General features: G+C 39.3%; 1 protein-coding gene across 1 annotated transcript; it reads right to left on the bottom strand.

The window, feature by feature from the left end:
* Nucleotides 1-33,283: 33,283 nt before the first annotated feature.
* On the bottom strand, nucleotides 33,284-53,295 carry olfm3a (olfactomedin 3a; the record flags this gene model as incomplete). Its single annotated transcript, XM_083901706.1, has 6 exons — nucleotides 33,284-33,961; nucleotides 34,145-34,251; nucleotides 35,122-35,341; nucleotides 36,369-36,524; nucleotides 36,900-37,043; nucleotides 53,176-53,295. The coding sequence occupies 6 exons, from the start codon at nucleotides 53,293-53,295 to the stop codon at nucleotides 33,284-33,286; spliced, it is 1,425 nt and encodes a 474-aa protein (XP_083757832.1).
* Between the last annotated feature and the right edge of the window lie 4,152 nt (nucleotides 53,296-57,447).

Below are 57,447 nucleotides of genomic sequence, written 5' to 3'. Positions count from 1 at the left end.
GATGCTAATTGAAAGTTTCAGACAAGTCAGCAGATATTACAGTGACAGGTTGGTCTTACACTCTTAGAAATAAGGGTTCCAAATGGGTCCTTCTACAAGGGCTGAGGTTCTACATGGAACCATTTGCTTCTGAAAAACCCTTTCCTGAAGAAAGGGTTTATGGTAACACTAATGGTTCCAGTAACTATTTTGATCCAGAGAACCCTTTAAAACCCCTTTCCTGAATAAAGAGTTTGAAAACCCTCCAAAAGGGTTCCAGGTGGAACCTTTATAAAATGAGGACAAGCCGAAGCACATTATATGGTTCTCCTTAGCACTTTTATTTCTAAGTGTAGAACAGACTGTACTACAACCTTGCTTTGTCTGTATATTATCAGTGGGCAACACACAAGATGTAAACACTGATATATTCATGTGAAGACAATTGTGTGAATGGAACAAACATTTATTTTTATCTAAAATGTATGCACTACAGATTTAACCCTGATTTGCATGATTCGTCCTTCTCATAGTTGGAGCATGGTTACTCCCTCATCATGGTATATTAAATAAAGTGTGTTAAAGTCCGATTAAATGCACAGCAGTAAAAGGAAGTAGTTATGTTCATCTTCTGATTATTTTCGATGGCTGTGCACAAATGAATCCTTGTATTCAGACAGAGGGAAAGAAGAAACTGTGGGCAGTGCACACACTGTCAGATTGTAGGGTCATCCAGTTCTTCTTTCACCATGTCTTTGATTGTCAAAATCATTTTTATTCCACCAGCTCACACAGTGTGCTTATGTGGGTTTAGAAACATTGTGCTTTTCATGAGCCAAGTCACTGCAGAAACGTGATATCTCTTCTCTATAAACTGCCTTGAGGAGCTCAGGTTTTTGTGATCCCTTTGTTGAAATATGGGATGTACTGTCCAATGGCTGTTTGTCAGTCTTCCTCTGAAACAGACATTGTCCCTGCTGCTTTTTGAAAAAAGCAAAACACATGCTTCTAATTGGGCTGGAGTGTTCAAAAGCCTCAAGAACTGGATTATAGCATGTTGCTTTTCCATAATAGTTGGTGTTTATATTTTATGATCGTATGCATTTGCCACAGATAATCTTATCTTATCTCTCAGCACAAGACACATTTCAGCATTACCTAACCTGTGGTCAGTGTTTTCATTTATTTTTCTTATTCAGAATGTGGCAAGAAATACACACTTCTGACAAAGGCCCAAAAGACTTTGGTAAGAATGTTTGTTTTGCCAGTTCTATGGCCTATACTTAGTAATGCAATACAGAAAAGTATGCTCCTCACTTAACCTTTGTGCAAAAAAAGTTAAGTTAAAGACCTTTTTTTGTAAATTTCCCTGGAAAAGTTGTATGTTATTTGAAAGACAGACTTACCCGTCTGTTAGAAATGAGTTTCTCTCTCTGTGAAGGAGTATGCTCGCTCTGCCCTGCAGTGACAGTTATGCAATGAAGCTTCTGCAACTCTGCAGTTAAGTAACCAGACCTTCTTTCTTCTGTCTCTCATTTGATTGCTGCATTAGAATAATTTCCCCGATGCCCTCATTATAAAGTTCAGAATTACTTTTGATTAGAATAAAATAAAATAAAAATAAAAGCCAGCAGTTGATGTATCCAACACACTTTGTGAACATACACAAGTCTGCTCTTGAGCTTGCTGTAGATTTCATCACAGTTTCCCCCAAAAACGTCAACATGCAGTTAAGGCACGATTATACATTTGGAAAATCCATATCACTTGCTCGGAGTTCACTTGCTGCACTTTAGCTACAAAAGTGCTGGGGGTGCTTTTCGAGTTCTGCTGAGCTGTGAGACTGCCAACGCAAGTGGGCCTGAAAAGCGATGCTCAGTCAGACAGCGCTGATTAGCATGCTAATTGTTAGCCCTCCCCTCTGCGTTAAAAAAAAGATGTTGGCTGAAGGTAACCATACACACCAGTCAGATATTTATTTCTGTTAAAAGGGAGATGTTTTTCTCCACTGACACCTAGAGCTCATGGTGTGATCTTCTTTCTTTCCTTGCCTTAAACGTGCTATACAAATAAAGATTATTCTGATTAGTATTACTCGTATATAAAGTCATCCCTTCTCCATTTTACATCAGAGCACAGAAACACGGTTGATTTTTCTTTTTCTCAGCAGATGAAAGGACAATGACGCCTCTGTGGGATGAGGGTTTTTCATTAGACTATAGGTTCTTGCACTTGACACTCTGTCCGAGTGTTTGACACTCATCTTCTGGTCAGAATATGGCTATGAATATTAAACCCTGCACCCTCAGTTAGACCCCCTTGCTCTTAAGCTTTAGCCACACTGAATGCATGTTCAACAACGGCTGCATCGCTGATGTGCTGAGTCTCGTGCAGCTCTTTTATTTCACACACATAGAAGTTAAAACTGTAGTAAAAGATCATTTTCACTTTCTGTTTTGTAATGAATCTGTAAGAAAATGCACAGATCACTCACAACGGATGCATCTGAGATGCAGGTCTCATTGTCACAGTGTAGCTGCTCCAATCGGTAAATTTGTTTGCCGAAATGATCCGCGATGCAGACATAATGTTCATGCATCCAGTGTAGTTTAGGCCTTAGGGCTCTTGCTTGTTTTTTGGCTGCAGCAAACAACTAGTTTCATGGTCAGGATGAAAATCAGAGGTTAAGCAGAGTGAATAGTGGACTTTTCATTCCCATGGTGGACAGAAACAACATTGGCCATGTTGTTCTGTCTGTTGGAGGTGCAGACATCTCTTCGGGTGGATGCAAACATCCCTCCACATCTCTCTGCTAACAAGTTCACCATCGACTGGGGGTGATAATAATGGTGTTTGATTCACAGCTTGTTTCTTGAAGCTTGAAAAGTTAAAACACTGAAAACCAGTATCATCTATGATGTAGCTCACATTTTATCTGGCATTTTTATTTCATACATAGATAGAAAAAACAAAGAAGCACATCACAGCTTTGGATTGTGGGTTCAAGGTTGGAAAAAAGCTAGAAATCCAACACTGGAAGAAAATCATAGCAACTACTAACAAGTAACACAAAGTGGGATTTTCTCCCTGGTTTGGTTCCCTCCATTGTGTGTAACAAACGTCGTCTAGGTAACCTGCATTTGTTGACAAGCCAACTATCATCAGTGAACTCTGAAGCATGACTTCTATATGTTCAAACAACCACGTCTTCAGACCAGGTACAGAAACCGATGTTGAAGCATTTTACACAAACATTATTATTATTATTGGGGTTCGAGCACGACTGTGCAAGAACCCTCTTTTTAATTATAACTTAGAAACAAATATATCCTTGAAACAAAAAAACAAAAAAACGTTAAATGTGCGACAGTGCTTTCATTTGTGTAGCTTGGATTTTCAACCCAGCTTTTATAACCTATTTCTTATTGTAAGCACATTGTTTGAATCACTTTCTGAATCATTTATGATGGATGAGAGGATGGAATGACTTCAAAAACAGCCTGACACAGCAAACGCTCTAGCTATAAATGACAAGCAAAGTAAATAAACACTTAACTAGTCCAACAGTAACAGGACCAGGTTGTCCTTGGTCAAGTATCTCTACATTAGCTGACCGAAAGCGAACATCAGTAAGAACATGCTGGGCATCTTAGCTTGTTTGGGAAGGATAGGTCTGGGGCAGGGGTCACCAAAGTTGTGCCCGTGAGCACCTGGTGAGCCCGCAGGCAGCCAATATGGTGCCCGCCGGCTCACTTCACCTCATTTGCATGTATCAATATGATGATAAAATATTGATATTGTTTATAAAAACTGATAATCATTAGGAGTAAGCACTGGAATTAATGTGTATACAATTGATTGCATAATATTAATAATAAAAAAAAGAAGAAGAAAAAAAAGAAATGGTGCATAAAATGTTAATATAGTAGCCCTCCCTATTATTCTTTACCCTTCAGGTAGCTCTCAGTCTCAAAAAGTTTGGTGACCCCTGGTCTGGGGTATCCTTCATGGCCGAGTCCGGAAAATCTTTTCAGATCCAACATGGTGGACGTGTTGTGGCTGGGAGCAGCGAGTTCGTTTTGAAACATAAGTATTATAACAAATCAATCAAACAAAACAAATTAAATGTTTCTTCTGTTTAAATAGTCGTACTACTATTTATGTAATTAACAAGCACGAGTCGTAAGATTAACCGCCGCATTTGCTGTTCCCTGTCTGCTGTCCACAACCGCAAGCACCGTGAAACAGTAGTTTCAATAATTACCTTTCTTGCATTTTTACACTTTTCTTTTGTAATCTTAAATTGCTCCTAATAAGCATATGGCACTTTAAAACGTAAGATAAACCCACCAGGTTTTGGAACTCATCATTATTTAATTAGATAGATACTTTATTCATCTCACAGAGAAATTCACAATTAATTATTTAATTAATTATATAATTATCATATTATTAGGATAAAAGTATGACCAATTAAAAAAGACCGAATAAAATGATTCGCTGAGCTACCTGTCTGTCTTCTGTCACAGCTTGCTTGATTTTGTAATACATCCATGAGTCTAGCGCCTGCCATAATCAGAAGGAGAAGAAGATGTAACCAGTCTCAGATTAAATGTAGGCTATTTGGCAGTTCTTCGCTTCCGGGTCCTCCAGAGTGTGCGGTGCATAGTCATATCCTCCGTCGACCGTGACTTCTGCACAATTATTGCTACTTTATATCACTACTAAAAATGTGATATAAAATGAATCATAACTTTGATTCAACAACACATAAGAAGACGGAAAATGTTTTAAACGCACATGCCCAGGGTGTCCACATAAGGAGTTGTGTATTATTCCCATAGCAATTTACCATGGGTGCACCTGCAGCACAGATCCATGCCGCGTGGGCACTAAGGGTTAAAAATAGATTAACCCTTTAGTGGTTATCTGCACTGGCTTATCATGCAGAACATTCATTATGCCCTTTATAGGTCAGTGAGATGCAATATAGTTCAGTACAATGCTCGTCATGTTATACATGACATCACATGTTTCTCATAATGTAAAGTGAACATCGTGCGATTCATACTGCAACATCATATGTGTCTCATTGATGTCCATTCATGTAGGTGTTCAGAAGTGATCAAGCTAGAATATTTTGAATAGAAGCACAACAACGTGCAGTCAGTAATTCCAAATATATTTCTGATCTCAAAACTATCAGTCCGGTGATTTGCGATACTAATTTGCTGCACACTGCCAGTCAGAATTTGAACTGAAGTTCTTTCTAAAGCTGACTGAAATATGTCTCTAACACGCTTGCCTTAGATAATGGCAAACCTGTAGGGGTCATAAAAAATGAAACCCTCACTCATTTAACATTCTTGGAAGCCCAACACAGCTCCTGTTTCACTTCTGATTTTCAGGTCTCGCTCTCAAGTTCTAAATGTGATTATGAGATACTTCAATTATTCAAACTTTGTGAGCTTTGAAGTCTCATCAAACCAAACTCCCCTCGTCATTATTCCAGCAATAAAGATAATCTTGACAGTAAAGGTGAACTGAGAGCTATTGTTCTCAAAGTCAGATTAAAGCTTTATGTGTATGGGATGGAAGTGACCTAGCCTGAGGCAAAAAGATCTGCATGCATCGCCAAAGTGATCGCCTGTGTGCAAAGTGTTTTCATCAGAAAACTGAATCAGTATTTCACAGGAATTTAGAAAATGCAGCACTAAGTGGAGCAGTATTAACATAATACCAACAAATGAATTATCTTAATGTCTATGAGCATCAAGCGCTATAATGTGAGCAGCTATAATGAGAAAGGTGGGAAGTGAGAAATAGCTATAGTGCCTTTAACAATCAGCCCGTCTGCTTAGAGTTGCCACCGATAGGGAACGAAGGAACCTGGATCTGTAATGATACAACACTCTGTTTTTGGTGCACCATTATAACTGCATTCTTTTCCATGTTTTAATCTAAGTAGAATAAACCCACTGTTCTACCACAGCTGTTGTTTGAGTGTGTGTCAGTGAGCACTGCAAGCATAGCAGCATGCCATAAGTTCAATCAGTTCCTTACTTTTTCATGCACACCAACCCCCCGAGGACAGTCAGGTGTGGGGGGACGGGAGGCAAAGACAAAGCGTAGCCCAAAGGCGAAGCCAAGTCTGCCACACGCAAAAAAAAAAAAAAAAATGAGTGGGAAAATCGCTTTCTTGTGCTCCTTGGTAGTATACAGGTATGGTGTGGATGAGCTGAGCGTGGTATGGGTAATTTATCAGCCTGGAAGACAAGCTGGCTCTTTGAAAGCCATGACTTTGTTATCCAGCAGTTCCCGAGGCCTCTGATTGGTGCAAGGCTAACTCTCTATGAGACTTGCCACGCTGATGTGTCTCAGATTAAATGTATCCATTCTATGACCAGTGCTGCCGAGCCTCAATATTAATGATACACATTTTTCAACGTATTATTTGAATAATCCCTTCAGCACTACATTGAGTTGATTTATTAATAGCACTTAACAATTGGACAGACTCTCCTGGTGGGATTCATTTCCTTCCAGCCAGTTGTATCACAGGGTATCAGATTTATTTCCCAGCACTGGCAGCATGGAAGTTTTGGGTTTGAGTGTGTAATTTATGTTAGCGGGGCGGATGATGAGATGAAATTTGTGTTGCAGCCTCAACACATCATATGCACAAGAGTATGTTTCATTCTCTTTCCAAGCCTTGGCTGTTGGAGCATGATAAGAGGGTGTAAACCAGGAGAGTAATGATTTTCCTCCATCTCATTTTCTTGTCTTTTATGGTTGACCCTTAAAAATGTCACTGCACCTCAACAATCTCTCAGTCATTTCGGTGCTCAAAATATAGATTATGGATTATAGATTATTCGTATGGAGAGACGTCTTACATCCTCATTGTGCTGCATAATGATGGAGCGGAGTGGATTCTCATTGAGAGAAGTGGGTGGTGTTTTGAGATAATGCGTGTGCTGAACTGACTGATTGCTTAATTTAACCCTATCCCCTGCTATTGACCACGCCCTCCCCCTGCCCCCGTCTGCCTCAGTGTCATCTTTCATGTAAATGTTCAGTATGTACACTACAAATATCACATTATATATTTTCTTCCTTCTAAATGCCAAATGCATGCTTCCAAAGAGAGACTAATGGATAGCGAGAGTAGAGTGGACTGAGGAAACAAAAGGCTGAGAAATAACACAGATAAAGTCATAATGTGATGCTCACATATAACTCCTTGATAAATGGCCTGGAGTTGTGCGTGTGTGGGCTCACTTGTCATTTTTGTCACTGCCCTTTACTCGCGTTAATTAAGACCTCTGCTCGCTCTGCCTGCAGGCACACTTCCTTCACTGCATTTTTGAGCATTTATACGAAAAATGGAAGTTTGTTTTATGTCAGGAGCATACGAGAAAGATGGATGGTGGTAAAAAGCTCACATAATTCATTTCTAGTTCTAGAGATAAATACACAATTTTGAAATGATGTAAGTTGTTGTTACTCATTTTGATTATGGCAGAAACTGCTTTTGTATTTATCTTAACCTAACCATAACCCGAAACTGTAGCTCAGGGGTTCTCAAAGGTTTGATACCTGAGGGCTAATTTAGGAACCCAACGTTGGACTGTAATAATTTTAATGACCAGATTGCAGTTGTACAGTTAACACTTATTGGTCTGTATCCAATAATGTCCAATAAACATTTAACAAGCTTAGTACCTCCTGGTATCAACTGTAATTCCTTGTGGGCCGCCAGAAATGTTTCTGCGGGCCGCCATTGGCCCCCGGGCCACACTTTGAGAACCAATGCTGTAGCTGAACTTTGGGTATTTACTGATTGTTGTCCAGTCCACCGTGTGTGGCAGTGACAAAAAATAACAAGTTAAACCCCACTCACTTACTCCACTATATCTTCCAGATGGGTGAAAGGCTGACATAAGGTGACTTCACTCTCACATTCACACATCGGGCCATTGAGAGTCCAGACTCAGACTGGTGACCTGCTTGCTGTTAGTCAAGTTATCCCAAAGTGTAAATATAATATAGAAACAAATGAAAGATTGAATGAGATGTCATCAATTTGGATCTTGAGTCAATGCTCAACTTGAAAAAAACAGATGGTGTCTCAGCAGCAGCATGCACTGGTCCATGTACACATTCAAATCAATCACCAGTTATACCAGGGTTTATTCTCAAACAACATATGTGAACAGCAATAAGAAACCCCAAAGCTCATCAGTGATTTAACTCCCTGAGAGAAGTTTGTGACGCTTGGCTCGCCTGTCATCATAGAATTCACACCATCCATTTCATACAATGATTTTAAAAGATGCAAGTCATTTTTCCACATCACCAGCATGCATATAATCCCCAAGCACAATGGGTGACACAGGCAAATAAACTGGGTTAATTGGTGCCGAATGCTGACACGCTGAAGGATACCTCTGCACAGAGGCACCAGATGCATCAGCAAACATTAGAGGTGCAGACAAGCTGCGTCTTTTATTAGATGTGTCATTGATATTGTGTCTAACTACAGTACATGGGTTCAAATAGAAGCATGTGTGAAGATTAAAGAAAAAATTAATCCTTTTAACATTTCAAGATGTCTGATTCTTTGTGGTTGTGCCATTTTAAGTAGCAAACCAATGTTCTGTAATCAAAGCATTAAGTTCAGAGATGCTGCAGTTAATCAGTTATCAGTGCAAGGAATGTTGATGCTGAAAAGTGACAAAATGAAAGGACAGATCAAGGATGTGATTCACCTCTGATATGGCATCATGTTGACATCTTTTCTTTTGTTCAACACACAGATATGCATGTTGAACACATCATGAATTATTATCATGAATACGTGCAACTTCTTTGGTGCTGCCATAAGGTTGATATGTGTATTTCTAGGTGAAATTAAATCAAAACGTTTTTATCAAAACATGAAATGTCGTTATTTTTGACACATTTAAAATGTATTTTTCAAATTGTATGTGTTTTACGGGAAAACTCCCGCCCCAAAGGCACAACCTGCTGTACGTACCATGCACAATTGCTTGAATTACTTGAATTTTGCAGGTAAGTAATTGATTCACATGACTTTAACTTGCCTTTGAAATGTATTTTTTTATTTTTTTTAACCAGTTTGTTTGTTATATTATTGTGAATATTATTTGAGCATAGATATGTTTTTAAACATATCTCCACATGTGTGCTTGTTATTGGCGTGCCTCTGTGGTGTGGGATTTGTTTACCCTGAAATTTGTCTTACAGGTAGTCAGCTTCGTTTTGACCAATTTGCACAGGTTTTTGTTTTGCAAATAGTAATAATGCTGTATGAATGCGCACATGCATAGTAAATTTAGAGTTTGTATGTTTACTGTTTGCAGAAGTAATATTTTCTTAATGTGTAATGTTGAACACTGTGCCTTTGACAGAAGATAATCATTAAGGATGCAGAATAGCACACAAAAAGTGTGATTTTAAAATGAGTAAATTATACATTTTGATATTTTCCTCTTTTATTGTACATGTATTGTGTTTTTAGCGTTCGATGGCAATGTAAGTATTGATGCTGATGACCGTTTGCTACAAGTAGGACATGTCATTTAACTCCACTAATTTGCTATAGTAGCCTCAGTCACTTGAAATACTTACTTTTTTGTTGCTTGCATAAATGGATGACGTCGCCTTACGCAGAGAGGAAAGTAACATGAAAAAAAAAGTCCATTTGTTTATCAGTAAACAGTTTCCTGAGACGTATGGGGTCTCAATCTTTAATGTCAGATCTTCAATACAGCATTGTGTCCACTGTTTGTATGTAAAAGTCCAAGTAGAGTAAAATAGATGATAAATGTATTGTGGAATTTCAATGAAGAAAGATGGAACAAAAAGCCTGCTAAACATCAGCATATTAGCATTTAATGCAAAGCACCCCGAAGCCACTAACATGGCTGCCAACCATTATTCTCATTTTGATGATGCTTGGCATTTTCAAGGTATATGAATTTGAGCGGCTTGCACACACAGAGTAAAGGTAAGGCTTTGATGACAGGCCGATTTCTTTTAAAAGCAATTTTGCTTAAAGTTCAGCAATAAAACAAATCCTCCAATGTGAGAGCGTTTCGAGACAATCCATTTTCTCCAGACAGTCATTTAAAGTGCAGACCTTTGTGGGCACAGAAAAACAAATACTTTTCTCATTACCACTAGTACTTTTTTTTTTCTTTTTATGTCTGATGAGTATAACAGTAACCAAGTAAAACATGTTTTTCTATGTGGTTATTTTGCATATTTAATTAAACTGTGCAGTTAGAACGGACAGCTTTTCATCAGTAGCATGCGAGATACAAGATTGTTTTCGACAGCTTTCTGTGTGATTTGAACAAATGGGTACAATGTTTTTTCTCTCCTCGCTCTTTTCTCAGTGTAGACAAAAAGATTGCCATCACTCTCTATCTCAGAAACCCATGTCGGTAATTTGGAAAAAAATATAGCAAATCAAGAGCTGAAATAGAGGAAGATAGGGTGGATTGAGCTTAAATGTGGCTACACCTAGAAAGTAAATTACAACATTTAATCACAAGGTTCTGGAGTGCAGTGAAGAGCTGTAATATATAAGCCAGTGAGAGGGGTGATTTTTTTTTTTCTTGTAAGAAAAGCCTGTCATAATGTTTCCAGTCCCATTTCTCCATGGTAGATGGGCCCAGCGCTGTCCATATTCGCATCGGACGAACTGTCTCCAGCCTGTCAGTAAGGCTATGATTTACTGACACTGATTAGAGGATGGTGGCAGTGAATGTCTCCAAGCAGATTTTTCATATTGATGGGAAGTGGTCAGCGAATTCCTTTGAAAACCAAAGTAATAAACCTTTTATACAGCAGTTATTTTGATTTGTTGTAGCAGGAAGGCTGTTTCATTGAGTGACTCAGTAAACCGGGTCAGTGATAAAACAGGCACAATACCAGGACCATGGACCTGGTTCAATTTAATGGAATGAAGCCCTTTGTGGTTTGACACAAAGGTTAAAGTTTTATGACTTTTGGCAGTTTCTCAGTCTGTCTGGACTTCTCCCCTAGCCTTCATCATCCTCTGCCTCTTCCTTCTTTCATCTGTACACATGAATAAACACAACATGTTGTTCTCTGTTCATACACAAGTAATCAAAAGCCAGTTTTGGTTGAGTTGACTCTCCAATCAGCTCTGCCTCTTTCTTTTCTCTGACCTGGTTGTTTCGTGGCAGACAAATAGGGGTAAATAAGTGTTGGCTGCTTTTATTGCACTTGGAGGTACATAGAGGGCAGGACTTCTTTGTAACCAACTTTAATGCTATTCAGCCTCAGGTATGCCATTATAATGGAAACTGATTGTATGCGTCAAGTAAGCGCACACACATTTCCCCCCATTTTATACACAATTGTGAAAATAGAAAGTATATCATACTCGGAAGGTCCAGTGCAAAATAAGTGGTGACATCTAATGGTAAGACTGCAGATTGAAACAAATGAATGACTCTGCTCACCCTTACTTTCCCAAGCATGAGGACTACAGGGGTCTTTGCATACCAGGTCTCAAGTCAAAGATGCCCTACATCTCTATTTCAGTAGTAAGCTTCTGTTTCAACATGCAAAATAGAAATGACCCTCACGTGGAGCGAAGATAAAGAGGTAGAGGATGGATGGAAGGATAGATTTAAACATACTTGGATTTTAGATTCAAGTTCTGCCTATTAAGCCTCCCTAAACTGGAACTTAGGGCCAATTCCAATTCCTATCTTAACCCTCAATCTTAACTCTCAATCTTAACCCTCAAGCTCAACCCTTAATCTTAACTGGCCCTCAAAACCAAGTGTTGAGGGTTATTTTGTCGCTTAGAAATGGGACACCCCTTAAATGCAGATACGTCTTCAGACTGTAGGGGGCAGAATAACGCGAAAGCTGTGTCCAGTCTGTCAACTCCAAAAAAGAAGAAGAAGAAGAAGAACACATTAACGTCACAATTATTTATTTATTATTTTATTTCAGTCAAGGTATTAGGTTGTCAGTTAGTTACAAGATGATACTCATACAAATACCACAACCACGGACATATTCAGCTGACAGTTACCACACACCACGGCTTATTGAAAAGTAAACAATAGCAAACGATCGCTTGTCCGCACCGGCCGTCTGTTGACAAAAGATCGTAAAATAAAAATAAATGTTACGCAACAATGACGTCAGTAATCCCTAATATGGGCCTAAACTAAGACAATACAATGGTTTCATAATTTTTATATCTCTATTAACAAAGAAAATACTTAATTTGTATTGCAGTCGCCATTTCGACGCCATCTTTCTTATGTGAAAACACGCAATGCATTCTGGGTAGCCCTTGCTCCCAAGGGTGGTCTCGGAAAATCTCAATATTGAGGGCGATACAGCCCTTAAAACTTGCCCTTCAACTTAATTTTTCTGAGAATTGGGCGCACATTTTTGAGATTGAGGGTTAAGCAAGGAATTGGAATTCACCCATAGGCCCTTGAAATTCATTGTTACTTGGTGACATTTCAACCAGTACCGTACACCAGCTGTTGCAGCTTGACTGTTGTTCAACACAGAGCAGTCAGCAATTCATCAGTATCACTCAACACATGCTTCCAATTTTAAAGTCAAATGCTCCTATACTGCCAAACAGTCTCTGGCAAATTGCTGCGTTTCCTATGTTCAACCACAGTCACAGAAAAACGTAAATGAATGTTCCTTCTCTCACTTTCCACACAAGGACATTTTTTGCACACAGCTTTTACGGCTATTAATTGGTCGTGTCTGATGCCATTACGGCACCTGCTGATAATACTGAGAATTCCCCAAAATCAAGGACATGTTTTCATCTGCACTGCAGCCTCCTGGCAACACTATGACTGGAAGTGAGCTGCTACGCTGCTGGGAGCCTGTGCCATGCACTTGACTGCTATTTGGTTGGTGAGCTGTTCGTTGATGAAGCCAGATTCAAAATTGAATGTGAATGAAAAATACTGGTTAAAAAAAAAAGAAGAAAAAAAAGAGAAATGCATATGAAATGACACCTGTTACACAAAACAAAAAGCCAAAGTACTTTAGTTTAACCTTGCATTTGGTGAGTGATATTAATATATGATATAATATATCAATATATGTTTTGTTTTGATGGAAAAAACTGATTATAATAATTATAGATTCCACCGTCAGCATTTTGTTCTGATGGCGGAAAGAGCATCAGTGCAACAGTACCATGTCTTTAAGGTACTATATATTAGTTTCACTTAACACAAATTTAAATGGAATTCATTACTCCGTCGCTCCAAAAGAGCAGGTGTGCTGTACTGCCTCTGACAAAAGTGGTGATTTCCGTGCTGGTCACAGAATTGGCTAAAATGGACATTTTTACTCTGGAAAGTGCTTCAAATAAAGTGTTGTCAAGTACAAACAATGTGTGTATTTCTTTGCTTTGCTTTTGCACAGTTTTCTTTTTCATTGGACTGTTAAAAACTTTAAAGGTCTTGCTTTTATAAACCGTGATGGTTATTAAAAGGAGGCAATTGTTTATTTCTATCGTATTTCTATTCATAGTCTTTTCAGACTGTCAAAATAGGTTAAAAAAAGTGTTTGACTGCATTATTTCATTCATATATTCATTTGTTTTTACAAAGGGTTTAACCTGAGCTACTACAGGTCATAGATGATGGCCATTATCACTTTAAGATAAGTAGCATACAGCTGTTAAAATGTAATGCATTTTATTTCCATAGCCCACAGGTGGACAAAGTGCTTTATAAAATAAAAGCATTACAGACACACAGCATTAAAAACACATTAAGTTAGATATGTCGTTATTTTTCTGGAATGCACTGTTACGTGTATGCAAAGCTCAGCTTTTGATATTGTGAAGAAAGAATAATTCTATCGGAGCATCTGAAGTTACAGTTGGTTTGATAGAGTGTGCATTAGAATTTTTGAGCCCACAGGACACTGCCAAGTAGCCATGAACCTGTCTATACTTTGTTTAGCAATTAGTTCACACATACGATAACAGTTTGTATTCGAAGGATGAAAATATGTTTTCACACATGCTTACGACACAGTATGACACAGCCATTGGGGAGACAAACCTATTCTGAACTAACGGACTCCTTCAAGTGAAGCCTGCAGGTACAGCCCTTTGGCCTGAACCAGGTGGAGACATGTCTGTCCAACTTAGTAATTCTTTGTTGAGCTGGTTTTTTGCTGCTCTGTATTCCTCTCTATTTTCTGCCGTGTGAGCTCCCTCGACGTGTCTCCCTTGCCTGAGCTCTGTGGTAAAACCATGGCGTGTTGCAGTAGCACACATGAATGCAAATGAGCTCTCTGAAAACAGAGTTTTTTCAAGCACTGTTTCTGTCTCTGATGCTGCCATGAATTACACACCTCAGGGCAGGTTATTCTACACTGCGGAGTCTTTTTTATCAACAGAACACATCCATGTTTTCATCACCGGGAGAATCAGTGTGTGAGATTGTTTGTCAACTGTTTTAGCTGGATATACAAGTATGCACTGCATTTTGCATTTTTTCAGAGATTGAGTAGCAGGTTTTCATCTGTTTTGGAACATTTTTAACCTCTACATCGTATTTATGAAGACTGTATCTTTGACATTCTTAATAATAGAATCAGTACAAATATTTATTTTCCATATATGCTGTTCGGCACAGCATGCTTTGCTGGTGTGTTTTGCCTAAAGTACATGACAAGACAAGGATGGCTTATCTTAAGGCCATAAAAAACATGCAGTTTTTCTTTTAAAGCTATTATAAACTTTTACAAACATATACTTATGGGTAGTAGATCAAATTTCTGCCAATAAGCCCTCGGGGATAAACCCAATGAACCTTCTTAAAAGAGAGCCAAGATCCTTGAAATTCATTTTTTTAAATTGAGAAATTCCAAACAATGTCATGCAACAACCGCTTTCCATCATCTTGACTTTGTTTTTTAATCACAGACCAGTCTGAAATTCATTAGTATCACCAAACAGTGAGTCCCAAGTCACTAAAGTCACACAGAAACCGATTGCATCCTCTACTCTGTGATGCCTTCTCTCATTTTATACACAAGGACGTCAGCTTTGCCACAAAATAGTCAGATATAGCCTTGATGTGTACAGTGTTTATAGCCATTTATTGGCCATGTCTACCTGCTGATAATACTGAGTATTCCCTCACAGCAAGGACAGGTTTTGAAAGGAGGCTTGGTTTGAACATATTTAGTCAAACAGCAAGAGAATTTCACATGTTTCTTTGTCCTTGCATGTAGAAGATTGCAGGCTGGTGTTTAAATGCAGCAAATCTTCCACCGACCATGTCAGAATTGAATTCATGTCAGTACAGTGCCTTAAATTCTGGCAATCACCACATCCAGGAAAAGTTCAGACTGTGAAGTTGCTTTTCTCATTATCTAAGAAAAAGTACTGTTTGTCTTGTTGTTATGAACATTATTTGTTGTGTGTGTGTGTGTGTGTGTGTGTGTGTGTGTGTGTGTGTGTGTGTTTTAGAACTATCCATGCAATATTCAAATGTTTTAATTTCCTGCTTTCACCGTTAAATTGCTGCTGTTTTTCACGATGAAAGCATTCCATTCTCAAAGCGTTGATTACTGTGAAATAGCCACAGGTAATTCACCGTAGTCATGATTTATTCAACCAAACCCTGGTTTTTGTGCAATTTCTTTTGAAACATTTTTTTTATTTTATTTTACCTTTGTGTCTTTATTGTTATTTTGTTGGGGTCTCTACTGGCAGTGCCATCCATTATTGGGGATGTTATATTTGATATATGTCTTTCTGTTTATTGTCCAATGAAATATATTGTCTTAAGTGTGCTGTGTGTGTTGTTGAAACACCTGTGTGAATCTTTATATCAGGGCTTGTTCCCTCAGATTGTTATCACTCAGCTCTGGTTGATGGTTAGTGTTGGCAGCATGAATTGATAGAGTTCTTGATCAAGAGGATTCACTCGACTGCAGACGCAGTCATGTCCTGAATGCTAATTAGGGATATTTATCATAGATAGTGGAGTGATACAACTCAAAAATCCTTAATATTGACTTTGTTCAACGTGTTCAAATGGAAATTAAAACTGTGGACAAGTGCTTTCTGTGGGAGAAGGAGGACACAAGAAGATTGAGTGTTTCCTTACACGCTTCTGACAGCTTAAAGAGCTAGGGGAGGGGGGAAAGTGGGGTCAAGAGGATTCTCAGGTGATTGACACATTTCCCTGGAAGTTAAACCCTTATAAGATTCGGGGGAATAGACCCACATAAAAAGATAATCACAGTATACCAAGCTATAACCGAATCTACATTATACACATACATACAGCTTAATAGATGTGAGCTGTGGCCTGATGCACACCACCAGCAGCAATCAAACCTTCCCAGCAGTCACTGGGGTAATGTGATGGATCAAACTATTAGACAGACTTTAGTGTTCTCAAATGATGCATACAGAAAAGTTTCTATGTAATTTATTTACTATCTGTGTTTATGGGCAGCCCAAGAGTAATGGAATTGGGTCAAATCTCGGGACGGGTCAAGGGCTGTGGTGTCACAAATTTGAATTAACATATAATATATAGTGATATCATGGTGACATAAGACACCAAAACTGTTGAAAGTTCCAGGAAACAAGAAATAGAGCTGCTTAAACCCCAATTTTGCTCACATTCTTGTTTCTTTTCGATAGCTCCTGGATGTACCACTGAGAAATGTGCTCTCAATATTTCCCGATCTCCAAAGGTGGAATTCTACTGACATGATGAGTCCCTGACTTTTCCTTTAGCATCCACTGCAGGTAAGGATTTCCCTTGTCCTTTAAAATATAAGCCGAATGCCTTTTACTCCAGTGCCACCCTGAGGTTGATATTTGTGGTTTACACTGAAATGTCTTGACTACTGAGTGAACTTCATGGACACGTTCACCTCAGGCATCAGGATACATTGCAATACCTTAAAGCTTGCATGGAGTGGTCCTATTGCACATAGTTATGGAGGTCTACTTACATACATTAACTTGTTTTTATGGCCAAAACGATTCAAATCTCTCCTCACTGAAGCTCTCCTCAGCTGCGGAGTTTCAGAACGAAATCTCACCCCCCAGAAGACAGACTGTGTTGTGATTGGCCAGCCAATGAGAGCTTTCCCAACTGTCTTGTGATTGGCCAGGTACCTGGAAGTGACGTAATTAGCATGTCGGCTCTCAGAAGCGCAGCTCCCCCCTCTGGAACGGTGGATACACTGCTACTCATTATCAAAACATTGTTTTAAAAATGTTTAAAAACTCCCATCATAGTCCCTTTTACGCTTGGAGTCGGACCCAGAGTCAGAAGACACTGTCGCAAGTGAAACACCTCCACAACGGACGTTCTTCTTCTTCTTCATGCGGTTTACCGGATGTGCCCGGACTAGTGCCTGGAGCAGGAGGATCTGCTGTTCAGGAGAAGTGATCCTTGCGTCACGATTCAAGGCTTTTTCAGAGCCCGAGAATACAATAAAACCCAGCATTCTCAGCAGTGGCTGAACTGTTTGTTTCGAAACTTTAAGGCTTCATAAACGAGGTTATGGTTGCAGATGTTTACTGAAATTTAACCTGAAAGTTACAACCAAACTAACAGCAGAGTACAAGCTGAAGGAGCCACTTGTATTTATGTAATTATCCCAGTTTGAGATTTATTGCTAACCATTTCAGAGTTTTCTTTTCCTTGCCATGTTTTTATATTTATTCACATCTTTATGAATGTCAGGCATTTCCTTGTTCAAACCACAGAAATATTTCTCAAACTGGTTTTGAAAATGTTTTCGGAATCTCGTTGCCTTATTAATCAGTATCTCTATGCGGCATCTGTTGTCTGACATTCTTGAACTCGGGCAAATCCTAGCATTAACATGCAAACTAAACTGAACTTAACTCTCCTTCAGTCTCAGAGTAGGGCCACAGGGCAGTCTCGATGCTGACTGAGAAGTTGGCTCTGCTTTAGTCAAATCTGGTATTAATTACTCACAGGCTGCAGGCATAAACTGAATGAATTTAAATCTGGTGTTGAATATTTATCATACGCTTTGTCATATAATGAGATTGGTTGAGATATGCTGGACTACAGGTCCTGGTATATGATTCAATTAGTCTGTGACCATCATTAAAAGAGAAGTGCAAAGGAAATTCTTATACAGTATGAGACCTTTCAATGAAGAAAGAAATAGTTCAGTGTGTGACTTTTTGTATGCAAATCAAGCAGTATTTGCATTTCAGCCACCAACATTTGCATTTATAGTGTTTTAGTAAGCTTGTTTAGCTGTGTTTTGTCATTATTTTTCTCGTGAAGTCTGATATCGGTACATTTGTCGGCCCAAACGAGAGCACAAAAGATCTCAAGACCTCAAAAAAGTTTGGATAAGTTTACGCAGCTCCGTCACATGTCCAAACTGGAGAGTCTCCAGAATTAGTGAGATTTATGACAGTAATTTGGCTGTTACGACTGTGGACTCACTGGATGTAAATAACAGCTGGAATGATTCATTTACTCCAAAAAAAAGTGACACAGTGAGCAGGGAATGAGCAGAATGACAAGCAGGGCGGTGAATATGTGGAGTCACATTTCATTATCAGTGGAATTACTCTCTCCTCTGTTTTTATGAGTGTGATAAAGACCAGCCGCAGGGTTGCTGAACTATTCTGCCCTGCCATACTTTATATAATCACATGTGCATTTGCACCACGATTAAGTGTAAAAGAACACAGATCACAGCACATATGAATTTCTTAACATTTTATTAAATGACGTTTATGGATGCGTATAGTTATTATTAACTGCATTACATATCTTAGCACATCAAATATTTTTTATCTTTTTCTTTTTACCAGAGCTTATCGCTGTAAATAAGTCACAAAACGAATCCTTCACGCTGTGATTCATTTATGGAATCCAATATAACAAAGTGTTCCTCTCCTCTAACACAGTATCACAGTTATTTAGTATGAATATCAAAAAACATCAACTTGGTTAATAATTAGATAAGAAAATTAGATTTTTTGATATCTGCATGAATTCATCGTGGTATGTTAGGTATTATTATTCCTAAGCTATGGAGAATATAGCTTAGGAATAATTATACCTATCTCACTGGTTATTCTATATATTCTATATCTCAGTTTGTTACTTCAAACTCTCAACTCATGCTCCCTGTTCCAGTTTCCAGTTTCCGTTCTACCATCTCACTCTGCTTTCTAAGGCAAAGACAAATGTCTTTGTCTCACTGTGGGATAATTCATCTTTCAGTTTCTTTTTAGTTAAAATACTTTTCTGATTAACTTAACATCTTTTGTTAAAAAAACAATATATAAATATATACCTTCTTTGAGTAACTTAACACACAGTTCTTTTTCTTTCCCTTACTGCTTTATTCACACTTTTTCTTTGTTGCATTTCCAGGTTTTTCGGAGGGCTTTGAACATGTCACTGCATCTCTTTCCACCAGTTATTGAAAAGTAATAGAGAGTTTGATATCCAGGTTGCATGTATTCCATCCTGTCACCCTTTCAAATGTAGACTTTAGGTGGCTCATGGTTTACATATAATGAAAAGAATAAGTGATCAAAGATTTACAAAACACACAAGAATCTTTTGCGTAAAGGTGCAGTAAAATTCATGAGCATATGGGAAGGAGACAAACACAATGCTGGGGACTAAAGTTATCATATACTTTAAAAAACGTTATACATACGATGAGTCTGGGTCTTTACATTGTTAAACATGTCAAAGTCAAAGAACACATTTGTTTGGTTTCGATCGTGCATCCCATCAGACACTATGTTGAAGTTTTAACTGGAATAATTCTTATGACATTTGCATGTTCTCCCCGTGTGTGTGTGTGTGTGTGTGTGTGTTTTCTCTGGGTTCTCTGGTTCTCTCCCACAGTCCAAAAACTTGCAGAGGTCCATTTTGGTATGAATTTGAGAGTGAGTTTGTGTTTTTGCCCTGCGATGGACCGGCGACCTATCCAGGGTGTACCTCACCTTTCGCTCCTTGTCAGCTGGAATTGGCTACAGTGACTCCACAAGCCTCATGTGGAGGATAAAGTGGTAGACAATGAGTGAATTCATAAGCCACTGATGTTTATATTTTAAACACTTCCCCAACAAGTGTGTTACTTTTCCCCCTCTTAACTTTTATTACTTTCAGCCCCAAATCCCCATTGCTTCTATGTACCCTTGAAGGTGGTCCAATAACCTGAGTCTGTCCTTTGGGTTTCATTTATAATTTGCGCATGATTTGAGTGTCAATCACTCTGTCAGCCAAAGAACACAGCGTGTGTGAGAAAGAAGACAGGCTGACTTTAAAGCTATGGAGCAGTCACTTTCTATACCATCCTATAACACATTGCACCATGGGACCCTTTAAAGTGAAGGTGAAGTAAAAGTCCTTTCCTAGAATTAGATCCTGCAAGATGCAGTGATGGGTCAACATAATGATGACAAGTTGAGAGCTGACAAGTTGAAAAAACGCTTAATTTTTTTACCTCCTCTCCATCTTCCGTGTCTCTGTGGAGAGATAATTTGATTCTGGCTTTTAAAAAACGAACTAATAACCAAATCTCAGCTATGCTTATGCATAAATGTGTTAAATTAATTCCTGTTACTTTTGCAGTTATGTCTATCTACCTTATTTTTACCGGAGTTTATTATGCAAAACCACTTAAATACTTTAAATTCCACACACAACATGCTGGTTTGGTCTGTGGGTTAATGCCACGTCCCAGAGCTTCACATTAAATTTATTCATTTCATGTGTTCTGGAGATTCTAAAAACCTATATATATATACTCACAAAATAAGTAATCATTTTGTTTGTGTTTCGTTTCCTTTAAGTCACGTCTGGTTTATTGCAACTGTATTGTATGTTGTCATATAGCCAGAAGTAATTGCAGAGAAGCACATAATGACATGCTGTTGCACAGAATGGTCAGCAGGTGGCAGCACTGACGAGTAGAGTCACTAGGAATCCTAATAGTGCGTCACGGATGTGGAGCGCATAATCCGGTTGAATGGAGAATGAGCAACAAGTGTCCTGCGTCGCGGATTTCTTTATACACTTTCAGGTCAGTTACGCATATTTTATGTGTCTTCAGATGTTTATAACTTTATATTGGAATCCCCCGTGATATGTGGTTTGTTTGTGAAAAGTGTTTTAAGTGTGTAAATATGTGTGTGTGAGATTGTCGTAATCGGCAAAATGGCGTCCGGCGCCTGCGCCGTAGTCAATTGACTGTTTATTTCCGTTGGCTCCTGGGCATTTGTGGGTTATTATTGTGTATGAAAACGAGTTGTTTGTGTATTAAATGTCTGAATTGTTTCAGATAAAGTTAATGTGTTTGAGATCAGCCATACTTAAGGATGCATGAATCTGTGATGGTTGATTCGGCAGTCCGCCATTTTGTTTAATCTTGTCATGTTCATATGTGTAAAGAGATGGTTTAACTGCGAAAGAGATTTATTCTGTTATATAAGTAATAACTTAAAAATGTAAATGCAATTGTTACATACAAATACTCCTGATGAGGAGATAAAGATGACCTGTTTAAGAGAGAAGTGAACATATGACTGATAGATCGAATACAGATAGTAGAAAAGAAAATGTTTATTTTTGATTTGATGCTAAGCTCTTATTTCATTTTGTGGAAATGTATATAACAGACATATGCAAATATGATTTAAATATGGTTTTGATCAGTGCTTCAATGCCACAAAATAACAGAAATAATTCATGATTGCAATGAAAATAAACATAATCTGAATGCAGAATGAGCAACAATTGTCCTGCGTCGCTGATTTCTTTATACACTTTCAGGATTATCTGTATATCTGCCAGCAGGGGGCCCAGCCGGGACCTGCTACACTTACACAGCATGTCACCTGCATTTCACATACCTGCACCTGCAACCTTTTCAATTTGATCCTCTGTATCTAAAAGACTTTCTGAACCTGTTTAGAACTTTACCTGCTTATAAATATTACCATCTTACATGACATGTCTTATCTGTTGAGATGGGATTTCCAATGTCAAATCTGTAATCTGTATCAGATCCAGGTGAAACTTAGTCAGATTGGAGTGTCTGAATTCTGAAATAGAAGAGATACAGGTTTCTTGAAAATTAGATAGATTTCTTTGATGCAATCGATGGGTAGATTCTTATCAAAATTTAACAGGCACTTGGGTTTGAAATCTGATTTGTCTGTCATAAACTGTAGGCAGGAAGTTCCTAACGGAAAGAATTAGAAATAAACCCATGCTGATAAAAACTGATAAAAAAATAAAAGACTGCACTACTTTAGTACTTTATCATCCATGTTTCCCAGTGGTTCTCCAGCTGAAGTTTTCTGCTCTGTGTCAAAGTTAAACCATTGTAAGTGACAGTGATGCTGGCTGCAGGCTTACCGTCCCTTAAAGAGGCTGAATGAAATGAATGGAACAAAAGCAGAGATGTAGCTGCGACGGCAAAGTAACAGATATCCGATGAGGATCTCTGTTCGAGAACATATTGATGTGGTGTAGTTAATCTTCGGCAGCTGGCCATGAAGAAGCACTGGCTCCGAAACTAATGCACACCTGTGGGAATAAATCAATGTTGGCAATGACAGCTGCTCATTTGTTATGGGACTGAATTGTGGGGAAAATAATACTGTGACCATTAAATCCATAGATGCATCTCATTTAGCGCCATCGTCTCTGAAATTCCCTTAAGCCGGACCCTAAATGATTCAGCACTCCTCCCTCTTCCTGTGTTTTTACACCAAGTCACTCAGACGGCTTTGTGCTCTGAGAGTAATTCTTTCTTCGTCTGAACCGACTGCTTTGATTCGCAGTGAAACAGACAATATTACGCTTAACCAGGAAAGAACAGCAGACGAGGCAGGCAATCAATGGCAACCATGAAGCAGTTAGCTTTGTTGTTCTTCAAGTGAGACAAGTTTCACATAAATGAAACGCATTCCTCGATAACCGCAAATGAAGAGGCTTTGATAAACCTCTCTGTCGCCCTGTGTGTGTATACCCATATGCTGCCTGTGATTTGTGTCTGTGCTTCCTTGTGTTAATTAACTCCCGTCCTTTGACTCTGCTATGATGTACAGCCTATCGCCTGCAGTACATCTTGTGTTACTAAGCTGATTTGAAAGCTGTTGGAGAACAACAGGTGAGGTCATGACGACTAATAAAACGTGTACAGTGGCGGTGTGGTTTGTGGATTTGACGGGCGACACAGAAATGATGAATATGTTTTTAGTCTTGACAGTTAGATTTATGTTTGTCAATCTGTATTCCAGAGGTAACACACCCCCCTCCCCCAAAACAGAGATCAAACATGTGATGCAATGAAGGTGAAATATCTTGAGTTGCCCAAAGGAATACATGATGAGAGAGCAGACAGAATAAAGACAAAGTGAGCTTTGATGATGGCAACAATCCCAAAGTGATTCATGACTTTAGTTTTACAGAACAATCTAAGCAAGTAACACAAATGGGTTGTTGTTGCTTGTTGGTGTTTAGAGGGCAAGTATCACCCAAAACTTTTTATTTGTTGCCTTTTGTTGTTTTATGGTCTCTTGAGTTTCATTTCAGCAAATAAAACGAATCTTCAGTATTTATGTTTTTTTTGTTTTTATGATAGATGGGACACCAGCCTCTTATAGCCTCTTGTGGTGGTGTTATTTTGGTTTTAATATCGTCTGAATTATTGAAAGTCCCACTTTTGTTTGACCTTCTGTGTTAAGCATTGTGAGAGACTGCGCTCCACTTAAATCTGAGTTCAAAGCGTGTGCGAGTAATCCGTGCATCATCCATTCTTTCCATATTGAATTGAGAATCTTAAAGAGTGGCAATTGTTATTTAAAAAATCGATTTGCCCGAACCTGATGTGGATTTTTAATTTCGCCCACTTGAGCATGAACCTCAAACTGGTGCAAGTGATTGTATTGATCGCTGAACATGTTTCCTGTTTAATCTCATGCACTTCCCAACAGCGATGATGTGCTGTTGCACACAGCTGAAGGACTTCTTCAGATGACATCTGCCTGCTGAAGACAGAAGTCATCAGAAGAGACTTGTGTGTGAGACGACGGATAACCACTGCAACATAGTCCATGAGATTTAACTCACACAGAGTCTCTCCACCTACAGTCTTATCCCTCCCTGATGTGAAAATCCCACAACCATCAGTCAATAAAGTTAAATTAAAAGTTAAACCCGTTCTTCTATTATGAGACTATCAGTTCTACGCTTCTGTATTTGCTCGTCTCACAAGTGGTCAGTCCTTTTATCCATCCATACATCCATCCAGCCATTGTCTACCACTTTATCCACACTGTCAGAAAAGCTCACCACTGATACTCCCCCCTCACTGTCCCTCTCCTGGCCATGTGCATTTATTTTCAACGGAGCTCATGAACGAAAGCTGTTGAGCGTTTTCCGTGCAGGTCGCTGCTTTTCAATTCTAACCATTTGGAAAAAGCCAGTGCAATGTTGTCCCGTGTGTGGCCCCTTACCCGGTCAGACGGTTGTCTGTTTCCCCTTTCTCGCTTCTCCCGAAAACGATTTTCTCTGCTTTTTTTCTGCTGCCTCTGCCATGATTAACATATAAAACAACGCTATCACTCTGCCTTGATCTTGTAGCCAGTGTGTGTGTGTGTGTAGTGCTATGAACCAATTTGTGTTTCTCAAGAGACCTGAGACTTTGCGAGACCTCCTGATTCTGAGGACGCTGGGTTGGCAGCAGGTTTTCCACTAACAGACTATGAAGGGAGTGGAGACAGCCCCCTATCTCCCTGCAACAAGCCATTTAACAATCAAAATGACTCAAAAGCTGTTAAATTAGGGTAAATATCCTGCATAGTGCTGCTTTAAATTCAATACAAATCTTTTAGTCTTCACGTTTCAAAGAGGCGTTGAAGCAAAGGATATGGAAATGTAACCATCATAACGCTGACACTGGTCTCCATGATAGTTTCCTCTGTCATTTTCAGACATCTAAATGCAAACGAGATCATATTTGTTAAATTATGCATAAAAAACATGCACAAATCCTCCTGCTAAGCAGAGCAAGCGTGTTTGTTGTATGCGTTGTCCGTTCAGCTGTGTGTTATAATGTGTTGTGATTGAACATGTAATACCATTTGTGTTTACACACGTAGGCTCTTGTTTTCTGTAGGCAGGAGTGACAGGCAGCGAGGCAAACGCTGACTCTCTTCATGCCGTACTGCTCAGCGGCTTTCTTTGATGAGGCTTATATGAGGAGGTGAATAGGAATCCACCGCAGATATACAATTAATGAACGACTACTACCACTCACTGAATATCTGCATTATAACAGTCGAGACACTGAAATGTCATTCAACCGGTTCAACTATTTTGAATTCACACACAGTATGAATCTAACTGCACATCTTGTGTTGTCTGGCACATCGTTCCCTGCTCATTTAGTGTTTTGTTTCCTCATTTGCCTCACAGCTGGCTGGTGTTCCACCACTTTTCATTACTTAGGATACTAATAGACAGCTTTGTTTCTCAGAGCTATTTTTCCCAAAATCAGCCATTGCTGATCAGATTCCTCCCCAGGGAAAAGACTGAATCCACAGAATTTCTCCACAGAGTTTCTGGTCTTGGAGCTTTTCTTGACAATCAGTTGGGTGAAATCATCACTTTACATGAACGCATTCAACCCCGAAGACACGTAGCATGTGCCACGGAAAATACAAATAACAGTGCCAACAGTTGTGTAGGGCACTCACAACAGCGAAACAGCCAAGATTGCTGTGATTTATATGGAAATCAGCACAACATGTGGGCATGAAATGAAAATGGGACCATAGTGAATATATAAGGTTTCACTCTTGTTTTGGTTCAGCGAGGCGACATTTGGATAATTTCTTCTCAAGGCAAAGGAAATAAAATGGTTAAAGGTAAAATCAAGCCTTGATTTGTTCAGGTGTATGTAAGAATATTTATATTTAAAACTATTTTCTGGGAGCTGCTATGTGGAAAATAAAAAGATAATTGACATTCAACTTAACTTGACTATGGGTGCTTGTCTATTTAATCTTCAGAACAAAATATAATACCGGTCAACCAGATCATCTCATGCAAGCTTGTGGCTGTACTTTCAAGGCCACTGTGAACCCTCTGAGACATAATGCTCCACTCCCAAAGGACTTAACTCATTAAACCATTAAGGGGTTTTAATAAATGCTTACAGCAAGGGTGTTTACAGACTGTAGAATTCTGGATGAAAGCCTTTGCCATCTAAAGTAATGAGGCGTCATTGTGTCTTTCTCACAAATATCCCTGCAGAGTAATGGAGTAAATGGGATTTTGTACAAATGGGTATTTTACTGAACCATGAGATAGTTAGAAGTAAACAGAAAGTGAACATTAGCCTGTTCGGCATCTACACATTTGTGACTTTGAATTTCAAATCCCGAGCAAATATGAACAGGTTGGTTATATTCCCTGAAAGCATAAGTGCTTTTGCAAAGTTGTGGACATATTTCTATTTGATAAGGTTAATATTTAGGGAGGCTCTTTTACAGTATTCTTGAAAACAATGGAAGATCTTCCAGCGGCTTGGCTGGAAACCTGCTTTTGTGAGACCAGTACATTATCTATCAAGAGAACATTTCCACGCAGTATTTCCATTTTAGCTTTAATGAAAAAGGACAGTGATTTATGTGAGTATATGGCTGCAGTGTTTGTGAAGTGTCCAAGACCAATTTCCCACTGAATCTTGTAAACTGCTTTGCATTGCAAAAATGGGGAGCAGTTTGGAACTAAGTGGTGCACTATGGTGCTAAATCTAGTGTGTAACTAATCAGAATAGACCCAACTGCACCCTTAATGAGACTGGTGTGTTAATGTTTGTTCTTCACTTTATTTATTTGAACATACAGTATATCTCAGGCATTTAGGTTCATTACATCCTATGTGCATGTAAGATTCATTATGAAAGTGTAATGCGAACATCAATAAGAGGCAAAAAAGTAAATAGAATGGACCAAGAACTTTGAGTTCTTGGTGAGTCCCATGATCCCCAGGTGCTGATTTGTATGAGTCCCAAATAAAAATATTATTATTTCTTTACAATTTATAGTTTTATGTTATGTTATGGTGATCTATACTCTAACTAACCAGATTTGGTGACCTGTGCAATGACAATAATCCATATACTCATCCAAAACACTTCAGTTACTTTATAGTGGAAAGTTTAAAGATGAATCAGGAATTAGAAATGCTATGCAAATTTTTGGGGTGTTTAATTATAATAATCATGTTGTGTTGCGTTCATAACGTATGATAACCCTTTACTGAGTAAACTTTGAAGAGGTGTGACCCTTGCACACGTTAGTCCCACCTTTGTGTCTTGTTCAACAGGCTGCCACAGTGTTGAGGAAACTGAGCAATATATTGTTGTCATGGAAAAATTAGGTGCTGACAGTGAGTTCGATGCGTCCTTTCGAAATTGAATGCGTCAGGGATGATGGACGTGTACCGAACAACATCCCCGCATTGTGCTCCATGAAATGTCAATGATTTTGAAAGCTGTGGCAAACACTTATAACATGCCGTCAGTCCATTAACATGCAGCCTCTAAGATTGTTATATGTGTTAAATGACCATTTCATTTCAACCTCTCAACCCTCTCTTGAAGAAAGATATTATTCATTTTCCACCATGAAGCATGTCACCTTAAGACACACAGCTTTTATTTGGCTGACATGATAATTACACATCGGCAGCCAACAAAGCTGTGAGGTTATTTCCCACTCGGGGTTAGTTTTTCCAGCCATTTTTCAAAGCAATTAAACACAAATTAGAGATAAATAGAGAGTGAGAGGGAAAAGAAGAGCAATCCACCAAGCAAAAAAATTTGCATTTGCCACCGTACCATGGCACCTAAACTCTGACTCCACTGAAGTGGTGGTGGATGTCTCTCATAAAACAGATATTACGTTAGGGCTTTGGGGAGATGAGGGGTGATATTTCACAATGCAATAAGAATGTATCAAAGTTTAGTGTCTTCTGGCGATGTGTCAGCCAAGATAGAAGTTCTGTTTCCTTACATGAATGTAAACTGTTTCTGGCAGGGGTTTTTTTTTCTTTTCCGTCCCATTTCCTTGATATCAAGGGAATTACAATCACACAGAAATGCAGCACAGGCACACTCACTATAGTTTCCCAGCTTCTGAGGAAAATGGCGTACATCATAGCGCCAGAGCACTAAAATCTGGGCAAATGACACTGAAAACAGAAAACTGAAGCTTCTGAGCAAAAGCCCTTTAAAGTTAAAGTTTTACAGGGATTTCAAGAGAGACGTTTCAAGGTGTCCTAATTCTCAGGCCTAATCTAGAGTGAGGTGCATTTGAAATTAATTATGAGCTCTGCAGGAATATAGACAGATACCACTGAGTCATTACAGCATGTGAACAAAATTACTTTTCTTGGGAGCTTCTATTAATTTAGCTGAAATGGAACAGTGTGTGGCAGTCCTGCAAGGCCACCGCACTGGATCAATGAAAAAGAACCACAGAGAAATCCCAAATGATCCCCTCTCCTAAAATGCACAGACAGCACCGCAAAGGGAGAACATGTTCGATTTGGATTAATGACTGTGAGAGAGCAATGGAGAGCAGAAGAAGTGATGAGCATTAATGTCAAGAGCAGGCATTTCTGGAGTGAGAAAAAGAAGCCTCTGGGTTGTGAGAAAATGGGGGAAGAGAGAATGTGAGGTATGAGACCGAAGTCATTGTGCATGCTGTTTTTATTTGTGCCGTATACTTTATGTGTTGTTTGTACGCAAGTAATAATGTGCTGTGCAAGCCCTCTGTACTTCCTAATTTGTAAAGGAAACATCAAGGTGCGGCAATGTGCCGCAGTGGGTAACACCGGTGCATCACAGCAAGATGGTTCTCAATTCAAATCCAACTCGGATTTCTATGTAAAGTGTACATGATGTTGCATCACATAGTATTTAATAGCTTTATTTATATAGCACTTTTCAAAAACAAAGTTACAAAGGGCTTCACTGATCAAGGGACAGCTAAGAAACACTTAAAAACTTAAAAACACAATAAAATCACAAGCACAAAATTAAAGGAAAATAAAAATAAAATAACAAAAGTGAAAGACACATTTCTGATTTAGAAAATAGAACAGGATAAATGTATTGATTTAAAGGAAGTTACTGACAGTCTGCTGAAATTCTGTGGGCAGGGACTCCCAGAATCTCTGGGGTCTTACTTGAAAAGCTCTCTCCTCTGTTCTGCAATGTGTGGAGGAGCTTGATCATTAAGGGCCTGGTCATTAAGAGAACCACAAAATAAGTTCTGCGATTCAATATAAAAAGGCTAAACCTGGGTGTTCAATCTTGTTAATTTGGGTCTCTACATTTTGTTGGATATTTATACAAATTAAGTGAAAAAACATTAAAATATTGGCAAATTGGGGTCATTTTAATTGGAAACTCTCAGACCATAGGTTTGAATGTGAAGGTTTTAGTGTGAATGTATTTTGGTCCTGATAGATAATCTGTCCATGGCACACCTTATCTATCACCCAATGTCAGCTGGGATTGACTCCAGCTCTCCTCACGACACTCAAAGGATAAGCAGTAAAGATCATGGGTCGATGGATGGATGATGCCATTAAAGAGAGCAACATCATGCTTGGCCATTTTAGAACCAACATTTTGACATAGCCCTCCAAGAGACTACTTGTAATGTTTACTTGTATGTTTATAGCTTTATGTATAGCTTTATGTGCCATTCGTGGTGCTATTATTAAAGGGGTCATATTATGCAAAATCAAGTTTTTAATCATTTAAATCCTTATATTTGGGAATCTGGAGGTCCTATCAGTCGGCAAAATGTGAAAAAAATGACTCACTCATGTTTTTGTGGTCCTCCTCAATACAGGAGATGAAATACGCGACTTTTGCACTCATTGGGACGTCACAATGCTCTAAATTCTAGGGCTGCAACTAACAATTATTTTTGTTGTCCACTAATCTATTGTTTATTTTATCGATTAGTCGATTAATCACAATTATTTTGGTTGGCACCCATTTTGTACTTCTGTTTGACATACATAAAGTTCTATTCTTGGCTCCACAGTGCAGCACAGAGTTCTACACAAACTTCCAGCCTCAGAGGATTTATCTGTCCAGTGGATACATGTTTTATATGACGGCAATGTGCCTGCTAGAGCCTGCAAATGATCACTTTTCCAAATGCTAACTGCTGTAGCCTCTGATGCTGATGTTATTTCCTGTCCCTTAAGTTTCACTTTACATTTTCTTTTTTTTTTTAAGGTGGACCTAAAGAGATACTATTAAACATTCTGAACAGGGCTGTTTTGGCAGGGTGATTGAATTGCTGTGGTGCTTCATCCTTATGGTATTTTGAGCAAAGCATGTCACAGACATGTTCATTAGGACACCAGGGAACTAGGGTAAATAAATAGGGTGTAATATGACTCCTTTAAAGATACATACAGTATGTAGATAAATGGCACACACGTCATCACAATATAACAGACCAGAGATAAGCAGCAGGCTATTATTTTGCCATTACTGACTGTCTGACAATATCTCACCAAGAAAAATTACAAATTTACGCAGTTGCCAAAAAGTACACATGTCTTAGTGTTGCTACTATGACATTTTGAAGGGAACAATATCAACCATAGTGTTCTTCCTTTGACACATCATGTTTCTTTTCTTTGTTTCAGAAAACAAAGAATGAAATGAGCTCCTACATACGATGTGACCATCAACACACCCAAATTGTTTTACTTTATTTTTTGGAGTTTGTTTCAGATATTTGCTGACATGCCAGAGCTTTGGCCTCGGGCACACTATAGGCACAGGTTGTGGGTGCTTTCCCCTGGCTCTGATTCTGGTTCTGAAGAATCCAAACGCATGCAGTGAAAAACACATCTTAGGTGAGTCCAACAGACCGAAGCCAATGCAGGTCTGTTCTGATATACAGTAGCAGCAACTGGAGCGTATCCAGCCTGTGCAGTGTGTACGGTTACTGAGCACAGATAAAGATGTGTGTGGTGAGACATGCAGACTTTGATCTAATGCTCCTGCTGTATGAATAAGCAGCCGACCATCCAATCAGCTATGTGCTGTGTACATGGTGGATGAGTGGGAAGATCAATTCTGATTGAGTTCTCTGCATGAGCCATTTCTTGATTTAATTAAGAGCTGCTGACGGGAAGTTTTTTTGTCCTCTTTTTTTTTTTCAAATGTTAGTGTTTGCTGGAGTGACTGTGGCTATGTGTGTGATCCCTAAATGAACAATCAATAGGAAATGACAGCAGTGAGGGTTGTTATAAAAGTCTTTTTATTAGTGGTGCCATGGTGAAAAATTATTCTCTTTTTTTGACTATTTTCTCTTATAAACGCCTTTGTTTTTGTTCGTGGGCATCTTAGTTTCTGGTTCATTTATTTGACTTAGAAGGACCATCATTTGCCTGTAACATCTGAAGGAGGTTGATGGAAATAACAGATTACAGATCATGTGCACATGCAATGTTTACTTCTTTTTTACCATGTGCTTATATAACTATATGTGTTTATTTACATTGTGGCACATTGGCAACCCATCATCAGACACCATGTTGGCGAATGTCACTTTGTTGTTGATGATAGAGAAGGTATGATGAGAACAAGAACATTGCGGTGAATCATCCCTGCAGATATATGGCCCTTCATGCTGATTGAAAAGTCAAAGGATTGCTCTCAAGCCAATGCAAATACCTTCCTTCCCCTGACATCATCAGTTACCAATAATCTGTTTATGTTTTCCTTCCAAAGTCTTTTTTATTATACGTTTGCTGCTGTTAGCATCTTGATACCTTGTGAGAATTACAGGTGCAACTTTCCAGCATCTACTGGCTTTTAAAATTAAAAATGCTTTTTCAAAATATATTATGTGGGATCACAACTTGTCACACCTTAGATGTTTGATATCCTATGCCTTCTTCTTCCAAGGGAGTATGACCTGCACAAATTACATTAGATAACATACTGCAAGTTTATACTTTATTTGTTCCGTTGTAAGCAGATGGAGAGCCAAGTGTTTGTGCCTAGATTGTGGAACCCTGTTGTGGTAACACTCTGTATTCACTGTTGAGGACAAGGTTGAGGGTCAGGGAGAGTATATTTTGCTGAGTCAAATACTACAGTGGGCGAAAGATTTATAATTACTTGTAAACGCTGGTCGACACACGGTTGGTGTATTGGTTAACATTCTTGCCTTTTCTGCAAGGGTTCACAACCCCGGTCAGAAAACAAGGGCCACTCTGCATGGAATTTTACATGTTCTCCCTGTGTGTGGGGAACTCCCACACTCCAAAGACATGCAGATTTGGGGATTAGGTAAATTGGAGACTATAAATTGACCAAAAGTGAGACTGGATGGTTGTTTTTTGTCACCCTTATGTGGCCCTGTGATGGATTGGCGAACTGTCCAGGGTGTACCCCGTCTATCGCCCTATGTCAGCTGAGATTGGCACAGTTCCCGTCCCCTACGACCCTCATGTGGATGATAAAGCGGTAGAAGATGGACGGATGGATGTAGATGCTGATCATTTCTCAACCAGATCATGATAGATATCAAGTTTACCAGACAGTACACCTTTTAATGAAATGTACAGTATATTTTTATTTTAATGAAAATGCACAGATATTCAATGGGTTTTTCTTTTTTATAAAAAATACAAATGTTTTTTTTCCACATAGACATACATTACAACAATATTGTACAGGCCCATCTTTAAAAGACTGCATACTACATTTTACAATCATCAAATATGCAGGAGGCTGTCTTTCAGTTTTAAATATTTTTTTGTTATAAATAGGCAGAAATGCAAACACTGTTAGCAAAACAGACCTGCAACAAAAACACATACTGTACATGTAACTGGAAATCACAGGTAAAATGCGAACATGCAAAAGCTACCAAGATTCTTTGTCTGGCAGAGCCAACACATCAAATAAGGCAAACCAGTCTGAGCAGCAGCAAATTAAAAAAAAGTGTGACAAAAATGTTTTCCACTAAGGTATCAAGTCATTAGTGTCCATGCTCAATCCATGAATGTAGAGCCACAAATCAGAGATACCATAGTTCAGCTTGACCACTGTTTATTACATGGCCCTTGTTTCACATATGGTGCTTTAGCTGTGACCGTTTGGAAAAATAATGTGACGCCTAAGAGTCATCGTCAGTTTTTATGACATGAAAGAGGGTGACGTTAAATATGACCTGGTGTCCGTTGTTCCACGCATACAGTGCTCTCTCTCTGGCGTTGTAGTCAAGCATGGAAATATGAAAGTACTGGTTGTGGAACGGGATGTCTATGTACTCGTACGATGAAGTCTTGGTGGAGTAAGCGTAGTAAACCTTTGCTCCTGATAGGTGGGAGTTGGTGATATAGAGTGTCCCGCAGATCATGAACGATTCGCCTGCGTTCCTTTTGGAATATTCGGTGTTCCAAGTCTGCAGGACCTGCAGGGTGTCGGAGTCGATTTGGGAGATGACAATATTTCCAGCATTTTGATTGGTCGCGTACACAACCCACATACCCAGTTCGTCCGCCATTACATCAATGTCAGAGTATCCTCCCCATGTATATGGGTACATGTTGTGGAAGCCTGCAAACTCCAAGGCTCTCTGGGCCAGCACACTGCCCGTCTCAAAGCTGTACTTGACAATAATGTTGCTCTGGTATTTGTTGTAGTAGAGCGATCCGTTGTAGACGATGTGATTGGTTCCCTCCCATTTAAACGGCAGGCTGTAGGTGCGAGAGACCACGCCTGCCACAAAGTCGTCCATTGTCTTGTACTCGCGCACGATCTTGCTGTTGGTGTAACTGTCCATGTACCAAACCTGCATCAAACAGAATGAACGAGAGAGAGTGAAGCTCACGTCTGAAAACTAGTCTTTAAAATTATTAAATATATGTATAAAAAACTAAAATATGCCCGTTCTGTGATACAATCATTACTATCTTCAGACATTTTACACAATTCACAATTCCCCAGGAAAGCACTGCTGCTTTTAATAACTCACCCTGTTGTTTCTGGTTGCTGCTAGAGGATCAGTCATCCATGCGCCAAACCGGGTTCCAGATGTCTTTATTGTTACAGGTCCAGTGATTTTCATTAATTTCCCACATGCTGTTAATAAAGAAATGCAGCGATAAGATGTGCTGTGGTGCTTTTTGTCTCTAACTAGATTTCTCAAGCCAATTTCATGCATTTGCCACCAGAGAGTCTGTCCTCTGTGCATACTAAGATAGCAGCGGCAGCAGCAAGCTGCTGTATTTAACTTGAAGCAAAATGCTGCAACTGCTTTTTGTTATCCGAAGGTTACTCAACTTCCCAGTCATGTTTTTGCAAGTAAGCTATGAAGCCTTTAAAAGGGTGAATGCTACTTTTATAGAGCTTCGTCTACATTTCTAGTAATGAGCAGAATGTTTTGGTAAACTACAAGTGATTTTAATTCAAGCAAAAGTGCATGCTGTTGGTTGTTAAAAACAATACCACTAAAATGTGGTCCAGTGACAGTGTTCATTAATCTTTGTAAAACAATGAGCAACACTCCGAGACCCACTTTCTCCAGCTATGGCATTAATGGTTTTCTAAGGTTTTTCTTCACTTTGTCTTTTATGGGTGCTCTAACAGCGCCTGTTTGCTGTGCGAAAACCCACATGATGTACAACATAATGACCTTTGCTGTGGTAGAGGATATTGAAGCCACAAACAACCTAATATTATGCCAATTGCAGTACAAGATGAAGATTAGGTAGCTTGTTATTTTGACCAGTTTTTGTTTACTTGTTTACTAAAACAACCATACACCATGCAGACAAAACTTTTTATATGACCACAATTATGGCTGTGAAATCATTCAAACATTATTTAACTATACACATTTTGTGTCGTTGTCAGTGCAATGATAAGGGTGTAGAAAACAATGCACACTTGCATGAATATAATACTTAAATGTGTCATTTTAATCACATACTGACTGTGTTGACTACTTACTTAGTTTGCCCATGCAGTTGCGAAGCCTGCTGTCCAATCGCAGGACTCGCTGATATAGCTCGTCATAGTCATAGGCCCCAAGTTCCTCCTGGATACTTGTCAGCACGGCCGACAGGTTCCTGATCTCCTCCTTGAACTGGGAGATGAGTGCAGCATCCATCTTGTACTGCTCCAGCACGGGGATCAGCGGCTTCAGCTCGTCCATCTTGTCCTTAAGCTCCTGCCAAGCAACAAAGGCAGCAGCAGAGATGGAAAACAGAGGGAGGTGGAAGAGAATGGGGAGGTGTGAGCATATTATGGGAAACTATGATGTGCTGCTGCTCATGCAATTTTATATTCCAGTTTGTTGGTTTTCAACCCTGGCTTTATTTGTGATGTCTCTGCCATGTTGTTTTTCCAGCTCATTCGGAATCTATTATCTTGTAACACGAGAGATTTCCTCCTCTCATACTGACTGTAATCAGACAGAGGGCAAATGCAGCAGCAAAACATCCTCTGGAATAAAAATGTTGGTGCTTTCTGAATGAGAAACATTCTCAATATTTTGAGTTTATTGACTAGAATCTTTATTTTGATGTCCACAAAATGCTTTTGTTCGTGCATCATATTCAAAGCTTCTCAGATGAGTGTGTTAGTTTGCCATCACACGTATACATTTTGGAATATAATATATTTAATAAGATATTTAATATCTTCACATTGGTAATGTCACACCCACAGTGCCTCATGCTCACTGGGTTAATTATATTATTACCGACTATGTTAATCTCAAGGGGGTTATCAGCCAAATGCATTTTTAAACCATACTCAATAAGGTTTCCAGTTTCTCATTATCGCCTCAAGCAATTAACTCTAGCACCGTATTTATTCAGAATTTAACATCTGAGTTGTTCCTTACCTTGCCTGAAAAATAGAACTTTGAGGAGAAATAAATGACCCACTGGTCCACAGTGCATTAACATTAATCAATTAAGAGTAAAGAAGTGTTATGGTCATGCACTCAGTAAATGAAGCAACATAATTACCAGTAAGACCAGTAAGAATTATTTGTGCTCGATTCACCCCTACGGAACAATACAATTTCTTCATTCTTCTTTCTACATGACTCTGTTTTGAGCTGTAATTAATACGGAAACAATATGAATTTCACCTGACATAAAATCAATTCAGATAAATAAAAGTAAATAGAAACTGTCCGCTGAAAATGTGATTAGACAAGGCTATTATGCAACGTGGCTCTACAATACCTGGAAGTTTCTAGCCATGATGGATTTCCTGTCATCCTCAATCTGTCTGAACTTGGTCCTCAGGCCCTTCATCTGGTTCTCCATCTTCATGACATATTGGAAATCCCTCTGAGTTCGCAGGTTCAGCACCTCAATGGACTGAGACATGTTCTGCACCTGGAATAAAACGAGCCCAGACAGAATAACTGAACAATGCACAAATTGGACTATTAATAGTTAATCCACCTTCCTTTCACTGTAGCTAATTGAAAGGCACTTTGATGGGGTTTTCCCTAGTGAACCTACGTGCGTGCCTGAATGTGTAGCAGGTTATTGTTGATAAAGCACAAACGTGGCAGAGCCTCGCAGCCGTGTACCTATAAGTCTCATGATAAAACGTGTGGTTTTAGGAAGAGGATGATGCACCTGGAAAGAGCACTAAAGAATTCTTTCATCTTTCCCATCATTTATATGATCATGCCTGCTTGTGTGTGTGAGTGTGTGTGTGCGTGTGTGTGAACACTGCACAGGGTGATAAAATATCCCCTTTACCTTCTCTAGTAGCTGACGGAGCTGCCTGCTCTTGGCATCTCTGGAGCACAGACTCTGTTCTGGTGCCACCACTGTGCAGATACAACGGCCATCAGCATCCTGGGCCGAGCTGTAAACCTGCCAGCCTTCCTTTGGGCCGATAGTCTGCAAGCACAACCAAATACACACACGCACAGTTTAGACCAATATACTTACATATTCTGGTTTGAAAGCTATTAACGTCGAGTAATTACAAACATGGCAGGAAAGACATTCTACTAATGCGCACCTCCATCACTGGTTTACAGCTACACACAAACCATTCTGAAGTTAAAGCACCAGTGTGAAACTTCTGTTCTTCTGCCAAAATACATCTACCCCACACCTCAGGTGAGCCTGAAGAGCTTTCTGAAAGTTTAACTATTTCTACATTTATTTCAGTAACTCCCTAACTCACGTTTCCATGAGAACCAGGGTTGATTCTTTTCCCTAAAGTTGCATTTTTAAAAAAATTTTACCAGCTCACTCGTGTTTCAGAGAGCTGGGGATGATTCAGTGACCTAATGTTTGCTAACATGCTTCCACCTTCCCTGTGTCGGTCGTGATGTAAACTCTGTGTCACCACAGACATGAAAAGAAAACACTGCTATACTGAGAAATACACCCAGAGTGAGATTTGTATGGAGCTGATTCGTCTGCATGTAACAGACATTTTGCCTATTTTCAAAGTTACAGACTTACAGCTTTAAATGTTTATAAATTGTACATCTTCCATGGTCAACAACTCTTGGGTCAAAAGTAGTTAACACACAAACTATTATTTATTTTTGTTTATTTATTTATTTATGTTTGTCATTCCAATTGTACCATAAAACCTAGAACTTTCAACTTTCAATCATAAATATTGTCATACTAAAGGTGCATTATGTAATAAATCTAAAGCAACTGGCCATAAAATCCTCCTAATATGTCACAGAGACTCACGAATAATGTTCATATGCACAATATTTGCATTAAAAAAATATTTTGCAGACTGCAAATCATGTTTATGTTTTGGCATGTGGTGCCACCTACCGCCATCTACCAATCATTGCAGTCAGTAGAGTCTCAGCTGTTGAGCAACCGCCGGTCAGAAAACGAAACCTAAAAGACCGCGGTATTTTGAATTTGAATGTAGTAACCGTTTTTGGCCAGATTCTTACATATGGCACCTTTAAATTGAAAGGCGTGCTTCTAACCAATCTTAAACTTTCCTTTAAGTTTAATGACTACTGTCAGTAATATTTAGTTGTTACTGTAGAGCTCTCTTAGTTGAATGATAAGTGACCAGAGTCATTGTTCTCCATTGCCACAAAGTGTTTTAGAACTTTCAATGTTGGCTAAGTTTAAAGTGTAAGTGCTTTTACTTAATTATTCATAGGAACTGTACCCATGCACTTTCCAGCGATAGAGAGATTTGGCTTAAATCAAGTAAAAACAGACAAACAAGCCCAAAGACGCTGACTTGTCTTTTTCATCCACTGTAATCTGAGCCGGATATTAAAAGAAGAGAGGTAGATGTTGGGGGAAGAAAGAAGGAAGAGGATTTGACTGGGAGGGAAAGCCATAGGCATACAGGTAGATATGTACATCACTGCAGAGAAGAAGAAATGTGGCAAGCATAACACGACGATCCATCTCATTGATTTTAATTGCCTATAATTTGATGTCTAGCTGTTTTATTTGGATTTTGTTATTTGAGTCTGTTATATATCTGCTTAAAATGCCATTCATGCCTTTAAAGGTGTGAATAGTGTGACATGAACACAAGCACCTTTCCCTTACTTATGATTGATTGCAAAGACATAAGAACAATGTAATCACTTACGTCCTGATTGCGTTGATCTGATTAAAGTGAATTCTTACTGTTTCATGATTGTGCACGGAGAACTTTGTGTTTAACCTGTGAAGTTTAGCCATTGTGGTGTTAAAACAAAAGTATTTTATTGATTGGACTGGGTTTGTTGGTATGGTATGACAAGTCATTTTTCAATATTTGTTTTCTCACTATGTTAGACAGAAGATCCTGGCTCCAAGGCTACAATGGTTTCACAAAGCTGAACACCAAAGTCTGGTCATTAATCATCCCCATAAAACAGCATCTAGCAGCTCAAAGCTCTCCCTAGCCACCCAGCAGAGTTCTGCTGTCTGCACAGGCAACACACACACACACACACACACACACACACACACACACACACACACACACACACACACAGTTACATATCATGGTATGCACTGCACACACAAACACAAACAGTTGCCAAGACACATTTCATGTTTCTTATGCTCATTCTTGATCTCAACAGTCTACCTTTGCCAAGATTTGACTCATGGCTTTCTGAAAGCTGATATATAGTACTCATCAATATTTTGTTGGCGGGTAGTTGCCAACAAACAATATTCTGTGCCAGTGCAATATGTTTATGGTCAAAATCAGAGAAGCAAAGCAAAAAAATTTCATCAAAGAAAGGGCCCTGTGGGCCTGAAGCTACGTCTTTCCGCGTTTCACATGAATAAAAAAAAACAATCATTAAATGCCTTGGTTCAAAAATGTGCTTCCACCAGAATCAAACCACCTGTTATTACCCATTACATGTTTTTTTTATATATATATAAACATGTATATATTTGGATAATTTGCATCATCCCCCGAGCTTTCGCTCCATATGTTTGCCTTCACAAAACATTCACACTCTGCACAATAAAACCGAGACTTGCAAATTAAAGTGTAAGATAGCTTAAAAAGTAAAGCACCTCCGGAGGGGTTTTTAAGGTTTCCTCTTTCAGAATGTAGAGGAAAAAAAGGGCAAAAATTATACGTCCTATGCCGTCTTTTCAACGTGACTGACCTCCAAAATAAAGATGCACACAGGAAATAAAACACGTGTCACAGTGTGTCTTGTGGTACTTAATTTTTTTCCATCTTCAACATAACTCATGAGGACTTGTTTGACGATGAATTTGTTTGGATGAATTTATATGATACTGAATAGAAAAATGAGCCATTAGATGTATCATATACTTTTCCAAACATCTCAAGAAAAAAACAGAGAGAGCAAAATGTATCTCCAGACAGATGAGTATGGACGTCCGAAAAAAGGCAATGGATTTCCTTGAAGTTTTTTCTCTGTATCATTAAAAAAAATTGTGCAGAGTTTGTCAGGCTTGTGAGAAATCCTCAACTCAGGTGATTTCTTTCTCTCTCTCATAGCATTTCTCACTTTCCTGACATCTCCCTCTGTCTGTGGATTTAACTTGGGTTTAAATTGAGCCACATTGTTCCAGCACCTTGCACTAATAAGTAACAAGTACACATTCTGATGGTCTGGTGGACTTAGCAGTTTGCCTTCAAATAATTGAAATACTGGAAATATGTAATTGAATTGAACACCTGCATCTGGCACTTCCTGTCCTGTATATCTATATTATTTCACCAAGCTCACGAAAGCTTGTCTAGCAGAACAAAAACCACTCATTACATGCATGTATGCAAAGGAAAAACATATAGTAATGTCACATAATGCCCCAACACACAATATATTGAACTTCTGTTGAGAGTAAACAAAAGCATTCACATTCAATACCTAATAAATCTTCATATTTTCCAAAAAACCCAAAGAAGACTTTCAGGGCCACCGTAGATCACTTATATTATGTCATCATACAACATAACACAGTTGACCAGGTATATAAAAAACAATATTACATACTATAAAAAATATGACCTCCACTATAATATAAGTCACAGCTGACGATGAGACATTCCACTAGCCACTCATTATGAATGATCATGACTTTCTTATTTTTACTGCTGCATACAAGGTCAGTCACAAATAGGGACTAGACTTTCCGTCCCTATTAATGTCGGACTTTTATGAGGCAACTGAATTGAACTATAAATTACCTCAAAAAACCTTCTCTGCCTCAGTGAAACCAGGAGTGACATTTACGGTACTGTATATTATGATTAGGCCAATGAGAAATTACTAGATGACAAGAAAGAAATGAGGTACTACCTGACATGAAATGCTCACATTTATGTATTATTTTCCTGCCACAGTGTGTTTGTGTCGTGTGATTTAATTGTAAATACAAATTATAAATTAACATTCAGTCCTATTTTTTTTGTTAATGTGGTGATCCTTTCTGGGTGTGGGTTTGTAAGATAACAGTCCAGTCATCGTTGATTATTAAATTGATTAATCAGCTAATTGTATAACCCAAAAAAAACCCATACACGCTCAAAATATGCAGCCTAGAAGTGCATCTTCAAACAGCCTGGCCTATATCCATGCCCTCTTTGCTCTTCAGTGATGTGATGTAGTCCTTCACAATGGAGGACATAAATAAGCCAATCTGTCCAACACTCTTAGAAATAACCTGGAACCCTTTCGGAGGGTTCCACCAAGAGTCCTTTTAAAACCCTTTATCCAGGAAAGGGGTTTTAAAGGGTTCTCTGGATCGAAATGGTTCTTACTGGAACATTAGTGTTTTTCAGAAGAAAATGGTTCCAAGTAGATATTAGCCCTTGTAGAAGGACACTTTTGGAACCCTTATTTCTAAGAGTGTAAGCAAACGATCATGCATTAAAGTATTTCTAGTTCTATGCCATAGCAATGAATACATATGCAGATTCAGCTGTTAGACTGCTTAGCTTGACTGGAGCTCACAGAGAGTGGGCTAAAGAGGTAAGAAAGCAGCGGAGTTAGCAGAGCTAACAGAGTTGGTGAAGGCAACACACAAACATCTGTCCTCACATTCATCATTCTTGGCACAGATCACTAAAACAGCGAGATCATTTACTCTATGAAAAAAAACAAAAAAACAATTATCAACACTTGATTGATTGAAAACTGTGGCACCATCATCAGTTTTTGTCGACAACATCTAATCATCGTGCACCCCTGTATGGAGCTACAGAGTTCTGTTTGGCTAAACCCAGGTGTGGGTATAGCCTCATTATCACGATCACCAAAAACAAGCCAGCCAGACGTGTAGTATAGTCATGAATAAAACTCTGCTGCCCATTTTTCACTTGCTCCAGAGACCACACCATCCCTGTCCGTTTTGGACACCCACTGCCTCCTCATCCCACATAGCATTCAGTTTAAAGTCCTTCTCTTCACACACAAAGCCCTCAGGCCCTCCTCCTACCTCAAGCTCCTTTCTCCACCTCACAGGGCAGAATACCTGTGGTGACAGAGCTTTCTCCATAGCCAGCCTCTCTCCTTGGAACTTCCTCTCCAAACCCTCAGAGATTATACTGTTATACTACTGTTACCTACTATTACTATTACACATCTGTTCTGAACAGCTTTTATTGTAGGTTTATGTGCTATGCTTTCTTCTGCTTTTGGCTTCTCCCTTCAGCAGATCGTCTTCCTCCATTTCACCCTACATTGTTAGGTGTGTTATGCTTTATCGGTTTTAAGTTCTAGAATGTGTCATTTTATGCGTGAGTACATTAACATTTTTTGAAAACACGATTAAAGAGGGTGTTGGGGTGGTGATGCGTGTTGGTGTATCAGATAGTTTTGCTTCATTGTTTTTTTATGCACCGTATTCAGTTCAAGTTAAAAAGAAATGTTTGGTCTTCTTTGTGTTTGATGCTGTTGATAAAAGAGTAGGAATCATTCTGAGAATGGTCCGGACCATTTGATGTTATTTTCTACTCCAGCAATTTTATTACTGAGTTTAACATTTCAGTGAAATTACAATATGTATAATATTTGAAATATATTTTTTAGTGCTCTGTGCACTACGGCTCTAGCATTCTGTTTAATGCTAAGATGATCTGTTTTAGGCCTTTCCAAGATTTACAATTCACCTCTATGTGTTTTTATGTGTATAGCCTTCTTATGCTAGTATCATAATGGCTGATTCCATTATCTAATATGCAGCAGTATGAGTGTGGCAATGTAAACATATCCCCAGAGGGAACCCATTGGTAAGAGGCTGGAACAACAAAAACCCATAAAAGACTGGCGGTGGTCATCAGGCCAAAATCAGTCTGTTTTGAATGTGTCCTGGATCATGAGTATGAGGGATAACCATGACTCTTAATAGCATGGAGAGCCAGAAATGCTACACATGGTGATCTATAGCGTAGGTGATGTATGGAAATTACTGTTAGAAGTCAAACATCACTGCTAGATGTCTGTGGCTATTGTAGAACATCAACACTGGTGAAGGTAATTTTCCCCATGCTTACATCTTATTTGAAATAATGCTCTCCTTACCTTTTTATTTTAATCTGCAGGTTAACATTGTATTAAGTGATATAAAAACCAACAAAACTAAATCTCATATCACAGTAATACCACCGTCCTGCTTGCCATTGACAAAGACCTAAACAGAAGCTATCTATCAACCTGTCCAAACAAAAAGCCACCCGAGTATTGGAGGCAAATGAAGTGGAATGCGCATGTCAGTGGTGTAACTGATGATCATACTTCTTAAATGAGTTAACATTTTGGCTCTAATGGCCAGGGAAGATGAACTCTCATGTGCAGCCAGCTCTGTAACCAGACTAATGCAGACATCTACGACAACAAAGACAAATGGTAACACCCCTTAACGCAACAGCAACAGCAATCCAGGCAGCAGTAATTCTGAGACCAAAAAGGGTCCCAGACAAAGATACTGAGACAGAGATGCTGCATGCTCTAGAGGGAGGGAGGGAGCATAAGAGAGAGCCATCTTTTCTTTCAGATGTGACTGTGATGAAAGGCCTGCAGGGAGATTAATTTCCTAGAGGCGTTCCACCTTCTTGGCTTTTTTTTAACCTCAGCCAAGACAAGATTGAATAGATAATTGTGTGTGAGCGTGGCATATTCTGCCCCTGACCATCTCTGAATGAGCGCCGGCTTTATCTTGTTCACACCTTTGTGCTTCCTCTCCAGGGTGTGCTTCAATGAGTCATCTGACTGAACAAGACAACATGTCAGTCACAGGCACCATGGAGGATGGTAATAGACCAGTCATCAAATGTTGTTGTCAGTGGAGTCGAGCCAGTGGACACCTCCAGACCACACCGCATGGAATATGCATTCACAGGCAGAATACAAAGTACCTGTGGTAGAAATATCTTTACCAATAAGTGCACTAACTGTGTGAAGATTAAACTGGTTGCTCTTGGGAAGTGTCCACACACAACAGAGGTCAAATACTTTTATGTGATGATAGTTCTTGAAGATGTCCACAGTCTACTTTTTTAAGTGAATTGTAAAGATTGTGATATTCATGGCATTTAAACCCAGTCTACCCAAGTGGTGCCTGCTAGTGGAATCACCCATGAGACGCTGAACAATTTTTAAGCCTCAAAATGTGCAATTTGGCACATTGTTGAGGTTTTGTAAATTGACAGACACCAGCTGTGAATCACACTGGTACACCCTCACTCTTACGTGTTGTGCTTTATCGTGTTTTCCTCTAAACAGGAACACATTTCACAAAATTATGCCATTGAAGAAGACCTGAAACCAGTGATAGAGACCATTAACTCCTCAGGAAAATGTAAATCAAATGAGAAGTGAAGTCCTGAAGACTTCCATTCAAACTTTTCTCCAACCAGTGGTGTTGCCCTCTGGTGGTTATTCAGCGTATTCTTTGTGGTTGTTCTAAATTGGCAAACTAGAAGACTATGTCCAATTTTATTTATGGTCTATGGGTCTGCCCTAATCTCACAGGTTCCCTCTACATACACACAAATACTGCTTTCTCAGTGGCCATGTCCCGCTATCACAGGGTCTTTCATTCCTGGCATAATTGTTGGCATACAATCAATTCAATATGAACAAGCAGCATGGAGGAATCAAAACTATTGCCAAAATGGACCTGGAAACACCGACAGGAGTGTCAGTCTTTCTAATCTTGACTGTCACGCATTTCTCGAGGCAAAGTTTACTAAACCTTTTTTTGAGTTGATGATTAACATCGCAGGAGGTGACACAATAAATCAACTCCCATCAGCACCTTTAAAAGAAGAAGCATGCAGAGAGCAGAACAACACTCATCTGCATCTCACAAGGCCCTGAAACATAAACTGTTATTGCTGTGCGACACATCAGAGACTTGAAAAAATATGATTAAATCAACAGGTGATTGAAGTGTCATAATCTATCGAGCTAAGAATATGTCGCTATTCATAGCTGTGGACACTAATGCTACTTTGTTTGATCTACAATCGCCTTGTTGTGTTTTTAATGGAGCATGCATGTCTAGACAGGAACTGGATAAATCTGCCAAAATACAATACAATTTCTAACACCTTAAACTAAAAGCTTTACACTTTTGGGATGCATTTTACCCAGCAATGCCCTAATTTGTACTTATTACATAACTGTATTAAGCTGGTCTGCCACCCTTTTTTAATTAATGCTTAGTTCAAACCTGTGTCATCAACATGCACTTGTGGTGGCAGCCTCTCAGGTATTGTATGTGTTGTAAAATAAAAGCATAATCATTAGTACTACATAGGCCTTTACATCGTTGAAAAGGACATTGCTGCCACATTAATGCCACAGTGTCTGCATACGTTGGCAGGGTCACACATTACACAGTGTTGCAACAGATGTGGTTCACTTGATTATTTCTTGCTTTTTAGCAAATGTTGAATTCCCCTCCAATTATGTTCAGCAGTGTTGTCAGCGTGCTAACCCCAACCCCGCAGCTATAAGAGTGTGTCCGCTGGCTTTCACCTGTGCAACAAATGCAATTATAAAATCCACTAGGATAAAACTTGCAGCACGAGAATGTGGCTGCGGACTCTTCAATACCATCACATTAGTATGACCAGTGCATTCCAGGAGCTCCTTTGAAGTTGGACTGCAATTTATTTGCTGTAACTACTTTGCTTTATACTTTTACTTCAGTTAATGACTCGCTCTCAGCAGTTCGCACAGAATGTGGCTAAATGTGTAACTTCAAATAAAGGGAGGATAAATGGGCACAGTGCTGTAAATATATAGCAGTCAGCTGCAGAATTTGGACTTAACAGTTTGTCTGCGGCTACTGCTGCAGAGAACACTGGGACTGCTCTCTATTGTCTATTACAGGAAAACTACAGTGTAGACTGTTTGCCAAACCTCTCCCATGTACAGAGACGCTCCAATCATAGCCCAGTAGCCGAGCATTAGGACTGTCCAGATTTTGGCATTTCTCCTCATTCTGAATTAGAGGACTGTGTTATGAATGCACTCTGCATCAGTCCACTCAGCAATGCCAACTTTGTAGTACTTACTGCACAACAACAACAAAAAATTCCCTGCAGTCCAAAACAAAATTAGCCCCAGAAAGCAATATTAAAGAGGCTTCTTTTGACAAGACCCTTCCAACTACAAACAGGGCAAGTTTTCCTATTTAAAAGACACAAATTGTTTTTGTAGTTGCAAAAGTCTCCCACAGTATTAATGCACAGCCAAGACCAACGGGGGAAACACAAATGCAAATGTGCAGTGAGAAATGTTTTATTCCCCACACTAGCACTTTTCATTCACATGGGTTAGGACTTATTTCCAGAGGCAAATGATAAACAACTAAACACATGACTTGTCTCTATAACATCATGACGCAATATAATTTGCACACAGGCCTGGCTTTAGGCATAAGCATGGTAGAAATAACGCCCTACCAAATATTTTAACTGCCTCACATTCCATAATTAAAGTGTATTATTCTATGGCTTACGTTTTAGGTATATGAAACTGTAGATTGTAGCTCACAATCCAAAAGAGCACTCATAGAGTGCATTTCTATGCACAGTTAAGTCGAGCGACGACCATAGCTGGGCTTAACTGTGCATGGAGTAGTCCAGCATTTAATTGAACTACTGTCCTTGTCTCACTATTTGAGCACTAGCAGGGAATCGATTTATTGAATGAAGTTTGTCTCACTCGGCTATTCAAGGTGGCGATATTATCCCCTGTCAGAATAGACATCAGACATTTCCCAGTTGTCCTATTACGTCACAGATCAAAATAACACTATTTCCTGTCTTTCAAACTTCAAATGATTCATTATTTAATCTGACGGAGCACAGATTCAGCGTCTTATGTAAAGGTCCTGATAGAGTACTCCTTATATATCCGTGAAGAGTCATGAAGTCTGGCAGTTATTGACCAGTCAATATCTCTTAATGCCACCCCGCCCCATCAAAGCTGTCCAGAAGTGGGCATGAGTACGCATCATTCTGTATTTTTCAACAAAAACAACACAAACGCAGTCTCACGTGGCTACACATAAACTGCCAGCAGCAGATAATTCTGCTAAGTGCTGATGTCCACTTTAATGAAACAGTGTGAGCACAGACAAGGACAGTAACTGGAAGTATCTTCACGGATTCAAAGGCACTGTTTGTGTTGACAACACATCAGCCTGATCTCTGCAGACAGCCGTTAGCTGGTGTTCCCTGCACAGCGGGGACAGACACCACACACTGTTCACTCCACTTCCACAGCCTCACATCTTGCAGCCACAGAGGCTCAGACGAGAGCCTTTTTCGATCAATGCTCAGAGTCGGCTGAACACCCCCAGTCAGGTTCATACTGTAACTGCTTCATAGAGCAGCCATCATTTGTATCAAAATGTCTTTATGATGCTATAATAACTTTACAAAGTTGACTTTTTGGTCCACAGCTGCAGATATACTTGCTTACTGAGAAAAAGACACAAAGCAAGATGGACAGTTTGTGCAGACTGTCACGTTGCAGATTTATGGCTGTTATTCATTTTTAACAATGTTCCAAACTCAATTGTGTACCTGAACTCGTTTTTCTTGAAGTGACTCAACTGTTTGTGATTGTGTTTGTCTCTAATTCAACTACATTTATTGGTTTTGAATTCTACATCTTTGGTGAAATTGTGTCAGTTTCAAATGTCTATCTTTTTTTTCTTCTTTTATTGGACAGTACGTGGAGACAGACAGGAAATGCAAGAGCATAGTAAGGCCATGGTATGCAGTAAAAGGTCAATCCAGACAGTCTTATCTTTACAACCTGCCTTTATGTCTGCAGAATTTAGATGTACCTGCTGAATCAAACAGGTCGTTTTGGGGGCACTGAATTTCATATCAGAGGACAACCAGGAGACGAGGTAAAATGAACTACCACCATGTTTTATTCTATATTAAATTATTGTAAAAATGTCATTTTTTTTAATGTATAATTTAAATTGTATTTGGCCCGTATTTTAAAGGTCAATTTTAGAATATTTTAATGTTTTAGTCAAGTAGATTCATAGAACAAATTATGATGATCTAAGTAATTCTGCCTTCCACACTGGGGGAACTCTTCCCAGCTATGAATAAGAAGACTGTTATTGTCTTCCTCTGTCTGAAATTACAATGTCAGAGCAGTGACTGCCTATAAAGATTGAGGCCATGGTAGCATTTTTTTTATGGGAGAAAATTCCCCATATAGGCAATGCTAATCTGCTCTGTATGGCGAGGAAGTGTCACAGGGAGGAGCCACAGTGTCAGAGGACCACTGTTACAACTGCTCGATTAATCACAAGTCGGTCTCAGCTGTCAGTCATGAAGTCCCACCTCATTATTTGAAACTAACTAATTAAAATTCAACAATCAGTGTAATAAGAACTACCTAAATGACAGAAACCATATCTTGAAAAAAATCAGTCAGTGTGCACATAGTCAGGACTGTCTCCAATGAAACATAATGCAGCCAACACTAGGTGGTCTTTTTTACAGTCATTGCTTTAAACATTTATAGGTGATAAAATCATGCCATGGTTATCATATACACTGCATCTGTATTGTGTGAGCATGGACAGCTTAGCAACAGTAACCAAGGGAAATGGGACTGAGGGAACAGACTGCGAGGCATTAGTCAAAAAGTAAGCCTGTGAAACTCCTATCAAAGTACTTGACATTCATCTTAATCTGCCTTCTATTTAAAACTAATTAATATGGGACCTAATAAGTGATATTACATTTTATGTTTGCTTGTAAGAAATTAACAAGCACGGCTCGTAATCATCTCTCAGGTTGATTGAGTACAGTATAAATTTATCAAGACCACAAATGTCCTCCATTCCTCTCAGGTCCTTTCAGCTCTCGTCCAGTGATATGCATCTGCTATGGAGAATGCTTGGGTTGTAATTATAGTAATCATAAAGGAAACAGAGAGAAAGAGAGAGAAGGCTGTAACTGTGCCCTTGGTAGTTTTAACATCATGCCTCAACTACTGTAATTATTCTCATACTGTTATTAACTGAGTTCACCCAGAAGAGAAAAGAAGAAAATGAGGGAAAGTTTTTTTTTTTTTTTCTTAAAGTAATGTTAGTCATATATAATGGACAGCCATAGGCATTTCATAATTACTAGTGTAGTACATGTACAATAGATACTTTTGATAGATACACTATGTGATTAACAGACGGATGAATGGATTATCTGTTGGTGCTGCAGTGTGTGTGTGTGTGTGGGGGGGGGGGTGTGTGGGGGGTGTGTGTGTGTGTACCATTGCACACAATGGTGCACAAATCACTTGCCACCTAGATATTTGTATACAAGAAGTATGAGCTAGAAGAAGGAATGTACCGACTTAATGCATAAGTTTACCTATGTAATTTTTAGAATGTTATGTTATCCAATCATAACTTCTCTATGTTATAATAGATTCATATATTCAAGTTAGGACAACAGAATGCTCATGAAATGAATTACTTCTTGTACTTGCCACTGTGACTCATAATAGAATTCCAGCCATGTACTGTACATCACACATCTGTGCAAATTTTTCAGAAGTGACAAGCAGTAATCCATCACAGTAAATTTGTTGACATTTTATTACTTATGAAAAGAATGAATTCCCTTGTTGGACAAAACTTAGCTACAGCTCAGACCAAAAACTCTCAAAGATGTGACAGAAAACTCATGACAACCTCACACAGACTCAAACAGTCCAACATCTCTGTAAGTGTGAGCGTGAGGAAAAGCTACCATTCACCCTGCTATTGGTGTGAGCCAACACTGCTTCTGCTACCAGTGGACGCTCTGTCTTTATTTCCACTCCATCAACTCTGACACGCCCCTCGCTGCTCCAAACATGAAGCACGCAGCATCACAGCTGAAGACTTTGCTGGCAGTATTGAGGCTATGTTTGCTTTGTTTGTGTTGACACATAGTTAGAGGGTGTCATCTTTAATTTGGTCTCCAGTGGAAACAGCGATGTGAAATATGAATCCTCCAGAGTGTGTGTCTGTGTTTTTTTTTTTTCCCCATCACTAAATGTTCATGTGGATGTGTAGGTGTGTGACCATAATAGCTCTCATCTTTTATTATAGCATCTGTGCCAGGCTGATATTCCTACCCAGCCTGTGCGTAAGACTGTCATAAATGCTAATGCAAACTAACACAGGCAATAAACAATAACTTCAAAGAATGGCTTTTGGGGTTTCACTTGATTAATGAGCAGCAGAATGCCATTTAAGTGAGCGAGTATCATCTCCACGACAGCAAATTTCCATTTGTGATCACATAATTTTTGTGTGTGATCAAAGTCTGACGATGTGACTTACAATCATTGTCAGCAGCTGAAGGTGAGAGTAAAGTTGAGACTGTGATAAAGTACTAAAGGACTGTAATTGCATGTGAGAGGGAGTCCATGTGTGTCTTCCACCTACTCACATTACAGCACAGAGGCTGAACACCAACTCCACCCACTGGTGTCACAACCAAAGCCCAGGGATAAACAAACCCTCACATTACTCTGCTTTGTGAGGATTGAAGTTTTTTTTTATTATTATTCTGCAGTTTTTTTCTTGATAAGATTTATGGTGTTATTTCCTCGTAAATAATTCAATAAATACTGGTAGTATTTATTGAGTCCATTATTTATAACATTTATTGCTTTGTGCGTGGAGGTGGGGTGTTTTATTGTGTAAAGCAAGTTGAAAGAAAATGATTGATTGACTGGTGTACTCTAAGCACCTGTTTGTTGGATTCCATCATATCTCAGAAAGCATGGAATCAAACATTCAAGCTCATCACTCTGCACTCTAGATGTGAAGTTCTACTAACATATGAATAAAAAAAAAAAAGAAAGAAGCTTGTTAATTTCCGGTATTACCACATTATAAAAGAGACTAAGAATGTGAGAAACCATTAACGAAAAAAGAAACCTTAAGTATAAGCAAACTTTAAAAACTACAGTAGCTGTTGACGGCTGGATTTTAAAGTGCCATCGTAGCATCAGACTCTAAAGTCTAAAGTCTATTATGTATCTCATGCTGCTCCAATCAATAAGTCCGTCAAGGTGCAGAATATTATGTGTCATCATAAAACACAAATTCCAGCCATCATCATTTTGATTATGATGAGTGTAACACAGTGTCGTCAGCAACCACCGTGTAATTACTCAGCTGGCACAGACCATAGAGGAAAAACTAAATTGTGCAAATTTCTTATTTTTATACAAGGATTCCCTGGGGACCGGTTGTGTATACTGCAGTGGCGATGTCTGCCAAACTGGATCATGCCACACCACGACAAAAGGAAATCCATACCATTAGCTCTTTAGGTTAAGCCACTTAATTCAGATTAATGTGAGATTATTTTAATAGAGCTAAAACATCACTGTGTGTACGTGTGTGTGTCTGTCTGTCTGTGTGTATCACCAATAACACATAATCTTAAATGCCAACAGGCAATGGCAGCTACCCCTTACTGAAATGAGTTAAGCCTTGTGTACATTGTCTGACAGCCTGTGAGTGACAGCTTAATAATTTCCAGCGCAGTGTAATACCATGAAAGGTTTGGCTTTCCAGATAATTTTTAAACACTGAAGCAGAAAAGGCCTTTGGGGCCATGCTACCAATTTGCATGCAGCTCCCACTCAAGCAATATTTCACATTCCCCAATGGCAGCAGTGTATTCATTGACATAATTGCAACAGATGAAAGTGAGGATCTGAACAGAATGATAGTCATCCGAGGCATCACTGCAGGAGCACAAGGTAATGACAGAGAGGAGGTACAGAACTTTTTTTTTACTGAAGATTCAACCAATTTTTAATACAATGCTTAATCTACAACATTTCAAGCAAATTACTGGAATCAAATAGCTTCTCTTTATTTAGCCTTAATATCTGAAATCATGTATAACAAGGATAGCAGCCTCCTCACAAGCCAAATGGACAAAAACTACCATGAGTTCAGCTTCTGTACATGTCTCACAGTGAGGACAGTATCAGGGATCTGGACCTCCCTCTCTGTTCGCTGCTGCAAAGCCCCCACACACCGTGCAGTGAAGTTTCAGCACCAGATAGTGGACAGCTCCTCACACCCCCACTACCAGGAAAGCTACTAATTTATCCATTAGTTATGAGACTGAGCCCAGTTGTCAGCCTCTGTCTCAGTTATTCAATCTTCCCCCCTTAGCACAAAACATCAAATCACTGCACATTGCATTCCATTTTCCCCAAATCCGTTTGGAGTTAAGCAGGGAGACAAACCGCACTGTATAACAGGCAGGCAGAGGAGAGCAAAGAGGTTTTCATCACTGAGAGGCAATCATGCTCTTGCAGAACTGATATCATCCATCACAAATTCATGCACCTTATGTCTTAAGCATCGAAGTCTTTTACACAGAAAGAGTCAAATGCACTGGGTCTCTCATCCTGTATCAAATCCAGTTTAGTTTGGAACGATATTAGATCCACAAGTGGGCTGTAGGTGGATGATTGGTCAAAAATTTCATTATTTCAGCTTGGGTTTGAATTTGCTGCATTATAAATAACACAATGCTTTTCAAGATGCTGATTCAATGTTGTGCTAATTGTTGGAAACAAAGCTGGAAATGCAGATTTTTTTTTCTTTTATAATATATTGGAAATACAATAATAATAAAAAAAGGTTAAAAAATGTTTGTTGATTCTTCATAGCATTATCTACCAGGTGCCGTTGCATTTTTTTTTATAAAGTTAGAAGCCTTACAAATACTGCTTTTTGTGGGAATATTAATAATTATTTTAAAATTAAATGTACACGAACGCAAATGCGCCGATGTGAAATAAACCCACCCCGAAGTGAAGTTCTCGGTGTGGCTTTTTAAACCCCCTTAAATCTCGTCTGAATGCATTGCTCTATCATTGACTGTAAACGAGACGACATTAAACTGTGGCACTTTAGAATTAAGTTTGGCATAACAGCCACCTTGCGTGAAAAATGACCGCGTACCTCGCTCCCATACCAACGGAAGGGGCTGAAAACGGGCAGAGAAAACGATAAAGCAGCTCACCATAGAGGGATATAATCCGAAGATGGTCAGAGAAAGGACAGGGTACAGGACACTCAACAGGACCCGCATGCTGACGGGCTCCGGCCAGCCACTTCTCTGCGAGCTGCAGTCCTTCAACATAGAGAGAGCGCTCTTGTCCTGCTCTTCACCTCAGCGCCTTTCTGTCACTGTGGAACCGCAGAGAGAGCGCTCCGGCTGCGGACACAGCGACCACACGTTCACCGGCATTACAACCACCGCTCCCCGGTGTTCCTACTGAGGGCAGTGCTGAGGAAAAAAGTTTTGAGGGGGGAAATATTCAAATCATTCAGACTGGAGGGGGGAGGGAGGCGCCGAGGATGTGACATCACTTTATCTATCTATCTATCTATCTATCTATCTATCTATCTATCTATCTATCTATCTATCTATCTATCTATCTATCTATCTATCTATCTATCTATCTATCTATCTATCTCATAGATCAATCTGTCCGTCCGTCTGTCTGATGGATCATTTGTGTATCTCTCTGTCTGTCTTGTTTTGTCTGTCGTCCATCTACCCTGTCTTGCTGTGAAATAGATCGATTTGTCTATCTGTCCATCTTTATGTCTGTCTGATTGATTGATTTGTCTGTCTGTCCGTCTGTCTGCGGTGACCTTCAGGTTAACCTTTCGTATTTGTCAATCCTCCGAAGTTTAATTGATTTTCTTTGCAGCCACACTTACTTACTACCACCCTGCAGTGATTGAAGACTGCTGCCAAAACTAGTGTTTCACCGTATGTTTCTCACCTACAGTATATAATGATTATTATTATTCTAATAATGCACAGTGTATACTATACCTTATACTATATATAGTCAAGCTCGTCGGGGAGGGAAGCAGATGTGAATCAGTCGAGCAGCAGGTGGACGATGAGATGCCGCAGCAGCCTCGTGTGGTGATGCAGCCTCAAGAATACATACAATACATATACAAAGATTCAATGCCATGAGATGTGGAGCCACTGACAGTTGGTAGTGAGCTGCATGTTTGACTGTTTTCAGCTGTGTGTGATGCAGAGCCATGGAGGTGCATTCCTGTGTTAAGTCACATTTATTTATGCTGCTCAGTACACACATATTCTTCAAGCTGGTCAACAACCTGTAGAGTATCATGACCCCCCCCCCCCCTCCATTGTATGCACAGCCTGGTATGTAACGAGGAAATACACAAGACACAAAAATCAAATTTTTTTTATCTTCCTCCATGTCTCTGTCAACTCTCATACATTGTCTCGTTTTGCGTTTCCCTGTGTTGCCACTTTCCTGGTCTCGTCGGCTTTTAACTTTTCTTCATTTGTGTTCTGGTAGAATTTCTAAATTGAGACAACGAGCTGTCACTACAGACTCCTCTGGTGGTTTAAAAGCTCGTCTTTTCTCTTAACACGTAATCTGTTGTGAGGCTTACATTGTGATTCATTGGCTCTCTCCAGTTCCTTTTTGGATTAAATCCCAGTTTGAAATAGGCGTTAGGTTTGCGTGTTAGTCCTACAGTATCGTGTGCTTGGGTTTTCGCCTCATTTGCCCTGATTTCCACACACATTTTAAACGCATGCAGTCTGGGGTTATGTGGATGTAGAATACATTCGCGCTACATTCAGGTGAGAATGGTTAGTCGTCTCTGTATGTTGACTCTGCCTATGGCCCCATGTGGTGGATAATTAATGAAAGAATGATTGAATAGTTCCGTAGCTATGCCTTTGTCACATCTTGCTCTTCTTCATCCATCCATCCATCCATCCTCAACCGCTTTACCCTCCACGTGAGGGTCACAGGCGGCGCTGTGCTAATCTGAGCTGACATAGGACGATAGACGGGGTACATCCTGGACAGATAGAGACAAACAGCCATTCACTGTCACACTCACACCTACTGTGTCCAATTTACCTAATCCCATATTACATGTTTTTGTATTTTGAGAGGAGAGAAAGCCCAAGCACACACGGAGAGAACATGCAAACTCCATGCAGAAAGGCCCTTGTTCCCACTGGGGCATCTTCTCAAAGGTCAGTGTAGTTAAGTCAATATCTTATTCTCTTGTATGTGTAAGTGTACACAAGTGTACAGAATGCCTATGCACAACACTCAATGCTCAAAAGTGCAGAGGTCACACGTTCATAATTACCAAGGGACTTTAACACTCGGTGCTAATTCGTGGTCCTCAGAGGATGAATCTTAATGCCTCTGATGATCCACTAACTTCTCATCTGTTTGAACACACACAGAAAGGATTGTTGTTCCATTAAGTTTAGCAGTTGTCGTGCTTCCCTGCGGGTAAACTTTATTTCTATCCCAATGGGTGGAAATGTTGTGTCTAAATACTATATAAAATGGATCCAAACGTAACCTCTTAATATTCCAGATATATGCGATATTTGTCGCGTATTACATTTCATTATGTTTTATATCCTATTTTTCTCACTGCCCCAAAAGTCTTGGTCTTTTATTTCACTTCTGAGCCGGTACATCATATACTGTATATACGCTATGGTTTTAAGGAGTCTGCTGTTTTGGACGGCATGCTGTGTTCAGACTGCACCACAGTGTTTCCTCTGTGGCAGACACGAGAAGTCTCCCGTCATATTTAAAGCTGCAGTACGTGGATATGAAACAGCTTTTCCAGTACATCGCTTGAAGCACTGCAATGTGGTCCTAAGAAGAAACTTTGCCACTCAGAGGGAACTGTTCTTATATCCACATTTGCTGGTTTTCAGTAAGATGATGGAGGAAAAAATGTAATCCAATCTATTGAGTAGATTAGCCATGTCTATTCTGAGAAGTATAATGGTGTCTCAATAGAGCAGATTTTAATAGAGTAATAGAGTAGGTGATTTGGAATAATTAAAAATAAAAAGACTTTTTCCTAGATTAGACCAATTCCTTTTTTCTATATTCTTTCAGTGTTTGTTTGTTTGTTTGTTTGTGGGCTCCAGGCTCTGCTGTTTGTCATGAGTTATGCTATTAACATTCTAACGGTTACAAATTAAAGGAACAGCCTAAATAAACAAGTGTAGGAACAAATGTCTTCATGCGGAAAAACCTGTGAAAGATTTCACAGCAGTGTCTTACACAGCCCTCGCACTAAATGAGGGTATATCTTAGAGAAGAACGCTGGTCATCCCTTCAATAGAGCGTAGAGACTTGCACTTTTAATCACTGACCACTGGAGCTGCTCGGGTGGCTCTTGGTGCTAATAACACCTTACAAGGACACTTTATGTTCATTTTTCCTTTAATTTGTCATCAAGCAGTCTACAGTTCTTCTGCATTATTTAACACTGCAATACTGGCCATTTATCCGACAGTGCTGCCTTGTAATTAAAATCATCCGTCTCGTCTCTGCTCTAAACTAGTGTCTGGGACAGTAGTGAGTCTTTATCAGACTTATCAAAGAACTGAAACCAATCCCTTGTTTTATTTGGTCTACAGTAGAACCAGATTTCACATTATCGGACAGGAGCTGGTACTTAAAGGTTAATGCATCACTGAAGGATAAAAGTGTGTGTGTACGTGTGTGAATGTAGCACATGCTTGTCCTTCTGCATTAATTTTCCCAGAGGGCTTCTAATGAGTTGTCTGGGGAGTAGGAAGAGCCATGAGGAAGTCAATAGGAGTCTTGGTAAACAGGATTTAGTAATATCCAGCACAATGTTGTCCTGAGATAGCTTAGGTCTAAATGGAACACCATACAGCTTTAAATAAGCGTGTCCGATTTGCTACTTAATATTTTTTTCACACCTGATACAAATGCAAAGCTGAGTGGAAGCTGAGTGTACTCCAAATGTGTTTGTTGCAGCCTTTAATTTCAGTTCCACTCTTTGGCTCTATGTAAAAAAGTCAACATAATGTCGTCTTCCAGTTCCAAGTCCAAGTCCCAAGCCTAAAGATTTACAGTTTGCTCAGTGTTTCACATCACCTGAACCTGGCACCTGTTGGACAAAACCAGCCGTTAATCACACAATGTCCACTCAAATGTGCAGTGCTTTATTTTCCTTTAGTTTCCTCTCAATGTGATATGAAATCGTCTATTGAAGAAGTCCTGAAACTAACCAAAAACCAACCAAATCATGTGAAAAATTGGCTAATGTCCTCATAGACCCATTTTTGCAACCAGCAAAGTAGCCCTCTGGTGGCCTACTGCTAATACTATCGTATTTCCCAGGATTCACTTTTCCAACAGGAAGACATACAAGCACTTTGGATGTACGACACAGAAAAACCTGAAAAACCTTTAGATATACAGAACCCTGA

The sequence above is a fragment of the Microchirus variegatus genome (genome assembly GCF_963457635.1).
Source record: "Microchirus variegatus genome assembly, chromosome: 15".
Lineage (NCBI taxonomy): Eukaryota > Metazoa > Chordata > Actinopteri > Pleuronectiformes > Soleidae > Microchirus > Microchirus variegatus.
Note: the sequence above shows the minus strand (reverse complement) of the source record. Positions and strands in the feature narration are given on the sequence as shown.